The sequence below is a fragment of the Protopterus annectens genome, chromosome 8.part0 (genome assembly GCF_019279795.1).
Source record: "Protopterus annectens isolate FY-2018-M chromosome 8.part0, PAN1.0, whole genome shotgun sequence".
NCBI classification, from domain to species: domain Eukaryota; kingdom Metazoa; phylum Chordata; order Ceratodontiformes; family Protopteridae; genus Protopterus; species Protopterus annectens.
The window spans coordinates 1,841,210,423-1,841,282,511 of record NC_056741.1 but is presented as its reverse complement, the minus strand read 5'-3'; positions in this window follow the sequence as shown (position 1 = coordinate 1,841,282,511).

The window sequence follows — 72,089 nt, the reverse complement described above, 5'->3', positions numbered from 1 at the left end:
AAACTAACCAATGAGCCCTCTGGCCAATAAATGACTACATTATGAGCCATTTTATGTGTTTCACAACTTAGATAGACCAAACATACACACTTTCTGCCAGAAAATCAATAAACCCATTCCTCCTAAATGTAAAACAACACAGCATTGTACTTGTGGGTCTCTTCTACTATCACAAACCCGTTAGACAATTAACTGGAAACCCCTTGCTGAAGGCAAATTAGACAGTCTTACAGCAGTAACAGTGAGAGGAAGAGCACTTTTTTAGAAAAATACAGTGAAATGTAAAACTGACAGCAGGAAACAGTAGCAACTGCGCAGAATAACTTAAGCAAGAGCAATTTAGCAGTCAAAACTGCTTAGCTTTGCCTGGATGGCACTGGATACAGTTAAAACACTTCTGAAATATAGGCTAGAATGACAAGCTTTGCTGAGCTCTGAGAAAATGAGCAGAAGGCAATATTTAATAAAGGTGATTTAATTGAGCAATACCGGTTTGCTGGGTGGACACAGTGTCACGCATCTATGGAAAACAATGGGTGGGAAGAGTACACAAATAGCTTATACAGCAGACAGTAGCAATGAAAGAGGGGAGGGGAGGGACTTTGGAAATCAGAGGCCAGAGACACAGCTTCTTCAAAAACAAGAAAAGTGTGGGAGGGTTGGGAAATAAACTCAAGGAAGAAGCAGGCTAGCTAGAGATCCAATCAAATACAACCATTACTGGAGCTCTTTCAGAAACTTTAGCTTAATGTTTCAGTAGCGGGTGGTACAGACACAAAGAGCAGTGGAACATAAATGCACTGGAATGCAACTAATCTGAGCAATAGGTCAATGACTCCAGTCAGGTTAGAATTTTAGAAACTTTAGCTTAACGTCTCAATGGAGGATGAGGCAGACTCAAAGAACAGGGGAACAGAAGGTACTATAATCCTGAGCATATCTAAACAATCCTATCTTGGTTTGTGATTTATTTATCTTTACTGTTAAAAAGAAGTGTGACTGCAAGCGATAGTGAGCAGAATCTACTGCGCCCAACGTAAAGGAATTACAACTTTTGTCTGGCTTGTAGAATTTGCATGGTCAGAACAACTGTACTGTACTTTATTATTTAGTTGTATATTGCTGGTTTGATTTTTTTGTCATAGTAGTTGATTTAAGTTCTCTTTGAATTCTGTGGTTACTAATTTTGATTATTCTTTGCTTTTGCAATATTTTATTAATTTGAAGCTGAATATGGATTCCTGAAATGAGTATGCAATTCACGATTTGCTAATGCACAAATATCGTGTACAGTGCAATAAATGCTATGCATATTTAAAGGTAACAGCTAACACTGAAGATCATTGTGTCAAAAGTTGGATGATTTGCTTACCATTGTTAGAAGTAAATCTAGACTTAATGATGATAATTGCACTTGAGCAATTGGCATGGCTTGGAGAACTGTTGTTTCATATACTAATGACTGAACTGATGCACTAAATAATGTTAGGCATAGAACAAATAGAACAAATTTAGGAAATGATGCATCTATGTTCTGCAAAGATCATTCAAACCCCTAAGAAACAAGATGATGCCCCTGACATCTTTGGAATTCTTGTTGCAAGTATTCAACAATCTGAGGATCCAGTTTGTTTGGAAGGAAACAAAAAACAAAAGATAGAAAGAAGTTTGCAACAAATAACAAAGAAGAAAAAGGAACTGATTAATGACTGTAAAGGAAAGAGAATACGTAGTAAAAAGGGCACTGCTTTGTTATGCAACACACAGATGACAGGGAATGGAGATATTTTTCTATCAGAAAACTTTCAGTCTACAGAAGAAGGCATCATCTTTCCAACAGAGAAGGTAGAGAAAAGAGGCAAGGGGAAGGTGAAAAGGAAGAAATCAAAACTGAACATGGAAGGATTGAAGAACATTAATGTAAGAAAAAAGAAGAGAAAGACAGATGTTGACTACATGGTTCAAGTTGTGGATTTACAATACCAGCTGGATGAGAATTTAACACACAATGAAAACAGTGGGATTAATAAGACTAATAGTGATGAAGATCAACTTCTGCGGTGGTGCAGTGGTAGCATTGTTGCCTCACAGCAAGACGTTCTCCCATTCGATTCTCGGCTGAAGTGTGGGAGTGCCTTCTGTGTGGAGTCTGCATGTCCTCCGAGCGGTTGGGTGGGCATTCGAAAGACGTGTAAATGGGCATGCCTTCGTTGAAGGTTAAAAGTCGAGCTGGCACCTCAGCGTTCGTGAAAATCTACTGCCAATCATTAGCGGACCGGAGTTCCGCTGTGGCGACCCCTAACCAGGAAAAGCCGAAAGACAACAACAACAGTGATGTAGATCTATCCTTCATAAACAATTGATAGACCAGATATTACTGTATTAGAATTAGATGGCCAGCAAAGATATTCTTGTAACTGGAGATTCAGTTATTAGAAGAACTGATACTTATATTTGCAGAGATGATAATGAACATTTAATAGTGTTATGCTTCCCAGGAGCAAAAATGGAAGATGTGAGACAAGCCTTGGAACACCTTAATGTAAGGAAGCAGAGATCTGTTTTTATTCATGTTGGTACAAATGATGTCACCAGCAAGGATACTCTGACTGTAAGGAACTGACAGCCCTCTTAGTAGGGCTTGTGCTGGTGTTAGGACGTATTTTTCACAAATCACCTATAGAAAGGCTAGTCAGATCACTGTAAATTATTATTTTTTTTTTTGGTAAATAGCTACATGGAAAAAAATGTTCTGTTTTAAAAATTGGAAATGTGTGCAGCATGCAAGCCTTGTTTTGGGCACACGTGTTCAGAAAGGATGGCATGCATTTGTCAAGATCAGGGAAGAGAATTTTTGCAGCAGATATTTTGCAATATTTGACACTAGGCAGAATTTTTGCCAAGTCAGAAATGTAACAATTCACAGACAGCAACATTTGATGCATCTCCGATGGTTGTTAATGCTAGGAGCATTAATAATAAAGTTTTTTTATTGGAAAATTTGCTACATTCCCAGAAGATTGATGTTATTATTGTTTGTGAAACATGTTTAAGAACAATGACTGGAAGCCAGTTCTGACAGGGTATAAATGTTTTTACTGTAACACATATTCTAACAAAAAAATCAGGTAGAGGTGTTATGATAGTGATTAAAGATAGCTGTGACACCTGTGATTATTACATGTTCATTGATAACACTAGTACTACAGACTGTGTAACTGTGACACTAAAGACAACCCTGGAACATATAATACATGTTGAAGTGTATCGACCACCAAAGTCAAGTGCAGATGACCTTAACAAGAATTCAAACATTTCTTGCCTGAAATACATGAGGGAAGAATAATAATAGCTGGGGACTTACATTTACCAGAAACAGACTGGAATAATATTGATTCAACATCATTAGTAAGGAAATTACTCACAGTGTATATTCAGGAACAACAATTGCTTCGGATTGTAAAATAAAATACCAGGGGAAGGAACATACTAGACATTGTTTGTGTTCCCAAAGAAATTACTGTAACTTCAAGTCAAGTTTTACCACCATTGATGTGCAGTGATCATGAGGTTATAAAGGTTAATTTGTTGCTAGATAATTCTGCCAAACTGAAATCTAAGCCAATGCACAGAAGGTTAATTACAGATTATATGAAAGGAAAACAGTCACTTTGTAAAACTAACTGGAGTGAGGTGTTCAGTGGAAAAACTGCAGATGGAATGTGGAAAGTTTTTAAAGAGAAATTGTTTGAGTCCAAAAAATTAAAAATAAATGTTTAAAATCAGGATCTAGGCATACAACATCAGGGGGATATATTTCCATAAGAACAAGATATCTAATTAAGGTGAGAGACAAAAAATATAAGAAATGGAAGAGAGGCTGAACTACAACTTTAAAAACCAAAATAAACAAGCTGGAAAAACAGATTAAGCATAGTGTGAGACAAGATTAAGAAAAATTTTAAGAAAATTTATATAAAGATATTGAGCATAATAGGAAACCTTTTTATAGATACATAAGATATAGAAGGAGTAAAGAGGCACAAATTGATAAACTGTGTACAGATTCTAAAATTTATTCTCAGCCACAACAAATTCTAGATATATTTACAAAATCTTATGCAAAACAGTTTGGCTCCACAAACAGGATGATAAATTACATCCAAGTTATCCCAGATACTGGAATCAAATTATATTATATTGAAAAAGAACTACGCAAACTGGATCCAAACAAAGCGCAGGGAGGAGACGGAATTAGTGACAATGACCTGAGAACACTTCAGCAAGAACTTACAGCACCATTATATCTATTATTCACTAGGTCATACAAATATGGGGAGATTCCACAAGATTGGAGATATGCACTTATTAAACCTGTCTTTAAGGAAAAGGGGAGTAGGCCAAACCCAGGTTCATATAGACCCTTAAGTCTACTTTCATGTTGTGGAAAAATAATGGAGAAGGTAATAATGGATAAGTTAGTGTCAGAACTGGATAGGGTGGGACTTGAAACCATATATCAGCATGCATATGTTGAAAATAAATCTATTACCACCTGTAACATGATGATCTATAACAGCAATGAATGAAAAATGGTGCTGTGATGTAATTTATATAGAGTTAACTTCAACATTTGACAGGGTCATACACAAAACACTGATCAATAAATTAGTACAACTAGGTATTTATGTACTCTTGATAAGATTGATAGAGGCATGGCTTACAAATAGGACATGGCAAGTATCATACAGCAACTGGATGGGTAAAGTCCTTGGTTATAGTCAGGGTGTCCCACAGGGTTCCGTTCTGGGCACTTACTTGTTTAGATTGTATCTTTCAGACCTAACTTTCATCTCAGGTGTTCTACAGTCTATATGCAGATGACTTGAAATTGGGTAAACTGATTACATGTATTACAGGTAAGGCATGTCTGCAAAATAACACAAGATGCTAAATAAACAATGTCTGCAAAATAACTTGACTAAGTTGACCATTTAGGCACAGGAGAATAATATGCTGATAACTACATCAAAATCAAAGCATATGAGATTTGGGAGACAGAAATTGAAAAGTGAATATTTAATACAGCACACAGTGATTGAAACTGTAGAGTCATTTAAGGACCTGGGTATATGAGTAGATTCAGCTATGATTTTTTTAATCATATCAACCAAATGGTAATGATAGTTCTAGAACTATAGGTTGTATAAAAAGATTTATAAAGTCTAGGAAATCAAAAAAAATGAAGTCATTGTTTGTTAGTTACATTAGACCCAAACTCGAGTATGGAATAACAATATTTAAACCCTATAAGAAAACAAGCATGAGTAAACTGGAAAGAGTAAAACGAAAATATACCAAGGGTATCCATGGATGTGAAAATTTAAGTTATTATGAAAGAATAAAATATCTGAACTTGAACAGTGTCTCTTACAGATATCAAAGAAGAGATCTTATTCAGGTAATATAGGGCATTTAGAGACAACTACCTCTGGGAATGTTTGGAGTTATCAAAAAGTACTAGAAAATCATCAGACAACCTATGCAAAATATTCTATAGGAATTAGAAGTGTACTAATTGGCTCTCTGACAGAGTAGCTGATGCATAAGTACTAGTTTCCATATTCTAAGAACAGCCTGGACATTTATTATGAAAACAAATGTTTTGGTATATTGGCAATCTAGAAGGGCATCAATGCCCCTGCTTGAAATATCTGTTTGTGTAATGCCACTTTAAGCAGAATCTAAAACTGTAGGAGCAAAACTGGAGAATCAACAGTGTAAAAGCAATGAAGCACAAATCCTGGAGCAGAAAAAATTACACTTATTACTGAAATTCTACTACAGTTTAAGGCACCAGACTATACAGAAATTTACCAATAACACTGTTTATGGAAAAATGCAGACATAAATGATTAAATAAGACAGCTCTGACAATAGTACACAGGTCTGCCTAACTATAAATGAAACTACAAGACTAAGGTACAGCAGGATTTAATATACAGCTAGCCTTTACAAATGGTTCTACATCTGGAGATAGACATGCAGAATAATGTAGAAACACAGCCTTACCACAACAACATCAAGACTAATGTAATAAAACTAACTAAAAATGCAAACGTAACGTTTTGGTCAAAACAAGGAAAAAAACAGAAAAGTAAAAAGAAGTATCACTACACAGGTCATTGCAAATACAGCTTCAACATTAAAGCAGAATTGAAATAAAACCTTTTTTCTCTTTCTTTTTTGATAAAAATATTGCTACTCACCGTTCATATATGGCTTTCCATACCTCTCTTAGTTTTGCATGAAAGACCATGGGGGATAGCTCTTTGCTGGATATAGCAGGCTAGCTAGAGAGTGATCCAACCAAATAAAACTAATATTGGAGCTCTTCTAGAAACTTCAGCTTTATGTTTCAGTAGTAGTGCAGATACAAAGAACAAGGGAATGGAAAGGAACAGAAAGGCAGTGGAATGCAATTGTCTGAGCTACAGGTCAGTGGCCCCAGGGAGGTTAGAAATTTTAACTTAATATTTCAGTGGTAGGTGGTGTAGACACAACGAACAGGGGAACCAGATGGCACTGGAATGCAACTATCTAAACTACAGGTCAGTGATGCTATGCAGATTACAATTTCAGGAACTTTAGCTTAATGTCTCAGTGAGAGGTGTGCAGACACACAGAACAGGGGAACAGAAGGCGCTGGAATGCATCTTTCTGAGCCATAGGCCAATAACCCCAGGTAGGTAAGAATTTCACACACTTTAGCTTAATGTGTTAGTGGGGCATGGGGCAAATAAATAACAGGGGAACTAAAGGCAGTAGGGAGCAACTTTAAGCAGGTAAATGATTAGCAGAATATAAAACTCTATGAGCAAATCTGGAATATCAACACTATAAAAGCACTGAAGCACAAATCCTGGAGTAGAGAAAACAACACACTTACTGTTGAAGTTCTACTACCATTTAAGGCACCAGAGTATGCATACATTTGCCAGTAATGCTGTGTGTGGGAAATACAGTAAAAAATAACTAAATGAGGTGCAAATCTGACAGTACTACACAGTTCTACAGCAAAAGTAAACAAAACTACAAGACTAAGGTCCAGAATGCTTTAAGAGACAGCTAGTGCTTACATGTAATTCCACACATGGAAACAGAAGTACAGTGTAATATAGAAACACAATCTTCCAACATCTGCAAATTAAACCACATGACTAAGCTCCCAGAGCAAACTAAAATGTGCAAACAGATTACTTTTTTTGACTAGAACATGGAAAAAAGCAGAAAAGAACTATCACAACACAGGTCACTAGAACTGCAAATTAAATATATAATAACTTTTTTCTTTTGTTTTTGATGAAAAGCATGTTACTCACACTTCAGGGCTTACCACATCTCTCCAAGGCTTGCATAAAAGACCCTGGTTGGGCGTAGCTCTTTGTGGGATATAGTAGTCTGTCTTGTGAGACTCTATCCTGTCTGATTAAGCCAATAATGAAGCTCTTTCAGAAAATTTAGCTTAATGTCTGAGTGGGATGTGATGCAGATGCAAAAAACAGATGAATAGAACAGTACTGGAATGCAACTTCTCTGATCTATAGGTCAATGTCCCCAGGCAAGCTAGAACTCTAGAAAATTTATCTTAATGTCTCAGTGCAGGATGGGGCAGACACAAAGAACTGGGGAAGAAAATACACTAGATTGCAACTTTAAGGAGGTAAATAAGCTGGATACAAAACCAGAGTAACACTGGAATATCAGCACTGTAAAAGAAGTGACACATAAATGATGGAGCAGAAAAACAGTACTCTCAGTACTAAAATTCTGCTACAGTTTAAGGCACCAGGGTATGCAAAACTTTACTAGTAACACTGTTTATGGAAAAATGATGTAATAAATGTCTAAATAAAGCTCAAATCTGGCAGTAGTACTGAGTTCTGCCAAAACTGTTAATGGAACTACAAGACTAAGGCCCAGCAAGGTTTAAAATACAGCTAGCTTTTTCAAGTAATTCTACTAATGGAGATAGAAGTGCAACTGAAATATTAAGCAGGAAAAAAATTAAAGCTTTTTTGTTTTTCCTTTTGATGAAAAGCTTGTTACTCGCAGATCATGGCTTTCCACATCTATCCAAGTCTTATATCAAAATCTGAGACATCTGTGCTCAAGCTTGAACAGAAAATAGGAGACCTAGATTCAAATAAAGTTGGTCTCACCACCAAAAGAGTTCATGCTTTATAAATCCTAAAACAGGAATATGAAATGGTAAAAGATATCAATGTTAGTCCACACTGGTTTTATGTAACACTGAATTTTTCTCACGTGGAATCTAAGTAGAGGGATCATGAAAATTATGGATGACATGAATCGTAGAATCTTGAGAATTTCTCTTGCTTTTGAAACCTTACTTTGAGTGGAAAAACTCAGGAATAGATCTAGATACAGATCCACTTTTTCCTGTGGAAAAAAAAGGTCTTTGAACTGAGATATCTAAGAGACAGGTGCTTCAACAAATTACTAGTTTAAGGGTGTGCACACACAACAAAGTATTAGTTTAAAGGTGTGCACACTTATGCAACCAGCGTATTGTACATTTTTTATTTTTTATATTTTCCCGTAACAGATTTGTTTGTTTTTCAATTGAATTGTACAGGTTATAGGAGATATTAAAGGTGGGATAAGTTTTGAAATGATTTATTGTGGTCTCATTTTTTTATATCACAAAAACCTGACATTTTAACAGGGGTGTGTAAACTTTTTATATCCACTATATATATATATATATATATATATATATATATATATATATATATATACACACACACACATATATATATATATATATATATGTGTGTGTGTGTGTGTGTGTGTGTGTGTGTGTGTGTGTGTGTGTGTGTATGTGTATGTATATATAAAGAGAGAATGAGAGAGAATCTGTGTTGGGTATGTCACCCTATTAAAAAATCAACAAATTGAACAAGAAGTGATCAAACATAACTTAGCAGTGACCAGGAGATCAAAAAAATGAATGAATAAATAAAATAAGAGGGTTTTTGTTGCAGGGGAGGAAACCTCTCACACCCCCTGCTAATTGTATATACTAACTCCTAGGTCACACTACAGTGGGGAAAGGCAAATTCCCTGATGAACACTGGACACCATTTTCACACAGAAAAAATCCAGTTTATGTAATAAGCTAATTTTCAATCAGTTGTAGCAGCATTTTCTCTGTTCGACAAGTTAACTTATCAACAACTTGTATGTATCCCATATAAAATATTAGTCTAATTCACAGAAAACGTTAGTAGAACAAAAAGTTTTGCAGAAATCTTAACACAATTTTTTCTGTCTCACCTTTTCAAAGTACCTTCAAAACTGCCCATTATATGTAATATATGAAAGGAGCTTAACGTAAGTGATTTTTTTTTTTTTTTTTTGCAGTATGACAACCCATCTGCAGCTCCACACCTCCTGAACTTGTATATACAAACTCCACAGTTATACAGCATTGTGAAATGGCAGTATTACCCAAACAGGCAGCATTAATAGAACAAAGATAACCCACTGGGAAGCAAGGTGTAAGACAAATACACTATTGTTAGTGGATGTTGGAAAATTATTCAATAGACTTAACTGAGATTTTATGAGTAAGGCAATGGTAGCATTTGCATTCCCTAATAGAATAATAGGGTTAATAAGGAGGCATGAATTAAGTTGGGAGGATTCCTCTCTGTCATTTTGTGTTCGAACAAGAACTAGGCAGTGCTGTCTCTTTCATCATTTCCTTTATATTTGGAACCAACAGCAACGAAAATAAGGGACTCACAAATTCAAGGATATAGCTGGTATGACAAGCAAGAAATGTTAGGCTTTATTTGCACATGATATTATTTATTGTTTGATAAAACCAGAAATGGACATTTCAGTTTAGTGGAACATTTTGAGATAATTTCAAGTGTTTGGGGGTAAAAATTAAGATAAAGGCTATACCAATAAACTCTACCCATTCATGAATTAGTTCAGCAATGCCCATATTTATAGGAATATAATAAAATTAAGTATTTTGGTGTGTGGATTAAAAAAGATTGTATGTTAGCTAGGATATGTGAAAGAGGCAAATAAAAGATGATAATTGAGAAGCTAGAAGCTCTTAATTATGGATATGGATAGTACGATACAAACAGTGAAAATGTTTTAGTCCTTTTTGTTTAGAATGCCTATCAGGTATATTTTTATCAACCATATGCCAACTACAAGGCCACACCATATTGAAAAAGGAATTTATTTGGGAGGGGAAAAGGACAAGTGTTAAGTGGAATATTGATTCCTCCCATCCAACAAGGTGATTTAGGATTACCTGATTTGAACTAATATTTCAGAGCTAGACAGTTAAGGCTAACATACCTAACTCAAACACAAGGTTATGTATAAAAGTGGAAAGGGATGATGATAAAACAGTGATAGGGATTGAAAAACAAGGAATGTTAGGGTTTTTTATTCAGATCCTTAAGGAGAATAATAGCAACCATACAGAATATTATATATATATAAAGTAACATAAAGTGTTTTAAGAATTAAGCCAACATGGGCATGAAGAAAGGAGATTTTACCAATAGGGATGACTGCAAGAATGGGTACAGAAAATAAGCAAGAGTGGGCTGGAAATAACTGGTGGAAATTAGCAAAAATCCAAAATATTTAGAGCAAGTAAGTAGGGAGGGAATTGTAACATAATGAGATGAGGCTAAGCAAAAAACGACAGGTTAGAACCTACTTTCCCTACCAGAACTTGGTAACAGATGGCTAGGTGAAAGACCAGATCTGGCGGAGTTTGAGTCTACAACAGAATCTGCTGTTGGAAAAGGGATAATTAGTAGGGCATATAAAATATTTTATAACTATAAGGCTCACTCAAAGCAACTTAGGAAAGATGGTAAAAGAATGTAAAGGCACTTTACAATAACAATGGAAGGATATCTGTGTGATTCTCAAGTATACAACAAATTCAGAAGGTTTAGGATTTTTGCTTGAGAGTGTTCGCATAGGTATTTTATACCCCAAGCAGACTTCAGAATTTTTCCTCAGGTAGAAGATGCTGGAGGTGTGATGGAGAAAAAGAAAGGAACATGTTTTTTGGGAATATAACAAGCTGGCAGATTAAAAGAAATTCATACAGAGTAATCTGTCAGAAATATTTGGAGAGCAAATGGTTTTAACTAAGAAAATGATTCTTTTAAAGAAGGATATAGAGTCTGAACTGTCTACATATCATAAGTCCTTCTTAAGTTTAATGTTATTGGCTGGCAAAAAAGCAATTAACAGATAATGAAAATTAAACTCTAAGCTCTGAACAAACTGCAATTGAAGTATTGAATATTGAAAAGAGCTAAAAAAACAAGAGGTGAGGCGTTCAGAATAAGGAAGGAACAAAGTACAAGAAGTAACTGGAATTTCTTGAAACAATAGATGCAGAATAATGTTTTGGAGGAGTGTTGTTTAATGGAAGGCAGAAAATGAGTGATTTATGTAATGCTGGAGTGCATAAACATTGTTAAAACATATATAAATAGACTGCATGGAAATAATGCAAAATGTTACTATGTTTTTTCTATTAATGTATGAGTACACTTAGCTTTTAAAATGTGACGGTTTAATAAAAAAGTTTTAAAAAATTGTAGAATGGAAAAATTCGCCAAAACAGTGTTAAGCACTCTGCATGAATTCTTTGTTTCACTCCAACATGAGCAAGCAATTTATGGGCTTTGATGCATCAGCGACACCCAGGAATTTCAATTTTGTATGTATGCAGTAATGCCCGACAGGGTGTGTGTTAATGTGTAATTAATGCCCACCCAGAGGTGTTATGAGGCCCGATGCAAGGGGATCCAAAACAAAACCTTTAACTACCTTTATTGATAATTATTGTAAGGTGGCAATAGGGGATAAAGTGTATATTTTACATAATTCCTAGAATTGTTTAGAGTTACTTAGTGACCTAAAATGTGAGGATGATTATGTGTCTGTAACCATAGTTGTCACTAATCTGTTTTCGGTGATACCCCATAATGTGGGGTTGGAATTTTTTTTATAGCAGCTTAATGGAAGTGGAAGGATTACACAATGTTAAAAGAAACTTGATATTAGAGTTAATGGAAAATGTATTGTATAACAACTTCCTTTATTTTGAAGGAGAATATTTTCGTCAGATTTCTGAAGTTGCCATGGGGCTAAATATGCCCCTATATATGCTAACTGAGTTTTAGCAGAATGGGAGAAGCGTTTTCATTTTGTTTCCCCTTATATGTCTAAAATAATTCTATTTTTTTGGATGACATTTTGGTGCTATGGCAAGGTCAACTTGAAGAAATTCTTGATTTTGTGGACTAGTACCACCTCATTTTTAAAATTTACTTATAAGTCACACTCATATTCCAATGCATTGCTTTATTATGACAGAAGAAGACATTATGATCAGAAGAAGAGTGCGGTGAAATGACAAATGGTTAGGTTATGAAATCTTGTGAGTAATGATGAGGTGTTTGGTGTTGAGATGGCAGCTCTGACTGGTATGTTTACAGACAGATGATACCCATTGAAATTATTATTAAAGATTAGAAATGAAGTTATTAAGACGTGTAATACTAGGTTTACCCCCATCTTAATGTTGGGTGTTGAGTTAGAAACCAACACTACACAAAGTTGTGCTAAGAGTGCGGTGATGGTAATACAATATAACCATGATGAACCATTTACAGTGACTATAATAAACACCTGTTTGGATATATAGTCATACCTATTGATTTGAAAGAAATATTAGGAAGGAGGCCGCAGGTGACTTACAGCAGGGGAAACTATTTGAAAATGTTATTAGAGAGATGTCATCTCCTAAGCCCCTGCTTACACTTATCAAGGGTATCAGAACTTGTCAGAGTTTTGGGATGCATGGCTAGGCTTAAAAAGGTCTTTCTCATCGTTAGCCTAGTAAACACCAATGAACCAATGAACCTATGAACATAAAACCAGTGGGTTAACAAATCACAACTCAAACATGAGTAAGTGTGGAATGTGTAAATATTGTAAGCATATAAATGATGGTCCATATGCTTCCATCTATGACTATAATAGGACTCTTCAGTGTACTGGATTGTATAACTGTAATGCCAAAATGGTTATTTATGTAGCGATGTGTATGGGCTGCCCAACATTTTATGTGGACAAAACTACATGTAAAATTAAGGATAGAATTGCAGAGCAAATTAGGGACATAAAGAATAGAAAACAAGCAATGCCCTTTATGTGCATAGTTTAAAATGCAACAATTTTAAAAAGTCTATGTTTTTTATTATTGACAAGTGAGTGAGGATGAGAGACGTGGAGATTTTAAGATTTTACTGGGGCAAGGGAAACAACATGGCAATTAAGTTTGAAAGCCAGAGAATACCATGGTGTTAATGATTGTTGTTCTTTTGCCAGTATTTTAACGATAAGAGCTATGGAGGTCTAATATCCATTTACACTTATAATTTTTATTTTTCTTTGTTTATGATTTTAGAAATGGATTATTTATATTTTTAAATAATTTTTTGTACCTGAATACTTAAACTTTGGTTATTAATGTAAGCTTTGTATTTCATATTTAATTTTTATTATTTGAGGACATTTCCCATGTGTGTCACTAATGTTTAGTTTAATTTATTGTTATAAGTGGTGTGGTAAATCTTTGCAGATTATTACAAAAATGTATTATTATTATTAGTTCAGTAAGGGTTTAAATTTTAGGAGGCGGATGTTGTCTGAATTTGGATGATCATGTGATGTTTTTTATACTATTTAATGATGTTTCTATGGAAGGTTAGTCACTTTGATGAAGCCCTATATAACAAAGGGTGTCAGCACTTAGTCATATGTTTTATGTTCACTTGCTGGATTTATCAACTGGAAGATCACACCAAATTAAAAAAGGGAGACGTCTTTCACTAAAGTATATATGTGTGCCTTCTGTGGAAGGTTGGGCGCCAGGCTGGCAACTTGACACTGTAAAATTCCACTGCCAATCATGAGCGGACAGGTGATACACTGTGGCGACCCCTAACCTGGAAAATCCAGAAGAAGAAGAAGATAATCACTGCCGGGTAGTCTTCTAAATATGCTCTGGCATCAACTGCAAGTAAATTCAGGCAATAAAGAAAATAAGCTTATGTTATTCTAACAAAACAATGTGCTATGTAGAGTATGTGGGATTACAGATAAAAAAATTTCAAAAATAGCACATACCAATAAATAAAATGCTCCATATAAATTCATGCATTAAGAAAGGTTTGAAACAAAACTTTCAATACCTTTTATGGGTGCCACACACACACACACACACACACACACACACACATATATATATATATATATATATCAAAATGTCACATTATCAGAATGTCAAATTGCACTTCATCAGAACCAGAAAATCGAAAGATCACAACACTGAAACTTTACATGAATGTGTTTTACATTACCAAATCTCATGACATTGAAAGTTAAGCTGGGTGGAATGGTAAATTTGCCCATTTCCTTAATGTAGTGCGATATTGGAGTTGGTATATTTTAATTTGCATGGGGTTGTGGGGGCTGGAGGGCACAGACCCCCTGCAAAAATGTAAAATAAAAAAAATCTTTCCGCTAATTTGCTGAATCCCAATGGATATTCATGCGGCCACTAAATGTGTAGTTAATGTAGCAGTCTTTCTTTAGCTTTATTTCTTTCTATGTTACAGATAAAGGTTTTGATAAAAAGCACTTACTTAAATTTTTAGGTACCATAGTACCGTATTAGGTTACTGCAACTCCTGGAACATTGAGGGAAATGTGCGCCATTTCGATTACATAAATTGTAAGAATATTTAAAGGGATAGAAGCCTATTTAAAGAGTTACCATTTACTTGAGTATTCAATAAAGTAAAATTCGATCATGTAAAGTTTCAATGTTGTGATCTTTTGATATTCTGGTCTCAATGTTGTGCAATTTGACATTCTGGCAATGTGACGTTTTGAAGTAGATCCATATATATATATAAATACATATATATATATATATATATATATATATATATATATATAATAACATCAAGGATGAGGGACATGTGGAAGTGGTCATCTCTGCTCAGTGTAACATCAACAGATCTTTCCACCCTGCCATCACACTGCCTGATGACTAGTGTCCTGTGCTTTCCAAATGACCTTACCATACATATCCGAGAAATGGAGATAGCATTATGAAGTGAAATGACTGTGGCTGGACACTGCTGTCATAATGACAACAAGTTACACTTGCTCCCTACTGCTCCTCGCTGTCTTTCTGACCCAGCAAGAGTACACAGGCAGGAAAATTGTGAGAATCAGGAAACATGTCACATGGAATTCAGACCGCTAATACCAGAAACTTAAAGAAAGACCATGCCACCACCAGTAGTTGGTGCAAGGCACACAGCACAGAGGTAATAAAACTAAACACAGAGGAACCAAAATCCTGTTTGGAGAATTTTACACCCACTACAGGTAAGCAAGATCTTTATCCAACAGCTCCAGATAGAGTGTATTACAGAAGCATTTGTCAAATAAGTCTAGTTCACACACAGCCATTGCAAAGTCTGAAGCTGGAATCAGTAGTTTGTTTGTGACTTCTAGAATAATCAATGGCATGGCTGCCAGTTGAAACACAAATGAAGAACACCATGCCTGTCTGAGGACAAGCTGAGTTGCAGTACACCAACTAGAAATGTTATATAAGAAGTGAGTGTCCTTGTCCTGTGATGTTTGAGGTACATCAAATCTTTTTACATAGTTGACAGTCTGTGTAGCTTGGCCCATCTAACACTGCAGAACACTTTTACATGCTCTGCATTCTAGGGGACTACATATTTTTTTCCATTTAATTTTGCTAAGATTAGTTTTTTTCTCAAGGAAATGTTGACCGAGCATGGTAGTTTTTTTGGAGTGGTTACCCAGACATCTTTTGGGGTGAGATGAGATATACTGACTATACAGAGCATGTGGATGCTGTTTCAATTGTGCCTGACAAGTTCAAACTGGACCTAACTGGTTACACATAATCATGGAGTCTTTGGAACCTGAAACCCCCCACCCCCATATCATGCAGTTATACTTGAAAATGGGTGTTTTGGTATCTAATCTTAAGGAGACACCGGATTTGTCCCATGAACTCCGTGACATAGAAACTTTCCACTCTGTTAACAATTTGTATTTTATCAGTAATGCTATTCAGAAGGCAATCTATGAGGAGATGCATTCATATCTTAGATCTAGTGATTTTTGATCTATGTCACTCTAGTTATAGAAGTAGGTATAGCAGAGGGACTCCAGTAATAGTGGTAAATAATGACTTTAGGATGGTTACCTATTGATACAAAACTAATTAACAGATATCACATTTTCTAAGCATAAAAATGCTGTCCATGGTGTGTATTAATGGGGAAATAATGGACCTTCCTCAGGTGGAGGCACCTTCTACCCACAGCATCAAGCCTCCTAAATACCCCTGGGAGGTCAACTATTTTCCCAATAGCACCTACCCTGTCAGGTATTATTGCTTGCATATTCAAAGCTTGTTCCACCTCTGATAAAGCACTACATGTGCCTATTTATATATACTAAGTTTGAAATTGCAGTTATTTGGAGTAAGAGAAATACCCTGTAACACTCAGTCTCAGTCTTTTGCTCGGATCATAGAAGTTGTACAGAATAAGCTCAACTGGTATGTCACAAACCCTGGCATTTAAATCCCATAACATAATCCGTACTGGGGATTCCAAACCTGCATCAGTGAAGAAATCAGTAAACTCTTGCACAGAAGTCCCTAAATAAAAAAATGATTGTGAGATAGCTGGACGTACTAGGAGGAGTTACACCACAGCTTGGAAAAAAGAAAAGAAATAAACCTTTAAAACACCAAATGCTGTTGTTGGGACCAGTAAGGCGCAGTCCTCGAAAACCACAATTTTATTAAGTGCTTTTCGTCTCACTTGTAGTGTGACTTCTTCAGATAAACAAACATTTAGAACAGCCCCAGTTAAATAGTAATTTGTTACACACAATTCATTAATTAGTTAAAAATATGTACCAATCACATTTGCCTTCCACTTTACTCCATCTTAGTAACCCTTTCCTTCTATAGCTTTTAACAAAGAGCCATGGGATTATTACCAACAACAGGTTACTTAAACATTACCTAAAAAGCCCATTTACTCTTTTATACTAACTCTGTATCTAGGTGTAAACTATTTTTAAAAACTTTTTCCTAAAATTGTTCGCAATAAAAAATATATTCATATGAATATTAACATTTTAAGCATCCTTTTATAACAACTTTTTAAACATCCTTCCTAACAAGTCCCTCCAAATGTTCCTTAAGGACTTTCATTCCCCTTGTGTTCACACTTTATATACCCTTCAACACTCAGTGTTACCTCTTTGCCCATAACTTCAATACATACACATATACATATACATATATATATATATATATATATATATATATATACATATATATATATATATATATATATATATATATATATATATATATATATATATATATATATACAAAGGATTATTTTGTAAATGCATGTGGTACTATAGTGGTAATGCAGAAGAAATGCTTAATATAAAAAGTTAATAGTGGGGACCTAAATTCTACTTCTTACCACCCATTCATTTGTGTCTAATTAATCATTATCTCCTCAAATTCTTTAGTTTTAATATACATAAAATTGAACTCATCTCATTAATCCCAGGAAAATGGCATGCGTTAGTCCAAAGTTGCCACAAGAGTTCAAGCCTCTCTAATAACAATGAAAAAGGTGCCCCCCCCCCGGTCAGTCCACATTACTTGATCAATTGCTCTGAATTTAAACCTATGGTCATCAAATTCTGATATGTGCCTTACGAGTGCATTTTCTTGCTTCTTCCTTGATATATTATATAGGTGCTCATAGACTCGTTCCTTCAGTTTTCTGTCAGTCTTACCTATATAGTATGCTGGATATTGTTGGCACTGGGCTATATATACCAGCATTTTAGACTACCAGTCTAGTTTTTGTCTAATACAGTATTCCCTTGCTCTTATAGTATATTTTCGCCCTTTTGCCATATGCTTACAATAATTGCACATTCTGCAGTTCTACAATCCTCTCTTGCGTGTTATTTTATTTTCTCTTTCTAACAGGCATTTTAAATTTGGACATCTACTAAAAATAATTTGTGGTTTGTATTTTAGTCTCTGCCTTAAGTTGTTTCATTTCTTACTATTTCCCAATTTTTATATATTATATTCCTTATCTCTTTAGCCTCAATACTATACGGTGTGATAAAACTGTACAAAATAAATACTTGCTGATCAACTACTGGGTTATTATGTATTCATCTTTCTATTTGACTAGTATTTAACCTATTTTGGTTCAGAATTGGTGAATATAAACTACTCCTTTGCTTGAACTGGACTTCACCTACTAATTCTTTTATTAGTTTCTTGGGGTATCCTCTTTTATAAAACATATTGCTCAACACCTTACATTCTTTTAGGAAATCCTCTTCTTTTGTCTTCATACATGCTGCTCTAACCGGTTGTCCCTTCACTACTGATTTTTTCCGATGTAGTGGGTGGCAACTGATATAGTGCAGCAACATGTTTGAATAGATAGCTATCTTGTGAATTTTTGCTATATAAGTCTTACTTCCTAAATCCTTCTTCAAATCCACGTCTGTGTACTTTATTCTTTTGGCTAGGTACTCAAAGGTAAATTTCAGGAAGTCAGTCGTACTGTTGAAATATTCAACTAGGTTCCTGGCTGTATCCTGACCTCCTTTAATAATCATAAAGATATCATCCAGGAACCTCATGTAAAAATAAATTTGGTTATTTATTCCTTCCTTCTTCCTAATGTATTCCTCTTCCCATCGTGCCATCACTAGGTTTGCAAAACATGCACCACAAAGTGAACCCATTGCAACACCTATCTGTTGGAGGAAGCATTTCTTATCAAACAGTATGAAATTATTGCTTAACACTAAATCCATAATCTCTTCCACTAATTTTACTTCCTCTGTCGGGGCTCCGCTTAATCTCATTATATGGCTTACACATTCTATTCCATCAGTGTGGGTGATTGAGGTGTACAAGTCTTTGACATCCACTGTCAAAAAATTATATTCGCCATTAAACTCTAGTTCATTGATTTTACTCAAGAATGACCACGAGTCTTTACAAATTTGCTGCTCCTGAGAAACATACTTTTTCATTATATTATCTACTACTTTAACTCCAGTGTACATAACACTACTCCTGGCATCCACCAAAGGTCTCATTGGTGGATCATCCAATGATTTATGGATTTTGGGTATCCCAAACAATATTGGCATGCGTGGGACTGGGGGGGTTAAGTAATTAAGCAGTTCCATATCAGTTCTTGCTTCTAAATACATCTCATTCAAATGTGCTTGGATGTTCAAATATGCTCTATGCAATTAAGTCAGTGAAACCTCTTTATATGTGTTACTGTTAAGATGTTTCAACATTCTGTCATTATAATCCTCCCTATTCATTATAACAACCCCCCCCCTCCCTTGTCAGGCTTCATAATCCTCACAGATAACAAAGCTAGTTCATTAAGTGCTTTCTTTTCTTCCCTACTGGTGTTGAACCTATGCCTATTACACCCCCTATTATAGTTGTTACCCATACATGTACGTAAATCCAGTTCACAAACTTGTTCGAAGAACTCCAATGTTGGATGTATAGGTGGGTTAAATGTGCATGGACTCTGATACTTCCTATCCTTACTGTTTGCATCACCTAATAAAATTGTTAGGTTTCATTTATGTATTAAACAGTTTAAAGTCTATTAAAATTTTACCAATATCTACATTGTATGCTGGGACAAACGTGTGCCCTTTGGCTAACAACTCAATCAAATCGCTTTCAATGTTACAGTCTGAGTAATTGTACACTCTAAAGTCGTCCTGCTCATTTAACATCACATTATAAGTCTTTTTACACTGCTCAAGTGGGTTGCTTACCTCCTCCTCCCATTCTTCTTGTGTTTATTGTTGTTCCATTGTTGTCTGCTTGAGTGTGGTGGGTGATTGTGACCCCCATCATGAAAATGTGTACTCCGTCTGTCAGGTGAATTGAAAGTCTCCTGTGCATTAGTGTCCAGTTCCCTATTTTTGCCCTGTTGCCATTTGCTTACAATAATTGAACATTCTGCATTTCCACATTTCTCTCTTGTTCTATGTTATTTTATTTTCTCTTTCTAACAGGGATTTTAAATTTGGACCTCTACTAAAAATAATTTGCGGTTTGTATTTTAGTCTCTGCCTTAAAGTTGTTTCATTCGCTACTATTTCCCAATTTTTATATATTATAAGTAGTGAAGGGACAACTGGTTAGAGCAGCATGTATGAATACAAAAGAAGAGGGTTTCCTAGAAGAATGTAAGGTGTTGAGCAATATGTTTTATAAAAGAGGATACCCCGAGAAACTAATCAAAGAATTAGTAGGTGAAGTCCAGTTCAAGCGAAGGAGTGGTTTATATCAACCAATTTTGAACCAAAATAGGTAAAATACTAGTCAAATAGAAGGTGGAATACATCATAACCCAGTAGTTGATCAGCAGGTGTTTATTTTGTACAGTTTTCTCACACCATATAGTATTGAGGCTAAAGAGATAAGGAATATAATATATAAAAATTGTGAAAATATACTATAAGAGAAAGGGAATACAGTATTAGACAAAAACTGGACTGGTAGTCTAAAATGCTGGTATATATAGCTCAGTGCCAACAATGTCCAGCATACTATATAGGTAAGACTGACAGAAAACTGAAGGAACGAGTCTATGAGCACCTATATAGTATATCAAGGAAGAAGCAAGAAAATGCACTCGCAAGGCACATATCAGAATTTGATGACCATAGGTTTAAATTCAGAGCAATTGATCAAGTAATGTGGACTGACTGGGGGGGCACTTTTTTCATTGTTATTAGAAAGGCTTGAACTCTTGTGGCAACTTTGGACTAACGCATGCCATTTTCCTGGGATTAATGAGATGAGTTCAATTTTATGTATATTAAAACTAAAGAATTTGAGGAGATAATGATTAATTAGACACAAATGAATGGGTGGTAAGAAGTAGAATTTAGAGAAGAAGAGAAGAGGTTCGGAATAGACATACTAGGAAATGTGGGACTTGCAAGCAGTGTAGATTCATTAATGAAGCTAGAGTTGTGAAATTGAAAAATATTACTTGCAACAGCTTGCACAGTAAGGGAGGCAATTGCAATACCTCAAGAATAGTCTATGTGGCTACGTGTGAGAGGTGCGATGCATATTACATAGGCAAAACAGAAAGGAGACTAAAGACAAGGAACTATGAACACACATATAGAATCAGGAAGCTAGATCCCAATAATGCACTTAGCAGACATATTTTGGATAAAGGTAGTGAGCATTCCTTTCTGTTTAGCATCATCGACCTTATAGATCAATCAGCCACAGGGGGTAACTGGAAATGTTATTTATCTCTTCTTGAAAGCAAATGGCAAATGTTATGTGATGCAACTACAAAACCTGGACTTAATGATCACATTAGCATTAAACCCTTTCTCATTTTGGATAGTTAACATTAGTTTTTAGTTATTGTTGTATCCAGCAAATATGGTGTGTAAGATTTTACAATAAGTTTCAACACTTGAAAAAACTATTCTTGCATTTTATTAACTGTATTAATGTTTTAGTATTGATAGTTTGTATTCACTATTTGTAGAAAAAATTTTTATATATTAGTAGTTAAACATGTTACATGTACTTTTTAAAAAATTTTTTGTACAGTTTTTAATAGGTTTATAACATTTTTTGTATAATTTTATGTACTTATGCAAGCTTTTTAAACCATTATGCGTTTGGTTATAGTGTAAAATAGTGCAATATAGGTTCAGAACCTTCTGTCATCATTAGAAATGTAACCAATGTACTTGATTCACGAACAATGTTTTGATTACAAGAACAATTAATTAATTAATTAATTTTGGCGCCCATATAGGTATATAAGGGCAAGTATTTAGTGCTTTTTGGTTCTGATGAAATTTGCTGTTTGGCAGATGAAAGCGCTCAACCGTGTATACATCCATTTGTGTGGAAAGTTTTAGCTCCGTGTGTGGAGTTGTTATCGCAATAAAGCTGTTGGAGTTCATTTGGAGTTGTGCTTATCTTCTAGTATCCAGCCATTTCGTGGTTTTTACAGGTTAAAACTAAAGAATTTGATGATATAATGATTAATTAGACACAAATGAATGGGTGGTAAGAAGTAGAATTTAGGTCCCCACTATAAACTTTTTATATTAAGCATCCCTTCTGCATTACCACTATAGTACCACATACATGTACAAAAACCCCTTTGTGTGTATATATATATATATATATGTGTGTGTGTGTGTGTGTGTATTTAAGTCCCAGGTAGTGAGATGACAATGGGTGTTGAAGGGTGTACAAAGTGTGAACACGAGGGGAATGAAAGTCCTTAAGGAACATTTAGAGGGACTTGTTAGGATGTTTAAAAAGATGCTTAGAAAGATGTTTAAAATGTTGTTATAAAAGGATGCTTAAAATGTTGTTAATATTCATATGAATATATTTTTTATTGCATATTTTATTCTGAACAATTTTAGGAAAAAGTTTTTAAAAATAGTTTACACCTAGATACAGAGTTAGTATAAAAGAGTAAATGGGCTTTTTAGGTAATGTTTAAGTAACCTGTTATTGGTAATAATCCCATGGCTCTTTGTTAAAAGGCTATAGAAGGAAAGGGTTACTAAAATGGAGTAAAGTTGAAGGCAAATGATTGGTACATATTTTTAACTAATTAATGAATTGTGTGTAACAAATCACTATTTAACTGGGGCTGTTCTAAATGTTTGTTTATCTGAAGAAGTCACACTACAAGTGAGACGAAGAGCTTAATAAAATTGTGATTTTCGAGGACTGTCTCTTACTGGTCCCGGCGACAGCATTTGGTGTTTTAAATACTAAGAAGAGTTGGTAGCCCATGTGTAAATGTGATCTGTCTCAAGTCCATCCTGAAAACAAATAGTAATGCCACCTATAGCTGCCAGGGAAGAGAACGGTGACAGGAAGTCCTAGCACAGGAATAGTACTCTGTCCAGTAGCTGTGAAACCATGAGCACTGATGTCCTTTCTGTGTTATACATGATTCTTTGTATTGTGTAAATGTTTGGATATTCAGCAGGATACTGCAGTTCTTATACCAGTTAACCATCATTTGTGTTTGTTTTGTTTTATACTTCTCTATATAATACGTATGTACTCCCTACTGAAGAGACATGCATTCTCTATGCTCTCCATTATTTGCCCCTGCTTCAAAACTAGCTAATTCTCTTTTCTTTCTCCCTCTTCCATGTACCCCACCCCTACTCCTCACTCACTTTCCTCCTTTAACTCTTTTACCTCTCTGCTAACAACCTCTGTCTTTCTTGCTCCTTCCCCCTTTAGTTTCTACTTTCACCCCCTCTTCATCCCTGCATCTTAGCATCTGTTCTCTCCTCTAGAATAATTCTTATACTCATTATACCCTGGTGAACCACCCACTTACTCTTACTTCCCTGTATAGCTCTGAGTCATCCTGGCATTAGTTTTATTTTTTAGCATTGAAATATCTTATGCAAAATATAAATGATCTCATCTATTTGTCTTGATCATGTTTAACTTTTATACGTTTTAAACTCTGTACTTTTATCATATGCTGTGATGTAGTTTGTTGTTTCTCTTGTTCATGTTTGTTAACTTTATAAGAATTATACTCTGTGCTTTTATCATATCCTATTATGTAATTTGTTGTGGAGCTTTTCTCCCTGGGCCTCCACTGGAAATGGGTTCCTGACCTAGTCGCACTTTCCTGGTCACCAAATAATAAATAAATAAATTAAATTGTGTGATGCTGTCCTTTGTTGGTGAGCACCTACCATGCCTTTAGGCCTGATGGTAACTGCTGTGCATCTCCATATTTGTCAAGAACCACATCACCTACAGGCAGATTTCCCGAGACCCACAAACTGAGCTCACCTAACTCTAGATCACATTAAACAGGACAAACTATCAAATTATAACCTATTAGAGGATGCTCTGCATGTCCCCTGATGATCATACAAGGTTCTTAAGTGTACTTATGGACTGCCTATGGTTTCACTTCTGAATCTTGAAATACTGAAATATCGAATTTCTGTATCTAGAGACGAGAATACTGAACGTCCACAACAATGAAAATTCACAATACCGACAAAAAAGAATACGGCTAAACATCCAACCCTCGACCGACATAAAACCACAAAAACAAAGAAACTCAAAACAAATAATACCACCATACGTTTATGTAGGGGGTAGGCCCCTGCACCACATCCCCAGTGCTTATATATACCAACTCTGAGGTCACACTAACATGAAAAAATCAACAAACCTACTTTTACATGCCCTAAACTCCCCTTGCACACTGTCATACTTACATCCACTTGAAAAACTAAAACAAACCACACATCTACCCAAAACTCTTACAAACTACAAACCTACCCAAATCTCCTAACATTACCATACATCAGCTGCCATGTTCACAACTCAGAAACCATTAAACCTTAAAGAGACAGCAAATTCAACAATATGCAGTTTAGAAAAACTGCACGTTTGGCATTCTGGTCTTGAGATACTGAAATTTCATATTTCAATATTTCGTGATTCAGAAATGAAACTATATATATATATATATATATATATATATATATATATATATATATATATATATATATATATAAACACACACACACAATGTAGGGTATACCCAAGTGGTCTTACATTTAATAAGCAGACTCCTTGCAACAGTTAATCAACTAACCCAAAATATCTTCTTCCCAGATTAAGTCAGAGTATAAACTTGACATTCACCTTCAAAATCCATAAAACCATTGCAGCAAATATCTCAGAATTCTAGGAACTCAAACATATTGACTTCATCTGATTCTACAGTGGGGATTCAAAATGCACTAATGGCAGTATCAGCTCTGATATTGAAAACCAGGTAGCCTAACAAAGGAGTCCTGCAGTGATTTAGATGAATGCATATATTCTCAAACACAGAAAAAAATATTCACAAATGCAAAACATACCACCCTGGTGGCTCACTAACGTATTATACACTCAGCCGATGTGTAGATCAATGTGTGTATGTCTCTTTAGAAAGCTATAAATACTGAGCACGTGCAAGCCTGACTGCCATTTTGTAGTAAGCTGTTCAGATGTAAGTATGTATGTATGTAAGGTCTGTCTGTTAATCAGTTTGTTTATATTTAATGATGTTGCTACCCATCCTGATATGTTTCTGCATAATAAAGCATATAAACGAACTACCCCGCCTGCTTGTCATCTGTGTTAGAGGGACAAGCAACATGGTGTCAAAAGTGGGATGGTTGAAACAACTTGTGGACAGAAAGAACTCAATTTTCTTTAGTTTGAATTTGAGAGGCATTTAGTTAGTACTGGAGGTATATACAGGATTGGAGCATCCCTACTGCATGTATAATTCACAAAATAGGTCAGAAATGAATTTCAGATGTTAAAACTTGCTCAAACTATTTCTTATTCACAAAATATGAAATGAAGCATACAGAATGCTCTAAATGATATTAAAATAAGTCAAAATGTCTGATATCGATAGAAATATTCAAATTACTACAGAAAATGTTTGAAATAAAGTCCCAATTGCATAAAACAAATAAAATTAATAAAAAGAAACAACTGCATTTTTTGCAAAGCATGTATTTTTCATAATGATTAAAGCTATCTGAGTTATCAGAAATATATGAAGTGTTTGAATGTTTGTGCAGTGTTACGGTAACGTTATTTTGTAAATACAGCTATTTCAGAGCATATTTTGCAAAGTACAGTATTTCAAAGAGTTTATTGTGTATTTGAGTGTTACTGCAAGCTGCAGAGAGGCAACTTCTTCATATGTAATTATATGGGCCATATTTTCAGTGTATTTGCACATATTTTGTTAGCATGGCTGAAGGATTTCAATCACCAAGTGTGCTTGTGTTTGATGATAATATTTCAGAGAACTGGAGACTGGTTGTGCAAGAGTATGACATTTTCATACAGGCTGAATTTTCTGATAAAGATGACCATACAAAGGCATTTACTCTGCTTAATTTAGCTAGGTCAGAAGCCATTGAAAAGGAACATTCATTTGTGTATACACCTGCTATCTTTGCTGGAGAGGGGGAACCAACATATTGTTGTACCAGCTGAGTCAAGGGAAGACCCTGAATACTTGAAACTTAAATTTAGCAAAATGTGTAACCCCAGGAAAATAATATAATGGAGAAGCACTTATTTTACACAAGGGATCAAAATCCTGGTGAAACATTTGCAGCATATATAACTGACTTGAGAAATAAAGCTGAAACATGCAGATTTGGTGATTTAAGGGATGAGTTGATAAAGGACAGACTTGTGTGTGGTATTAAAGATGATGCAGTGCGAAATGTTTTGCTGTATGACAATGCTTTAACTTTGAATAAGGTCATTGAGATTTGTCAGATGCATGAGCTCACAGTAAAGCACACAAATGAGAAAGACATGTTTCCAGTAACGTCTAAAGCTCACATTGATAGCATGCAGCATGTGGTTAACAGAAACAGGCCCAGGCACATGGCAGCAACTGTAGTCCCTGCAACACTCACAGGTGAACCCAGAGCTTTCTAGCAAGTTCCAGAGTTCTCACAGCCTCAGTGAAGCATACGAGTGAGTCAGCAAACTCAAAGCAAGGGCCTACACCCAATTTCATTGTCAACTGTTGTAATTGTGGTAGAAATCATGAATCTAAAAGAGAGACCTGCTTAGCTTTTGGTCAACAATGCCACAAATGTAATAAATGGAATAATTTCAAAAGATTTTGTAAATCAAGAAACCACACATTCTTTTATTAAAAGAGAACATTTTAAGAAATGAGTTGATCAGTTAGAAAGCCATGACCTTACTTTTTATGTTGATGGTGTGTTAGTACTTAATGAAACAGCCAATGCAGTGGATTTATGGGCCAAGAATGAAGTATTTTGTACTGTTTGGATAAATGGAAAGCCCATAGAGCTCAAATTTGATACTGTCTCAAAGTGCAATGTTATGTCTTCAGAAACATTTGCTAGAGTATGTGCTGGTGAAAGGCTTGATTTGGCAAAGTGTGCAAAGCTTGTTGCTTATGGTGGTGAAGAGATTTGAATAGAAGGCTCAATAATGCTTTCATGTTACTCTACTTGGAAAAGCTATGACTTATTTTATGTGGTCAAAAGTCACGTCCAGTCATTATTAGGGCTCAAAGACAGTTTGAAAATGGGACTGCTTTCATTTAATAAGGAAGTCCATCATGTTAGCTTAAAAGACCACTATTCTAATTTCATCCAATCTATTTTTTCTACCTATGCTGATCTTTTTGAAGACAAACTAGACAAGCTTCCAGTTGTGTACTCCATGAAGTTAGACCTAGATGACAGCCCAGTTACCAGGCCAGCCCAAAAGTTCTAATAGCTATGCAGACTAGAGTCAATGTCGAACTAGATAAGATGGTGCAACAAGGTGTGATTTGTCCAACTGGCACATCTACCCCAACTCAGTGGGTATTTTCCATGGTGGTAGCTCATAAGAAAAGCTTAGATGACATGACTGCCATTTTGTAGTAAGCTGTTGAGATGTATGCATGTAAGGTCTGTCTGTTAATCAGTTTATTTATATTTAATGCTACTGCTACCCATCCTGATGTGTTTCTGCATAATTAAGCATCTAAGAAAACGATCCCGCCTGCTTGTCATCTGTGTTAGAAGGACAAGAGAAAAGATGCAAAACCTCTAGTATCAAAAATAGTATCCCAGTTGAACCCAGATCAAACTTATACTCAATCCAAACAAGACCAAGTTACTCATATTTGCTCCTAATAAAACTAAAACCACCCAATCCCCTTTTACAATCACATCCAATAATGGCACTAACATCTCCCCTACTGACAACATCAAACTACTAGGAGTAACTATTGATAATATACTATTTGACACCCATATATCACTAACAATCAAAAAAGTCCATAAAAAAATAGGTACCTTATACAGTCACAAAAAAAATCCTATCTGATCAAGCATGCATCACACTCACCTACTTTCTACACTCATGTATGCTGCACCTATCCTTACCAACCCTAGAAAACAGGATCTTGTACACCTAGAGTCCTGCTATAATAAAATTGCAAAATTTGCTAACAATTGTACCTACAAAACCCATCATTGTCAGGCACTAAAAGAACTCAAATGGTTAGAACTCCCCCAACTAATTAACTATCAACAACTGATACTCGCCTACAATATAATAAGACATCCTGACAAAACCCTATCCCTAAACAAATCCTAACCCAGTATACAACAAATCGCCCACTCCGCTCCTCAGAAAAATCTCTCCTCTATATCTCTAAAGCCAATAACTCAGCAGGAAAAGCTCTTTTCTCCCACAACATTGCCAGAAACTGGAACATCCTCCCCACCTCTCTAACCTCAGCTCCCTCAACTGTACAGTTCAAAAATTCTCTCAAAACACACGTATTACACTCCTGGTTATGCCAATACATCACATAAGACACTGTCCTGATACTGCATAAAAGAATTGTAGATGCAGTCCCCTGATGTTCTGCTATAAACTCAGTAACTCCCACTGCAGCAACGATTAATGCAGTCTCCTATTATTCTGCTACAAACTCAGGTACTCCCACTATAAAATGTAATTCCCTTTTTCAGGTTAACTCTTAACTCTTGTCTTCCTACTAGTAAAGTCATCTTTTACCAGTAACTGCTTGTTTTCTGTTATACACACAAAAACCTGTTTATCATAAATATAAGCTGCTGTAAAAACGTGTATTTTAAATGTAAGTGGTTGTTGAGCTGTACTGCAAAATAAGGTGTACATAAAGATGCTTATTATTAATCTTAAATAATGTAGAGCATTACCTACAATGTACGTTTATCTCTTCTGTATAAGAATTTGGAGCTTTTCTCCACGGGCCTCCGCTGTAAATGGACACACGTCCAGTCGGACTATTCCGGTTAACAAATGTAAAATAAATAAAATTACTAATAACTTGAAAATACTTTAGGTCTGTTAAAGCAACCCATGAGCTTAGGTTATCATCTGAAGCTAAGGACAGTTATGTATTCTTGTTTAGTTGTGTTAGGAAACTAAGGAATAACACCCAATATTGCTATGAACTTATACAAAATGGTGTCTCCCACTCAAATCCAATAGATGTTGCCAATATACTTGTAAACAAATAGTGTTAACTCTTACATCTCACCATGCCTCTATCCAAAGTCCACAAACCCCCTGAATCTCTTACACCCTGTACTGAATGTGGTATCTTAGACAAAAAATATTTCTTCCATGCGGCCAGATAATATACCTGGAAGTTTAAGAGCTAAGCATGTCCTCACAGAGCAAATCCTGAAACTGTTTAACCTAAGTTTAGGTAAAAGGTTTTCTTCCTGAAGTTTGGGGCACCATAGTGGTGATGCTGCTACATAAGAGTGGCACTACCACTGACTATGGGAGTTACAGACCCATCAGCCTGACAGTCCTCATTTGTAAAGCCACAGGCTGTATAATGACTGGCTTCATAAATTATGGTATCAAAATTCTTATTAGGTTTGACCCTCAGGAGTTTATATTTGTCATGGGAAGATCCTGCCTAATGAATCTGGTTAACATCTTTGAAAGGATTGTACAGGTTGTCAACAGTGGTCACGCTATGCACATACTGCTTCTCGGTCTGGCCAAGTAATTCAGCACTATGGCCCTTGTTAGTACTGTAAGCAAGCTAAATGCTTTAAAACTACATCCATGTGGTGAGATTTATAGCAAACTGGCTAAATGACAGAGGCAACGCATTGCGTATGGAGGACACCTCCTCAGAAAGTATGAAAGTAAACATTTGTGTCCCTAGGGCTTTGTACTGGGACCCCTACTTTTCAACATTTACTTTTCTGATCTCCAGACGAGGAATCAGAAACTGTGGCTTACTAAATCTGCAGATGACTGCAAACTGTGAGATATTGTCAATTTCCCATCTGGCAACCAAGCCTTTCAGCAAGAACTTATACTCACAAATACTTGGTACACTGAAAATTAGCTCAGATTAAATGCATTTCCTCTCCTCAACATAAAGTATAGAAAAGGGATCTTGTAACATGGGTTGAAAATTCTCTTTCATTTAATCATCATGTGACATCAATTTTCAGAAAATCTTTCTAGTTAGCACAGATGATTGGCAAGGGAATATCATCTGAAGGACATTGTTCCCTTATATTCAGCATTGATTTGTCCAAGTACTGAGTACAATGCCCCCTTCAAGATGTACCTCACTAATATCTCAAATAATTAGACAGACACAAGAGGTTCCTAACTAAGAAGGCCACAGGCTTGAAGAAGCTGAAGTACCTAGACAAGGTATGAGCAGTAACCATTTATTCAGTGTGTTGTATACTTTTTTTTTTAATAACAGCTAACAATGACCTGCATTATCCTCCCCCAGGCTCAGCCTGACCTATACCTGGAGATGATGAGGAGACTGAAGATGCTGCTACACCAACATCCTGCTGCCACCCACAACATGGCCATCACCAGGCTCAGTATCTCTCAACTGTACAGCTTTTTGCAGAATGTCCAGATTTTGGCCTCATATTTTTGTTCTGTTTTTCATAAAATAGTAGTTTTCTGGCAAATTAAAGATTGAAGTTTGAAAATGACAGATATTTGAGTTTTCAGACTTCATATCCTTCAGAAAATTCATACTAATACACAACCTGTTATTCTATCCAACTTTCTACGTTTGTAAGAACAATATTTAAAAATTGCCCCTATTTTTGGGCCTTTGTCCAGATTTCTTCTCTACGAGGTTGAGAGGTATGCCAGGCTCTTATTTTTACTATCGCGACAAGCCTAGGCTGCACCCACCCCCCAGAATGGGCATGCAGACATCATCCGCTCACTCCTTCCCCCACCCTGTCTCCTCATGCCTTTAATCAAACAGTGGTCACCTTTGGCACAATAAGGGCTTCATCCTTCTGCGCCTTGAGATTGGTCAGTATCTTATAGATTTTGAGGGAATATTTATGCTATGACAGATGTGCCATTGGTGACCCAGTTGTTCTGGATCTCTGTAACAAAAGTAGTTGTACAAATACCAGAACCACTGACCTAAATCTTCCCAGCAAGTAAATAAAATGGGATGAAGAAATAAATTAATCATACAGTGCATCTACAATCTCTGGTATAAACTACTCCTACACTATTATTCTTCAAATAATACCAGGATGATTGGATGAATACCCACAAATTTACACCAGGCTTAACCAGCTTAGCTCTCTTGGAAAAAGGGGTACAGTTTAAGGGTAAGTACATACAAGACATAACTGATCATGAGACTCAACTACCTTGAAATTCTAATAAAAAAATCCTAAAAAATCATTACAATTGCAAGCTGTATGTTATTTATTTATTTATTTAATTTTATTTAACATGTTTTTACCTAGAAAGTCTGACTGGAACAGAGCCCATTTTCAGCAGAGGACCAAGGAGAAACACTCCAAATGCATATCTTTGGAATGTTATTATTCTGGTTATTCATGGATGCCCTTGCATCATTTTCATAATGTGGATCTTATTGCAACTCATTTTTTCTTTGCATGCAGTTCTGCTTCTCTTTATGGGTGTTGGGCGGGGCTGGCTTTGCTCCCTGTATGGCACAGCTGTGACATGGTGTACCATTATGTGCCTCTCTTACTGTTAGTGTGGTCTCAAATCACACATGCTACAGCCATCATTCCACCCAATGCTGGCTAATCTTTATGCACCTGGCCACGCCTCCAGTGGTGGGTCTATACACATGCCTGCTTCACTGCTGTGCATCATCTTCAGTTTCTCATCCCTGTTTGCACAAGTGACAAAACGCAGTTCACCTTTACAGTGGTCTCCAAGCCTGTGGTTCTGGTTTTGGTTGTACTTGTAGATCATTTACATTTTTCCTGTTATACCACACTGCCCCAATCATGGGGACAGTTTGTGTGCTCCACAGCCATCAGTACCTTCAAAGCATAAGGCCAACTTGCTTTCATTGCTGTAGTTCACTATGACCCTGAACAACTTTAGACTCCATCTGCTGCACACATACATACAAGGCCACAGGCACACACTTATCCATATATGAAGTTTAGCCAGGGTTTATGAACCCAGCTTGTTTAGTTCAAATAAAATATACGATAAACATACAGCATGATGCATTCATAAGGTAATAAGATGCAGATCAGAAAATTACAAGTCAGTTAGTACTCAGTGGGTGGGGTGAAGCAGGGAGACAGGAACCAGTCACAAGAGTTAATCTGTCATAGTACTCAGTGGGTGGGGTGAGGCAAGGAGACAGGAGCTACTTACAAGAGTCAATCTTTCATCTACAAGAAGCTGGTATTTCACCTTATGCAAGCTGTACGGATTCACTTCAGAATCTCGAAATTCCTAAACATCGAATTTCATATGACCAAGACCATATGATTGATGTTTCGGAATATCAAAATTCCAAAACAAATAAAAAAAAAACAAGCAATTTAAATGTTTCTTCAGGGGGGCAGGCCCTCCTGTACCCCACACCCCCGCTACTTAAATATTCCAACTCCAAGATCGCACTACAGTGAGGAAAAGGGAAATCTCCCATTTCGCGCTGTATGCAGATCTCCTTTCACAATGTCAGGATTCCAAAAGTTCGATCATATGGTCTTTGCCATATGAAATTCGATCTTTCAGGATTTTGGCATTGTGAAGTGTTCCCAAGCTGTATACATACAAAGCAAATTAACTATAAACAGTAGCGTGACAATTATCAAAATGTCATGTCTATTGTACATTTATTTTATTGTGTAATTATTCTCATTGTCATATTATTAGAAATTTGCCCTCTAATTGTCTTATTGTTTACGAATTATTTGGTGTGTTTCCCTGGATCTCTGATGAGATTGTTGATTGAGAGAATTCTGGTGCTGGTCCACACTTACTGAGATATTTCTGGGTTTTCTTCATATGGAACCTGGCATGAGGAACTGTGACGATAGTTAAAGACATGAACTGCAGGACTTCTGAAAATTCTCTGGCTGAGACAGAGTTTTGTTTTGCTGGATTCAGAGGGCATTTTTTTGTATGCTACCATTTTGCCTGGTGATAGAAAGGCTGTCTGTAATGTGGTATCTATTAGGAAATCTAGAAAGATTACTATGTATAAAAGAATTAGATAATATTTCTTTAAGCTGAGATAAAGTCCTAGATTTTAAAGAAGATTCATGGTAAACTTTAAAGCCTTTAGTTCCTCTGAAACGGACAGTGCTTGAATATAACAATGAACCACATAAGATATTTGTGAATTCCTTGGAGCCTGCAAAAGGCTATAACTGAATCAAAACATTTTCCAAATATCCTTGGAACTTTAGAAAGTCCAAAGGTCACAGAAGTAAACTGATAGTGCAGACCTGAGGCAGAGAATCTTTAATATATTCTGTGACTCTTGTGGATAGGAATGTATAAGTAAGTATCTTTTAAATCTAGAATACTAACAGAGGATTTGTGTGCACAGCTGGGGAGCCCTCCAAAAAGGTGTTGAATCTGAACAGGTCTAGAACTGGCCTCCAATTTGCACTTTTTCAGGACTAAAAATAACCTTGAATAAAACCCTTTTTTCCCATAGTGGATGAGACACTTCTGTCTATCTATTCTAACAGAAGAAGGTTTGAAATAACAGAAGGATAAGACGATTGTGATGTTTAGAAACCTGAAAAATGCCTGGAAGAGTTGGTTTGGAGAATCCCACTGAAGCTTTTAATTTCTTTTTGTGATGCTTATATGTAGTTACTGGGCTTGCAGCCCAGGGGACCATTGAGCAGCCTAGCTCAAATTTCCAGTTGTTCCCAAGCACTGTCTTGGTAAGGTCACACAGTAGACAAATAAAGGCTGAGGGAATCAAACTCTGTACCACTGGAACAACAGTTTACAGCCCTAATCGTCTGAGCCAACTGCTTAACACATATATATCTGTAGAGATTGTTTACCATAATGTGAGGCAACAGGATAATTTCCCAGCAGCTCTGGAGACTGGGGGGGGGGATAACTGGCCAGGGTGGGAAAAAGGGATTGGAAAGACATAGTCAGGACTGATCTACATACTGTTGAAGCTCAAGAACCTTCCCTGCTTTGCCTTATAGTCCCCTTGTCATTTTTTAATTGGCCTTAATCTGATTTCTCTTGTTTAAATTTAGAATGCTGGTATTGAGTACCTAAGGCAAATGTATACCTCATGTAGGAAGGCTCCGGAGCTTTAGAAGGCTGGCAGGATGAACAAAACCTTTGCAGGGGGAAAGTCCCCGATGTAGCAGTGATCTAGTGAATAACATATATGAGGATACTAAATTTAAATATACTTTTAGCTGACATCTGTTTAGTAAACAGGTCTGCAAGATTACACAGTTCTCGGGGATGGGAAATAAGCCCTTTCCCAGATATTGTGCAATCTTGGAGTTATGTAACAAAATTAGTTTTTTTGCTGTTGTTTTTTTGCATTGTAGGTTTGCATGCATCATGGTTAGTGGTTCCACTTACAGAACGAACATTGAAATTCTTCTTAAGTATCCATCTTAAAGTCTAATAGAAATGGATAACTGGTGCCAGAACCATGGCCTAAAGTTAAACGCCAAAAAATGCATAGTCATACCCTTCGGGAAAAACAAGGTTACCCCTAGTTACCATATAGGTGTCAATCCACTAAGCACAGAAGAGGTTATCAGGGATCTGGGGACCCAGGTTGACAGTGGCCTTTCGTTTGACACTCACGTTGCCAAAGTAGTTAGGAAGACCTTCTACATTGCCCACCTGATCATGAAGGGATTCACATCTAGATCAAGGGAGGTCATCGCTCCTGTACTCATCACTCATCAGACCAATGATTGAGTACAATGCCCCATTCAGAATGTATCTGACCCGACACCTGCAGCAATTGGAAAGGCCCCAAAAGTTCCTCACCAAAAGGATAAAGGGTCTCAAAAATATGTCTTATGCTGCCCGACTGAAGGAACTCCAGCTCTATTCAGTCGCTTACCGTCTGCTCAGAGGTGACCTGTGCTTGACATACAAGGCCATGTCCAGCCCAGAATTAATGAACATGCTTCACCTCAAAAAATCTAAATCCATTGGGCAAGAGACTTAAACCTCAACACAGCTATTAATAGGGCATGCTGGAGGGACAGATTCATCACCCAGAGACTCCCTATGCTGTGGAACAAAATCCCGGTACATGTGAGGCAGAGCACCTCGCTGGCCTTGTTCAAGAGAAATCTTGACCAATGGATGGGAGATCGCAGGTATACCCCAGGGATAACCTCGGTGTCACTGCTTGACAGAGGCACAGCAAAATAATGGGTATAGTATCCTTCAAACTAAAGGGGTGGCGAAAGCCACAAAACTCTGGGCTAGGCTTATAAATGCCCTAGGGCAGATAGCCTAGTATGAACCTATGAACCTATAATGGTCTTGGTTAACATCGGTAATGAAGGCACTCCCTAGATCACCAGTTCCATTGTTATCTTCTTTTCCAGTTTCAAATATAACAGCACCATTATTATGGATGGATACCTAAGAAGAATTGGAATTTATTTAAGGAAAACAGGGAACTTTTACAACTACTTCCAGAGCACACTTTGGTGGTTTTCAGATGAGAGAAGAACATAAAGATGTTAGAAGGTACAATGCTTAATATCAATGCAACCAGTAATGTTGTAAAATAACCAAATGTGGGCAATGTTCGTTCTGTAAGTGGATCCAAGTGGGTGATGCTTTTTGAATAAAAAAACAATATGTTCGGGTTAGAGGAAAATTTGATTGTAACAGCAAAGGTGTGATCTGTGCTGCTGTCTGTCAGGTATGTCCATTATTTTATATTGGGAAGACAGAACATGTCTTAAAAGAAAGGATGCATACAAAAAGGCAACATTATGAATGCCCTGGCTAAACATGTAGCAGAATTTCATGACCATTATTTTTATTTTGTAGTTATCGAACAGATCCACCAAGGGGCTAGAGGAGGCCCATGGCACTTATTTCTAGAAAGAAGGGAAGTATTTTGGTGGCTAGTGTTTTGAGGTGATGTTTGGCCAGGTATTAATGAATGTATCTCCATTTCCAGTATGTTAAAATTAAAGGCTTTAAGAAGATAATGCAAGTTTCTCTTTAAGGGCGTGCTAACTCAATTTTGACACTTTGAATGGCTGCTGAGGAGTAATGTCTTGTATAATGGCTGCTGAGGAGTGATGTCTCACATAAATTCTTGGCCGTACTTCCTTGGAGTTATGTGATGAAGTTTTGTGGTGAAACAAAATGAAAGCACTTATCTTATTTTAAATAATTTTTATTAAAGAGGTTTTTTAACAGTCCTATCCATTACACAGCATTTTTGGAGATATACATCTTGTTCTGAATAGACCAGGGTTTGTAAGCAATTGAACTTTTGCGGCTTTTACTTCAATTTGGGCTTCACTATCACCAGATGATGAAGATAATCCATAGCATCGCATGTGTGGGAGCACGCAGGTATATAGGGGAGCATAAGAAGCCCTAAACGTGATGCTAGCATTCACTTCAGACAACATGGTAGGGTTGGGGCCATAAGAAAACTTGCATGGCTGTGGGAAGAACATGTGAAGCCCACACAATTTCTTCTGATTTCTGTAATACACTTCCACCCAAAACTCTTCTCCTGTCGATTCCAAGTACTTTACATCTTTTAAGTCTCTGCTTGTACTTCCACCATTTTTGTATGCAACTTTGAAGCTATGTCATGGACTATGTAAGAAATACTTCCATAACTTTCTTGGGATATGATATGAGCCACTGCTATTTCTTGTGTCTGGGGCAGAAGAAATGATCTTCATAGGGCCCTGGTACAAGGGTTAAGCTGGATTCCCTTGGATGAGGGGGGAGGGTGCCCAGACAAGCATTAACTTTGGCAGATGGCTTAGTACAGAAAGAGGCAGAAACCACACTCATGGCTGACTGTATGGTATCAGGGATACATGGATACTAGGGAATAAATGGGTTCAAGACAAGTCCAACTGGGAGATTTGATGGTTAGAAGGCACAGGAGGGCAAAAAGGAACAAGGTTATAGAATTATTTAATAATTAGTTTTTGTGTTAACAATCTAAGTGAGCTGGTCTGGAGACCCTTTTTTGCTGTAATCTATTCCAAAGATGCACAGTGAACAAGGATTTAACAGTATTTTAGAAACAGATAGCAACTACTACATGTTACTTTTTCAGTGTATGTAGAAACAGTAAGAAACATTTCAGTATTATATCTTCAAGCGTTTATGAAGACAGCAACTGAAAAATACCGTGCAGCAAGAAAATCCATAAACTGGCAATGGAATCAGCCCAGTGAAAGATGAATTATCAATAATGATTACACCCATTGTATTGTGAAGTTTATATAAGCCAGTAGCTGATATATTAAACCACTGAATAAAAAAATGAGTATAGGTTGAGGAAAGATAGTTACGTTTCCTGCCATGACTTTAGTGTAGTATCAAAAACTGAGACAACAGAGCTAACTGAAATGGGAACATCCAGTCAAATATCTAGGAAAAAGTGCAAAAGTTTAATGTGGCAGAAGGAATACTGTTAGTATACATAATGGTAGGGGGTAAGGCTAGGTGACAGGAAGAAAAGAACACAAAGAAGACAAAAGAACCCATTTGCATTGTGTGTGTAAGTTGTACTAGAAAGGTGTTCCTGAAATGTAGATATGTTAACAGGACTACTAAAGACTTCCACACTGAATGAACAAAAGCAAATGCAACATGGATCAGAATATCCCAACTGCATTTGCTAAAAACATCTTGCCAAAAAACATGTTTTTAAGTTTTTTTTTGTAGGTGCAGCACCCCTGCACCCTTAATGTGTGGAGCAAGCTCCCATACCCTTGAATTTATATAGCCCAATTTCAAGGTTGCACTTAATCAAAAAAAGAGGAAAGTCCCGCAAAAAAGCAATCACTTCTGCCATAACTCACTGCCAGTGATTCCATATGGAGGAACTCCGATCGCTGGTGAGTTGAAGCTTGGGCAGTCAATGCTCTTAAGTTCAATCTTAATCCACCAGTAGAATAACTAGTAAAGTAAAGGAGAGATGGGTGTAGGCTATCCAGGGTCACAGCTGAACACAGCATGTTTCTTATAATAGTGTAAACCTTTGCACTTAAATTTCTTATAAGCTTCAGCACTTCTAGGTTAAGCTGATAGTTTGCCCTACTCACCCAGTCTTAATTTTTCTCAGCTTGGAAAATTTCCTGTCACAGGAGTAAGTTATTTTATTGTGTGACCATTGTCTGCAAAGGTGTCTGGAAGGAGAAGGACAGCAGTCATCATAAAGTAACTTGGTAACAGAGCTCAAGGTGTACCAGGCTCGTCATCTGGCAGCCTCCCCTACATCACTATTAAACTACAGTGGATATGATGGGGACCAGATAAGGGAATACATCTAAAAACCTTGTTTAATGTGCTGTGTCAATGCTTTGTGTCACAATATGAACCGGTCTTGTGTATGTATAAAGGCAATTTCTTAATGGCACTTGAGGCTTTTCAGTTAAAAAGCCAGGGAACCTTTACAGGCCAGACTGAGTTGGCTCAATACCTTACAAATGACCCACAATGTGAAAGGTGAAGGCAAGTATAGGATTGGATTATTCATGTGGCAAAGAGAGTGCAATCAGGAGTGCTTCTGCTTGTCATACACTTTAGAGAGGTCCGAATACCATGTATAATGTCCCCCAGGAGCTGGTGAGAAATGTTTATCTTGTAAATCACTCCTAGATGTGGTCAAACTCCAGGTGGAGAGTCCAGATCATCACTCAGAGTATGTCAAGGACAAAAAGAGGTCCAGTTCATCTATGTGTGGCATGACCCTGAGACTGAAAAGGCCACAAATAAAGCCACTAATGAGAAAGGAATACAGAAGTGAGACTAGTACCAAACCCTATATGACCTGCTAAGGAGCACAGTCTGGGATGAAAAATTATTTGCAAGCATTACCTCAGTTAGCACTCGAGGTCAGTAACTGAGCCATCATTTAACAGGGCTGGTCACATTAGGTCACCTTTCATTCTTTACATCAAGTCTCACTAACACTCATAGCTTGTTTTCTACAGTGGAACAGTTTCCTTACACAGTTAGGTACGTTAGCCACACCTAAACAACCCATCAAATTCACAGCCCTTCTGCATGGGACTAAATGAAAAATCTCACTCAAATACAAGTTAGATACGTTATTCACTGTCCACACAAATCTATCATTCTAGCCTCCTTTTCCAATCATAAAATTCAGTCGAATTGTTTAACTGACTTTAGTTTGAAGAATCCATGCCATCTCACATCTTGTCTTCCAGTGAACTTTACATGTTCAGTAGTTCTTCCTTTAAATGCTAATTGTGAAAAGTTTCCCAGCAGTGCTGGTGTGTCTACTGGTGTGTAATTGTTAGATTTATTCCTGCTTGTGAACTGGAACCCCACTCCCTTTCTTTCATTTCTCTGGAAGTGTCTTTATATCAAGCTGTTTGATGACTATGACATTGCAGTGGAGCCAGCAGTACCTCTCAGAGTTCCCAGACACTTTTGACAGGTAATGAATGCTCCACCCATAGAATCTGCCCGTTTTCTTCCCAAGTGGGTAAGATGCGATTCCCTGATAACCAGCATTGTACTTTTTCCCACATCCTCAAGGCTTGTTTTACTTCTATGCTATGCATTCTTGAACTGCACTATTGCTTTTGACTACATAGCCACCTCAAGAATATTATTTCATACATCAACAGCCTTCTCTATAAAAATGATTTCTAAAATTACCCCCAAACTGTAAGCCCTCTGTATCCTACTATTTCTTCATTGTGCACAGTTACTTCATCCTCTGAATGATTCCTGCCTGCCTAGATGTTGGTAATTCTTTCGAAGCATTCCACATTTTGTGTCATGTCCCCTCCCTTCTAGGTTGTATATGTTATGAAGTTACAACAGTTGCTCTTCCTAGTTCATTTTGTGTTGCCGTTCTCTGCACAGATTTAATTTTGCCAACATTCATCTAGAAAAGAATCCTGCAGAACTTAAGGTACTCCAGGTCTGATTTCCTAAAGGGATACTTCCTGAGGCTTTCTCCCTCTGTACTAGGTTCCCCAAAGTTTTCCTTACTGCCTTTTCCCACTTAGTACTCATTTTCAGAATACTTGACATACTTATATCAGAGCCTGTTGGAATCTACAAAACAAATATGATAAAGGAAAATTATGTTTATACCTGTAAATGTTTTCCCTTTTATTTTGCAATATTGAAAGCATTATTTAGCAGCAGCAACACTGTTTTTTTTTTATTTGCTCATGCTTTACCTCCGCTGACTGTTGGTTGGCATGCTGTTCCCAGCCGATAAGCCCATTCATTCCCCACCACTGGGACTAGGGTTGATCAAGAACGGGCTGTTATTTAGAACCAAAAAGAAGCATTTAAAATATGCAGCTGAAAAAAAAAACAGCTCACGTTGTGACTGGAGCCAGAAAGAAGATGAGGATAGCAAAATAAAATTGATTTATCCAGTCCAAATAAAGGTTTGGTTAAGCACTTTCATCCTACATACTCATAGGACTTCAGAACAAAAAAAAAGTAATGCCTTAAATAAGCATCTCATGTATACCAAAGGGCAATCGTGTGACTTATCAGTAACTAATTTTCTTAAAGTAAAAGGCATCCAGAAATTGCAAATACAACAAGTATTTCTTACTAAAAATACAATGTGTAAAAGATGGCCTTTCATAAAATATTAGTAAGATTATTAGAGCTACTATTCAAATATGAATCCGAAAGGTATACATAAGAGAGTAAATATTAGTACTTTTTACTAGTCCAGTGGATAATGCCATAGTTAACCATTTGTTCGTAAGTAATTAGTAGGCTAACAACCCCAGGAGGCATTTTTAAACCTAGCCATGGTTCCAAAGGTGAGATTCAAACCCTCTACCTTGTGTCTGTGAGTTAAACACCTTAATCATTATGCCAACTCTCACCCATAATAATCATTTGTTAACCATGTAGGCCCACTGGACACACAATCCCTTGTCTGGGGTGACACAGGAGCAATGTCTGGTTAAGTGACTTGCTCAAGGTCACACAGAAAACAAATGAGGGCTGAAGGAATCATACTGTTATCACAGGAACTACAGCTCACAGTCTTAAACCTTTGCACCAACTGCCAGATTTCAACTGCCATGGCTGAGTACTGCCCATGACTTGCCATATCATATTACATACAGGAATAGAGCCCAAACTATGGTCAGTGGCCTAGATGACCATGTTCAATTAGTGGCTGAGGAACATGATATACCTGTTAGGTGAGGATGGACAGTCTCATCCTGGTAAGGAAGGCAGGGCAGAGCCAAATGCACCCTGCTACAGTCCCCCAGAAGAATATCAGTTATGTAAATGTGTGGCATAGGGGCAGAGATTTGGTTCCTCAAGCCACTTCCTGGTAGTAGCTCTTAGTGCAGCTCTAGTCACTGTTGGAAACTCCTGGGTTCTGGCTAGTGTGATTCTCAAACTATCTGGAAATATATTGCTGATTGATAAGTATATTTCTTGGCATTTTAACCTTTCAGAGTTCTACATTGTCTTAATTTTGCCTGACTGAATTGTTTTATATATTTTCTGGCATTGTTTTCTGTTCTCATCTGTTGGGAAACTGTCCCCCCCCCACCCTATTCTTGTGGTGGTGTTATAGTTGGTGGCTTTGCTGTTGCCCGCCCGTACTGTAAATTTGATCTGGGACACCCCTCCCAGTCTGGTGTTCACTCTACTTAATAAAGAGAGAGAACATTTGAGAAGGCCAACCCACATAGGTTCTTAACCTCTGCTCCTCCTTCCTCTGTCCTTGCACTTTAGTAAAAAAAAAAAAAAAATGTTCACTTTATTTTGCTTTTGCCTCTTCTTAAAAGTACTCAATTGTATTTATTCTGCTGCATTTATTACTGCTTGGTAGTAGCCTGATTAAATCGTGGGTGGCCGCAGTGGTGCAGTGGTTAGCGTAGCTGCCTCACAGCAAGAGGTTCTCCGGTTCAATCCTTGGCTGGGGTGCCTTCTGTGCAGAGTCTGCATGTCCTCCCTGTGGTTGAGTGGGTTTCCTCCAGGTGCTCCGGTTTCCTCCCACATCCCAAAGACATGCTGTAGGTGGATTGGACACTCTAACTTGGCCCTAGGTGTGAGTGTGTGTGCCTTCTGTAGAAGGTTGGGCACTGGGCTGGCAACTCGACACCATAAAACTCCACTGCCAATCATGAGCGGACAGGTGATCCCCTGTGGCGACTCCTAACCGGGAAAAGCCAGAAGAAGAAGTAGCCTGATTAAATTGTAATTGTTATTCTAAGCCTTTTGCTTTAAGCACTTGGGATTCAGACCAGTTGTTTTATATTAAGAAGGTTTGTGGTCTGCACTGTTGTGGCAAGACAGGTAGCTTACATCCTTCTAAATTGGGAATTGCTGATTTTAGGCTCAATGTCTGTTATTCTAAAAGTGTATTAGTTCTGGTTTAAGCACTTGGGCTTCAGGTCAGTTATTTTACATTAAGAAAGTTTGTGGTCTGCACTCTTGTGGGAGGAGAGGTTAGATTCTGCCCTTCTGAGCTGGGAATTTCTGGTTAAAGGATTATTGTGGCTGCTTATTTGAACTGTTTCTTTCTGAAACTGGTGCACCTTGTTTGCTGTAGTATAGACTAGATTCAGGCATGCTGAATCTAGCTATGTTTGTATAACTTGAGCACTAATCCAGGCCATCTTTTTTTGGAAAAGGTTCCCCTGCATCCTAGTGGCAGGAGTGTGCCATTAGAACTTGTCTGATTGAAGACTGTTGGAACACGGCTCAGTTTTGAGCTTTTTTACTGGTTAATTGGGTAATTTGTTTAAATCAGTTTGCTCCTTTTCTATTGTTATAAAAAAAATTGCACTTTATTCATCTGCTTTTACTGTATTTGTGTTTCTTCCTACTTTATTGCATTTATTATGCTGCATTTATTACTGCTTGTTAGTAGCCTGATTAAATTGTAAATGTTATTCTAAGCCTTTGGTTGAAGCACTTGGGCTTCAGACCAGTTTTACATTAAGAAGGTTTGTGGTCTGCACTGCTGTGGCAGGACAGGTAGCTTACATCCTTCTAAGTTGGAGGTTGCTGATTGAAGGCTTAGTGTCTGTTATTCTAAGAGTGTATTAGTTCTAGTTTAAGCACTTGGGCTTTGGGCCAGTTATTTTACATTAAGAAGGTGTGGTCTGCACTCTTGTGGGAGGAGAGGGTAGATTCTGCCCTTCTGAGCTGGAATTTTCTGGTTAAAGGCTTATTGTGCCTGCTTATTTGAACTGTTTCTTTCTGAAATCAGTACGCCTTGTTTGCTGTAGCATAGACTAAATTCAGACCTGCTGAATCTAGCTTTGTTTGTATAACTTGAGCACTACTCCAGACCATCTATTTTTGGAGAAGGTTCCCCTGCACCCTAGTGGCAGGAGTGTGCAGTTAGAACTTGTCTGATCGAAGACTGCTGGAAATGGGCTCAATTTTTAGCTTTTTACTGGTTAATTTGTTTAAATCAGTTTGCTCATTTACTACTGTTATATAAAATAAAATACACTTTATGCATCACTGCTTAGCTAAGGTTAAACTATTCCTGGTGCCATAAAGTCTGCTCTTCAATTTTTCCCTTAGAACTAGCCATTTTTTTAGTTTTAGCACTCAAACCTGTTTGTTTGAGCTCATCACTTGTTCAGAACTCATTGTAAGCACTAAATAAGCTACAAATTACTACAGCACTCAACTTTCCTCACTTGTCTAGAGGAAAACAGTTTTTAGTACGTAATAAATAAGCACCTATCCAGGCATGTCTAAGGGTCAGCTCCCAGTGTTTTCTCCTGTCTACCTGATGAATCTGGGCATTTTGGGGCAGTGCAGCAATTGCCTCATGTACACAGACAACCCTCTCCTCCTACCACCCAACACTACAACATGTGAGAGATGCACTTATATAGCCAAACAGGAAGCAAAGCTCTCTTCACCCAAGACTAGACTAAACAGTTAAGAGCAGAAGGTAAACACTTGCACCACACCACACTCACCACATAGTCCCTCAAAACCTACACCACCAAAACACACACATAGCAACACAAAACACACACCTACATTTGTGGAGGCTGTCAATAAAAATCTGCTCAAGAAACAGAGAACTCCAAAGCAGAAATGCATGAAACCTCCACCCCCCCCCAACACAACCCAAATGACACATAGCCCACAAACTCAGTGTGCCACTCAACCACAGCCCATAAGGCATAACAACGTACCCAACACTCTAGTCATAGGTGACTCTATAGTCAGGCACACTGATGTTCCACTGACCAGGCTAAACAAGGAGAAAGTTACTGTCAGCTGCCTGTCAGGTGCCAAGATCTGCCACATAATGCATGCACTCAGGTCACTCCACAACAAGTACAGATATGACTCTGTCATTGTCCATGTTGGTGTGAATGACCTGAGATGTATTTCCCTGGACTACATGAAAAGAGATGTGGAGAAGCTCTCTGATCTTGCAGCCCAGGCAGGTATGACCCTAGCCCTAAATAGCATCCTGCCATCACCCAGAAAGATACCACAGTACAAGGACAAAATGATTGACTTCAACAATTGGCTAAGCTTCTGGTGTAATTCTAAAGGGATCCAGTATCTGTCTGCCTGGGATGACATGATCAAAAGACCATGATGCTTTGCCAGAGATGGCCTGCACCTGTCGACCTTGGGATTCCGGATACTGGCTAAGGCTCTTGCCACCCCTATAGTGCTTTTTTAGGCAAGGTTCAAATGACAAATTCACCAATGTAACAGGTACAAGCAAGCAAAATCTGAGGGTAATGCCACTCAATGCTAGAAGTGTAAACCTCAAAATGCATTCACTTGAGGCACTCCTTAAAATGGAGAACATTGACATCTGTGCAGTGACAGAGACCTGGTTCAAGGCTCCAGAGAGCACCCCTGCATTACCAGGCTATAATTCATACCACACCTTTCGGCCACCTAACCTGGACTGAAACACTAAAGATGGAGGCATGTCCATATTCATTAAGGATATCCACACCTCCAGGCTAGTTGTGCAGCATAATGCAGCCGAGATTATCCAAGTGCAACTAACTGGGCAAGACCGCAATCCAAATTGTAACTTGCTACAGATCCCCCACCATGCCCCAGGATTCCCTCTCCTCATTTCTTGATACACTGGAAAATAGTACGGTACAACCCAACACCCTAATAATGGGCAATTTCAACTACCCCACCATTAGCTGGAAAAACTACTCATGTACCAACTCTTTTGCTCAACATTTTCTGGAATTCATAAATTCCAACACCTTGGATCAACTTTTCCACACCCCCACCAGGGGCAGCAATATCCTAGACCTGGTCATTACCAACATGAGCGACCAGTGTTCCACACCAGAGGTCAATTCCTAGTTGGTCAGATTCGACCATAAGCTAATCACCCTAGATATCCACATCTCGCCCCCACCCCCCATTAGGGAAACCACAGTAAACTTTTTTCCAAAGCCAACTTCATGCTTCTTAAGACAGAAGTGGCAAACTTCACAACACCCATACAGACGGACAATAGAGATACGACTGCTGAATCCTACACAAATGCACTTTATAAGCACTTACACAAGTGCATGGATCATGCTATCCCTAACAGAACCAAGATGGTATCCTCCAAAAAAAAGAAGCCAATCTGGTGGTTCCCTGCCATAAACAAACTCTACAACAGAAGAAAGAAACTGTTGCAAAAAAGAGTAAAATCTCATGACTGGAAGAACTCTCTGGTCAGCATCAGTAAGAAGCTGAGATCCCTCATAAAATCCTTCAAAGTTAGCTTTGAAAACAAAATCACCACTGATTCTAAAGACAACCACAAAGCATTCTATAGCTATGTCAAGAATCTCAATGGCAACACTCAGATCTGCTCTGAGTTACATCACAATGGCACTAAATATACAGAACCAACTGATATTGCCAGCATCCTGGCAGATAGTTTCAGTGCTGACTTACCCCCTCCACCCCCTAACGGGCCCATCTCTATACCAGAAGAATGCAAAGTTCCTGCAATCACGGCTGCACAGGTAAAAACCACACTCTCCAAAGCCAAGAACACAGCATCCATGGGACCTGACAACATCCCAGGCTGCGTTCTACATGAACTACAGAATGAACTGGCACCCCACCTATGCACCGTGTTCAATCATAGCATCACCTCAGGCTTTGTGCCCACTGAATGGCATACAGTGATGGTTATCCCACTCCACAAAGGGGGAGCCACCTTGGACCCCGGGAACTACTGCCCCATTAGCCTAACAAGCCTGGTCTGTAAGGCCATGGAACGTATCATCATGGAACTTATAAACAAAGACATTGGTAATATCCAAATTTTGGACCCCACCCAGTTCGAGTTTGTAAAAGGCAGATCATGTCTCCTAAACCTGACTGACTTATTTGAAGCAGTCACCAAAGCCGTAGACAAGGGTAAGGTGGTTCACACAGCCCATCTAGATCTCACCAAGGCTTTTGACACCATCCCCCATTCTGGAATTATAGATAAACTCACTAAAGTAGGTATAAATCCCTATGTCACAAGATGGGTTGCCAACTGGCTCACTGACAGAACCCACACTGTGAAAGTAGCAGACTCCAAATCTGACTTCAAACCAGTGACAAGTGGAGTGGGTAAGTGGAGGGTTCAGTCCTGGGTCCTCTCCTGTTTGGTATCTACTTTTCTGAAGTACAGGCTAACACAGAAGGCCTTTGGCTAACAAATTTCACAGATGACTGCAAACTAGGAGCCATAATTGAAACTCCTAACAATGTGCACATCCTACAAAAGGGCCTCACTGAGACAGATGCCTAGTGTCAAAGCCATGGCCTCAAGCTCAATGCCAAAAAGTGCATTGTCATCCCCTTTGGTAAAAAATCTGTACCCATGAGCTACCACATTGGTGGTAGTCTACTTAACACTGAAAGTGTGATAAGAGATTTTGGGAAACAGGTGGATAGTAGTCTCTCCTTTGATAATCACATCGCCACAGTAGTCAGGAAAGCCTTCTATGTGGCACACCTCATTACAAAAGGTTTCTCATCCAGGAAAAAAGAGATCATTGTTCCCCCTCTACTCATCACTCATTAGACCCATTATAGAATATAATGTCCCTTTTGGTATGTACCTCACAAGACATCTACAACAACTGGAAAAGCCAGAGAAATACCTCACAAAGAGGATTACTGACCTCAAACAGATGCCCTACGCAGGCCGTCTCAAAAAACTCCAGCTTTACTCCATCGTATATTGCCTACTCAGAGGCGATCTCCGCCTAACATACAAAGCTATGTCAAACCCAGAGCTGTTGGACATGCTCCACTGAAATCCCAATCCCTCTGAGCTACATGCTCTAGGGACCTAAACCTTGTCACTACAATAAACAGAACATGCTGGAGTGATAGATTCCTGTCCCAGAGACTTCCCATACTCTGGAACAAGCTACCTATCTATATCAAACAAAGCTCCTCATTAGCACTCTTCAAGAAAAGTCTTGATGATTGGATGGGAAATAGGAAATTCACCCCGGGATCACCTCTGTGGCTCTGCTCGACAGGGACGCAGGAAAAAAATTTTCTTGGGAGGCATAAGCCAGGGTACCTTTTTGGCTAGGCTTGTACAGGCCCTAGGGCCGATAGCCTAGTACCTACCTATGAACCTATGAACCTATATGGAAGTGTTCTCTTGTATGGAGAAGGCATTATATGCCACTGCAATGATGCAGATTGCATGTTCCACTGCCCTGGGACAAGGCTAGGCTATTATAGTTGCTATCATTGTTGGGAAACCATTGAGGGCATATAAAGTACCCCCTTCATGAATTGAATGATGGTGCCCTCTTCCCCTGAAAGGAATGAATGAGCCATGTCTGACTGAGGAAAGCCTTGATTGTCAGTAAGCATAGAGATGGCAAAAAACACTCAGAAAAAAGTAATTAATATATCTCAAGGCCAGTTTCCAGATCAAGCAGCAAAACAGTTCCCACAACCCAGATATAAGTCCCTTAAGTTGTGCCACAGCAGGGAGGGAAACATCCACTCTAAGCATCTGCAATGGCTCAAAAAGAGTTGTCATAGATGATGAAATAGTTTCTTCATTTAGACATTGTCATGATACACAGGGCAGAGTCCTGGTTGAACAGATAGCAAGATTCAGGTACTACTATGATGTATGATCAGCTGTTATGATTTAGATTGCAGTGCCCTGTTTAAGCAGTTGCCACAGTGCAGGCAACAGTTTCCGGGATAAGTACCCAGTATGGCTCACTGGCCATTGTCCTGCATGTGTGTATGTGTGTGTGTGTGTGTGTGTGTGTGTGTGTGTGTGTGTGTGTGTGTGTGTGTGTGTGTGTGTGTGTGTGCGGTGTGTGTGGCGTGTGTGTGCGTGTGTGCGTGTGTGTGTGTGTGTGTGTGTGTGTGTGTATGTGTGTGACACAGCTCACTGAGCATTGTCCTGCCTGTGTGTGTGACATAGCTCATTGGACATTGTCCTGCCTGTGAATGACACTGGGCATTGTGTGTGTGTGTGTGTGTGTGTGTGTGTGTGTGTGTGTGTAAGAAAAAGACATTTTTCACTGGGCATTATCCTGCCTGTGAGAGACATGACTCACTGGACATTATCCTGCCTGTGAGAGAAATGGGTAACTGGATATTATCCTGCCTGTAAGAGACATGGCTCACTGGACATTATCCTGCCTGTAAGAGACACGGCTCACTGAGCATTGTCTTGCCTGTCTGTGTGACACAGTTCACTGGGCATTGTCTTGCCTGTCTGTGACATGGCTCACTGGGCATTGTCTTGCCTGTCTGTGTGACATGGCTAACTGGGCATTGTCCTGCCTGTGTCTCTGACATGGCTCACTGGGTATTGTACTGCCTGTCTGTGTGACACAGCACACTGGGCATTGTCCTGCCTGTGTGTGTGACACTGTTCACTGGGCATTGTCCTGGCTAATTGTGTGATATAGTACTATTGGCAGTGTTCTGGTTGAGAGTTTGCCACAACTCACATTACAAGATTCTGTATGTACAGTTATTAGACCAGAGTAGGCAGTATTCACATTGGGTAGGGTCCTGCATGACATTCTGTCTTAGCTCAGAAACTGTTACTATACCACAGTAAGCATTGTTCTCAATGGACAGGGTCCTGCATGGCATTCTGTCTTAACTCAGAAACTGTTACTATACCACAGTAAGCAGTATTCTCATTGAGCTGGTTCCTACATGATATCCTGTCACAGCTCAGAAACGTTGTTATGCCACAGTAAGCAGTGTTCTCATTGGCAGGGTCCTGCATGAGATTTTGTCACAGCTCAGAAACTGTTACTATACCACAGTAGGCTGCGCTCTCAATGATCAGGGTCCCATCTTAGGTATTCCACAACAGACTGCACTGGGTACCACAACAGAGAGCATTCTGTCTGTGCAGTGTCATAGCTGACATATTGCACAACTCACTGCACACAGTTCTGGATAGACTGACAGTATAACACACTAGACAGTAGTCTGATTAAACAGTGTACTGGATAAGATGATGCCACACCACAGCTGTACTGGGCTCTGGACAATCCATTATTATTCCGCATGGGTCACTATACTCACTGAGTAAGTGGCCTCATTGCTATCATTGCCTCTTGGCTGAGGATAATATCCTTAAGCAAGCCAACCTGAACACATGCCAGAGCTCTGTATTTATCATCACAATAAAACTTGTCCAGTCTGCTTTTAAAAACTTTGGTGCTGTTACTATTACCATCTTCTTTAGGGTGTCTATTCCATTCGAACAGAATTTTGTCTGTAAAGTAGCTGGAAGTATAAGTGAATCACCTAAGATTTCTTAACAGTCTATGTTCCCCATGTAGTCTGGATAACCTAAACCTAAACAATCCTGCATGAATGAGTCATTAGAAGCTTTGCAAGCCAATATAAGGTCCTGTTGGTGCCTGTAAGTTAATGAAAACAGATTTAAAGTTTTAAGATTCACAAAATATTAAAATGTATTGAGACTACCGATCATTTTAGTTACCCTTCTCTGTAATATCTCAAGCAAATTTGTAAGGATTAGATCTTAGGCTATCACATCAAGCAAAATATTCTTGCTGGTTTAATTTCTCTTGGGTTTCTAATACAATGAGGGAAGTGGACCTCTTTCCTAAGTCAAAGTATGATCAAAGTTCATGAAATTAGTTTTGTTTCAGTCTTTAATGTTAGCCAAAAGGGCACATCTTAGTACCTGCAGTGTGCCCAGAACTGACTCATCCTGCAATTCATACTGAATTACATGTATAGGTAGCATATCTACATAAGACTGTAAATTCTTTTTTTTATGAGACCCATTGCTCCTACAACTGTTGGAACTGTCTGGGTATCCTTCTTCTACATTGCCCTCATTTCTGCCTGTAAATCTTGGTATTTTATAACTTTGTATGTCTCTGTACGTAAGACACTATAATCACTGGGTGTAGCAATTTCAATACTCAGTGCTACTTTTGTCTTCATATCATGGACTATTATATCTGGTTTTCTCATATCTATTTTGGAACTATTGATAATGGGTGATCCCATGTATAAACTTCATCATTTTCTGTAATGCTTTGCGGCTTATGTTTCCAATAATTCTCAGCTACTTCAGTACTGTAATGTTTGCACAATCCCCAGTGCTACAGTATTGCCACATTATTATGTCTTTCAGTATACAGGCCCTCTGCCATTAGCATATCACACCCAGCAACAAGATGTGCACCTGTTTCCAATTCCATTTTGCAAAACCTGCATTTGCCTGTTTCACCCACATGTTCAATGAATTTTGTAAACCAACACGTACGTAGTCCACTATCCTGGGCCGCTAATATTAACCTTTCATGTTTTGGTTTAAAGTCACCTCTCCTTAAACATTCCTGCATCAGATCTTAATTGACATGAGGTTGCTCCAGGAGTTTTCTGTACTTGCAACTATATTTATACCTGTTCCACATTTTTTCATATTTTTTCCACATTTCTTGCCTTCTTATCTGATCCTTCTCCTTATATTCTTTCTTTTGTTTTCTGGTACACTGTGCTTTTGAAAAGAGGTAACAACACATTCTCTGTGAGTTTTAATAAATAAATGACCTTATAGTTTTAGTAAGACCAAGCTTCTTAATTCTGTAATATGGGCTGTAAAGCTCAAATTATCATTAGTTATTACTACCTAAATAAAAAGGATATTCTGTTATCTTGACACCTGGGAGTTAACTTTTTCCACAAAAGCTGCTGTCGCCCTTTCTCTCTCTATTTCAACCAAGTATTTTGTCTGTATGTACAGGCTGTTCTATTTTATTTTAATGTATCTACTTTTATTCACCACCCACAACCTCTAAACCCCTTGTCCCAATATTTATAAGCAGTGGGCTGCCTCTTCCCTGAATATCTATCAAACCAAAATTCATAATGTCCTGACTAAGTTATTGCCGTTACAAAGCATCTACCATTATTCACTGATATGTATGTGGTCGAGCAGTTGCTATGACTCATATTATAATTTCCTACCTAGGCAGTTGCCATGACTTCATGGGCAGATTGCATACCAAAAAAGGCAGTGTCTGTCTAAGCATGTTATCATTACTCCATGGGCAGTGTCTTGACTCAGCAGTTATTAAGGTTCACTAGGCACTTTTGTAGGTAGATGAGGAAGTTGCGCGGTGGCCAGGCTTTTTTTTACTTGTTTTCATTACATATTAAGTCACTGCAAATAGCTGAAATGTTGCATTTCGGCTTTTGCTGAAAAGAAGAGTTGGTCCAATCAATATATTAAACTTGATGAAATAGTGATGACAAGCTTGCCATCACTCGACTGGACCAGTCCCCAAATGATGCACATTATTCCTTACATACTGACTCTCCAGATTAATTTAATTTTAAATGGAGATAAATAAGAAAGGTATATACTATCGTACTATTAAAAGTCTACCTGGCCGTTCCCACCTTCATTCTCTCTTCCCCTGTAAAGTGTGTATCTAATGATTCAGTCTTTGAACCACTAAGTTTTATGTGCGTTAGTATTCCTTTCACAATTTATAGTTAATTATGAAAATGCATATTAACCTTCATCTTCTTTTTCATTTAACAATGTTTATTCGCACATCTGAACTTTGTTTTACATGACCTTGGTTACTTTGTCAGATATCACATCCAGGTTTACTTAAAGTTGATTTAGATTTTTTTTTTTAAGTTTGAAAACAACTCATTAATTTAAATAAAAATACCATTAAAGCATATAAAGTAAATATGTCATCTTATCAAATCATTTAAAAGAAACAGGTAGAAAGCATTCATATGTAAACCAAAAAAGAAGTCACATGCTGTGATGAATGAAATAGCATATCTAAATCTTCTTAAATTTAATTTATCTCTCTCTCTACAGTATTGAGTTGATTAACAAAAGCATTTAAACCTGAAAGCAATGAAATATATAATTGGCAAAGGTACTTAGCTGGTGAGTGAAAGAATGATCTATATAATATGGCTTACTCCCAATTCCAGATTAAACTTTCCTCCTGCTGGGAAACTTCAGGGATTTCCCCCATGCATTTTACAAGGTGTATATTAATTCATAATGCTGAACTTGTGCAGTTAAGTACTTAAGAACACACAATGCACAAAAATAGGAAATACAAGCTCCAGTAAGGAAATGCATGCACAGCTCTCAGGCATATTTTCAAAAATATATCTGACATTAGATCAGAAACGTTTTAAATGTTCTGAACTTTGCTTACCCCTGCACCATTTGCCATGTTCAGCAAAGGTTTTGCTTTTCCTAACTTCTAAGGAAACGTCACCAGACTCGTATGACATCAAAATGTACATTAGGATCTGTCATTAAACCCCAGCTTTTGGATAATACCCTTTCCCCTCTCGTATTATGGTAAAAAGGCAGCAGACAATGACCAGGGGTTGCATTATACACTAATGTCTATATGGTATGCAAGCAATGAACAACGGTAAGGATCAAACACATATCTGCCTCTCGATGTCTCTGTCTTACTGATAGCTTATTACTTCTTATGGCTGGGCTTTGCCTTTATCCAAAATTATGATTCTGATATATGCAGATTACCTGCAAAGTAGTTTTATATGTAAGGCAGGGCTTAGTTACCCCTCTCCCAATACTTATATGGACTCTACTGCCACTCAGCAGGCCTGCAACATGGTAAAGACATGAATGAATGAACTCAGCAGGGCAAGTTCGCCAGCAACACCACAGAAGTAAGTTATTCCTTTATGTTACTCTGCAGCTGGTTTTAAGTCCTCTTACATGTTATCAACTATCCTCTTCTGATATAAACCAGATCCACAGACACACACCAAAACAATTAATCACATAGCCTGGGGAAGGAGGAAAGTTTCTACCTACACAAGAAATCTGGGTTCCTCTCAGGGCTTGTGTGGGGGCAAACAAATCTGCTGGTGGAAAATTAAAGCTGTTGGAGTATTTTTTCCAACGTACCGAAATGCTTTAAGGTATACAGGCACAGAATCTTGAAATTACAAGTTGCAGAAATAAGTCAGGAAGACATCCCAATGTAAAAAGAAATTGTGCATAGAAATCTTTACTCTATAAGCTAATCTTCAGCTTCTTACTAAAATGTACTGCTGACTTTTCCAACAAGAATGTTTTGACTTTGTAATGTAAGAATCCCCTGCAATATGACTTTGATATAAGGCTACTTTGAGTATATTCATACTAAGTGACAAAACAATTCAATAACATATCAAAATTACAAAACACTGAAACAAAGTGTAAAAAAAGAACTACTTCTGAAACAACCTCTAATACCTGTACACAATGCAGTTAAGATATCCTGAATTAGTATGCTAGTCTCAGGGCTTTGCACTAAACACAAATGGTATGACAAATACTTATTTTAAGTTAAAAAATATGCATTTTCTTACCTTGAAAAGCTAAGCCTCTGCAGTCTTAGCATTGCAAAATCTGTGTTATAGCACTTCTCCGATGTTGTGTTTGGAAAGAGTGAGGTTATAATGCAGATTATGTTATGAACTGCTACAGTTTGCTCAACAAGGTGTGGAAAATGCAAAACAAAAGAAATAATATCACATATCCTTAATGGCAGGTGACACCGTTCATTCTACTCCTCACGAGTTTCTTTGTCCCACATTTTTGTACCTATAAAAGGCACTGCCCACAGACATAGGATGCCTGAAAGTCAAGCTTGAAGTTAACCTCCCCCATCATAAAACATTTTAAAAGTGATACCTTTCTACTGGACTAACAGAACAAGTTTTTCTGTAAGACTAGACTGTGTGAATTATTCTTTGTTCATCAGGTCAGTGAAAATACAGCTACATTTTATGCCAAGTATACAGAGTAGATAAAAAAAATTTAGATAACTGTTGGAAGGTTATTTCTGAGTTCGAAAGTACTAAAATGCAACATTTATTGCAATAAAACTATCTGTGAGGAAAGATTTCTATTTTACCACCACCGTTTTATAACTAGACTAAGATGTTTGCAATTGCACAACTGTCAGGAAGAAGAAGACATACATATCATACCCCAACTCACCAATAGCATCTGCCACATACATCTTGGATAATGCATTTGTAGTTTTTCCATTTTGCTGGACTTGGATGGTTATAGTAATATGACACCATGTGGCTGTTTTGCCTGCAGGGACTGCTGAAAAAGCTTCTGCCAAATATGATCTGGGCAGATGCAGGTTTGCTGGGGTACCTTGACTAGTATACTGTCCTAAATGTCACTGGCAATGTACATGCTGCCACCTTAGCAATGGTGATACAATAAACAAAGATCTGAGACAGGACATGGCACTTCTCAGTAGCAGGAAACAGAAATCTGCTTTTAACTGCTGACTTAAAGTTATCATGAGGCTACAGTACATTCTGTGAGGCCTGATAAAACAAGGCATGCGCATTTTACTTACCTGCCCTTCATTCTGAATCGCCCCTGTACTGGATGTGACTACAAAAGAAACTGTATCAGCAACTCATTTTATATTCTTTGAGAAGGTTCATGTTTTGTCACATTGATCATATGTTCTTTTCCCATGCTTGAGTTCTTCACAGCCTGACACAATAAATGTATTTTTTAGGCCACAGAATAGATCAGAAATTTGATCAAAGCAAGGTCTTCAAGACCATTCCATTCTGCTTTATACGCTCTATCACAAAGGTAACCACCTTCTGTTTCTGTAGAAGCTTATAGCTTTAGGTATTTATTTAGTTGCCACTAATGTTCCTGATAACAAACAGAGAAGAAAATGTGTAACTAAGGAGCAGAACTGTATAAAAAGAAAGAACATGTGGTCTACCCAGTTTACTCACTTCCTCCTTAGTTATTTATGGAATTATCTTTTACGTTTTGTTAACCAGACTGACCATTAGGCTCCAAACGGCCAGAAAATATTACCTTATATGTAAATGTACAAGAGTATAACAGTATGAGAGACTAGATTTCATTAAGAATAAAAGGTCACACATTTTCAGCACATACTGTAACAGGAATTCCTGTAGAGAAAATGAGCGCACAGACTATTTTGTTTGAACCATGTATGCATAAGCCATACTTGACTAACAATGAACCTGTGGTGTTGTGACTTCAGCTGACAGCTGGCTGTGAAGGTTAGTAACACATTTATCAGCTAACAGTTCCTGAAGAGTCTGTCAGGAAAGGCCATCATCAATCTGTCTAATGGGAGAAAAGAGAGAAGTCTGTGTTGGGAACCAGTCCATTGTGTTAATGTCAACAATTATGGAGGCTGAGGCACTACAGCTTGCTATAAGAAGTTAGAAGGACTATGAATCTTCTCAGTAAAGACCAGGACACACAGTGGCACTCACAAAAAAATCCTAAGGGAGGGGTGTCAAGGAGGTGAGATTTTACAGAAGGTGACAGGACATGAGATGCAAGCAAAAGAAATATACTTTAACCTCTATATGAGAAAGTACCACTTAACACAGAGACAGGGTGGTGGATGCATGGGACTTGGTTAAAGTGGTTGGTAAACTGTGATATTACAAACATATATTTAAGAGGATAAAGTGCAAATGGAGGTGACAGCAAAAAGAAAAGGGGAAGGTAGATAGGGCAGCCACTCAGTGCCATCTGAAATTACAAGGTGACCTACCCAAATAAATTGTCCAGTTCTGCCTTTAATAATAATTAAATATGTATGCATGGATGTGTAGAGGTCCATCTCACTGACTTTGGAAGTTATTGTGGCTACAACTAGCATGCCTTACTGTTCGAGCAGTGTTTCTCTGTTATTGGATTCCAGCAACTGACCCTTTCCAAATGTGTGGTAATTTTCATGAGATTCAAGTTCAGTAGATAAGACCACCTCATCTAATCATTTACTAATTCCAGAATTAACCACATCTGTGTTTGCCTTGGCTTACGCACACTAAAAAAATCACTATACCTTTCACACTCATTGCCACTCCTGGAGATTTCTTGTCTTCAATGCATTGATTAAATTTCTAGAAAATACTGGCCCCAGTGTCATTCCCTGAATCTCTAGAGGACCAGTGTCTCAGCTTTATTCATTCTTCACTTCCTGTTTTGGGTTCCCCTTTACTACTTCTTGGAAGTTTGCTGTATGACACACAAATTTGTCTGCTAGGTAAGCAGATGATTGTTTAATGTAAACCTGAAGCCTATCTTCCTTAACATCTCTTATCCTATGTTCTTATTGTAGTGCAGAATTTTGCCTGAAATAATTGAAAATCAGTCTTGGAGAACCTCTCTGCACTAAGAAACAGCAGAACCTTACCTCTGCAGAGCTTTCTTGGCACAACTGGCTACAAAAACAAATTGCTAAAAATGGTTTAACTATATCACATCCTATCAGGCTTAGCTCTTTATTTTATTTCAGTATAACTACAGCTGCTCAGAGTTTGGTGAATTTAGCCAGCAATCTGGAGTGCATCTGCACCAAAATTCAAGGCATCCAGTGAAAACAACTGAAAAATAAGTATATATAAAGCCTGTATTGCAGTTTGTTAACTGTATTTAATTGAATCGTTGCTTCACTTTTGCTGATTGTGTCTGCATTTTTTTACTTCACTTTAAGATTTTGTACTACTGCCTTATATAGCATAAGCTAGATTCAGACTACTTGCTGAATCTGGACTGTTTGGTATTACTGTGCTCTAAACCAGCCATCTTACATTAAGATGGGCCTCCCTTTGCCCTTGTGGCAGAAGTGTGTAGCTCAGGTTCCATCTGAGCTGGGGATTGCTGAACAAAGGGTCAATTTGGGGTTTTCTCATTGGTAGTTGGTCTTAAAACTGTTGAATTTTGCCTGTATTTAAGTCTCACATTTGCAAGGGTTTGCTGTCAGTTAACAGGAGCTGCTCAGAGTTTGGTGACTTTAGCCAGAGATCTGGAGTGCATCTGAACTGAAATCCAAGGCATCCACTGCAAACAACTGAAAAATACTATTTTGGAATAGTGAAATTCCAAAACCGAAAGACCAAAATGCTGAGACGAGAACCACAAAAGTTAAAATTCCAAACTGTGTAAGTATTCCCAGGGCAAGTAAATACTTGCCCAATGTGGGGAATCATGCCCTTTTCCCCAGTGTAGTGTAATCCTGGAGTTGGTATATATAGTTGGGGGGGGTTAGATAGAGTGGTGTGTTTTAATGTGGTGTTGGGCAAGTGTTTACTTGCCCTGGGAATACTTACACGGTTCGGCATTTTTACTTTCATGATTCTAATCTTGGCATTCTGGAATTTTGATATTGCGAAGTAGATCCATTTAAAGCCTGTATTACACTTTGTTAAATATATTTATTTGAATTGCTGCCTCATTTTTGCTGATTGTGTCTGCATTTTTTTCTGCACTTAGAAATTCTGTACTACTGCCGTATATAGCATAAGCTACATTCAGACTACTTGCTGAATCCAGACTGTTTGGTATCACTGTGCTGTATTCCAGCCATCTTACATTGAGGGCTTTCCTGCAGCCTTGTGTCAGAAGTGTGTAGCTCAGCTTCCATCTGACTTGGGGATTGCTGAAGAAAGGCTCAGTTTGGGGCTCTCCTATTGGTATTTTGTCTTAAAACTGTTAAATTTTGCCTGTATTTAAGCCTCGCATTTCCATGTAGCTGCACATCACACAACGGGGGTTAACGCTGCCCTGTATAGATGTAAATGCCTAAAAACCAACATTTTCCCTAGATGTCTATCAGTAGAACCCTCCCAAGTCCCCTGTTGCTCTGCAGGCAACTGAACTGCACACTGTGCAGCATTGCCACAGCTCTTCATCCTAAATTGTCAACAGATTAAGCCTCTCTGTTATTCCTGCATCATAAACTGATGTATCTTACCCACTCCCCAACAGTACTATAGTGTAAAACTGCCATTAGGGATGGTCATTTTCCCACCATTTCTCCAGGTAGCCTGACTGACTTGAGCATCTTGAGGCAATGCAGTAATTGCCTCATGTATACTGATAACCACTTAATCCTGAAACAAACAAATACTGTATTTGAGAGATGCAGCTACACTATCAATTTGGAAACAATCTTCTCACGGAACAAAAAAAGAAGACATCAAACAGGTTATCAGCTCATGCACTTCACCTTTCACACAAGTTTAGAACACAACACATAAACCCACATACATGGAGGTACTCACTTGATCCAAAAGATCAGAGACTTCCCACGCTCAGATTATCTGCACACATCTCAACATGTATAGAAACCACCGCACATAACACACATACCAGTTCTTGTTTGTCTTTCGGCTTTTCCCGATAAGGGGTCGCCACAGTGGAACTCCGGTCCGCTAATGATTGGCAGTAGATTTTTATGAAACGCCGAGGTGCCAGCTCGACTCCCAACCTTCAACAAAGGCACGCCCATTTACACACGCATGTCTTTCGAATGCTACCCAACCGTGGGGAGGACATGCAGACTCCACACAGAAGGCACTCCCAAGCCCAGCTGATCACCGAATGGGAGAACCTCTTGCTGTGAGGTAACAATGCTACTGCCATACCACCGCGGCATTCATAACACACATACCAGTGTCTCACCAAATAAGCACCTAAGGCAAAAAAACTCAAAATATAATGTCTTGGTCATAGTTGACTCCATAGTGAGACACACAGATGTCCCCCTTACCAGGCTGGACAAGGAGAAGGTCACAGTCAGCTGCCTATAGGGTGCCAGGATCCATTAGATCATGCATGCAGTCAGGTCACTTAACAGCAAGTACCATTATGACTCTGATATAGTACAAGTTGGGGTGAATGACTTGAGACATACTTCCCTGGACTATATGAAGAGAGACATTACTGAACTCACAGATTATGTGTTCCAGGTAGGTATAACCCAAGCCCAAAGCAACATTCTACCTTCACCCAGGATGATGCCACAATATAAACAAGAAATGATTGACTTCAACAATTAGCTTAGCTTCTGGTGTCATTCCAGGGGATCCAGTATTTGTCACCCTGAGGAGACATGGTCGACAGGCCATGCTGCTTTGCCAGAGATGGTCTGCACTTGTCTCCCTTAGGCTTTTGGATACTGGCTAAGGTGCTTGCCTCCCCAATAGTGCCTTTTACAGGCAATATCAAAATGACAAAATTTCTGACATAGCAAAATCCACTCGAGACAAACTCAATGTTCTGCTGCTTAATGCTAGAAGTCTAAACACAATACTTCACTTTGTGGAAACAGTCCTCACCTTGGAAGATGCTGATGTCTATGCAGTCACTGAAACATGGTTCAAGGCTGCAGAGAGCACCCCAGCTGTACAAGGCTACAATGCTTTCCACACATTCAGACCTCAGAATGAGCGTGAAAGAGCCAAAGGTGGAAGTGTATCCACCTTCATTAAAGCCAAGTATACCTTGAGATTGGTCAAACAGTAAGGCTCTCTCAAACTACTCCATGCACAATTAACTATAGGCAAAACACCCTACCACATCATTGCTAGCTATAGGTCCCTCTCCATGAACCAAGAAAAGCACAATTCCTACTAGGATTTACTGGACTCACTCAACATACAGCCCAACAACTTAGTCATGGGAGATTTCAATTATCCCTCCATCGACTGGGTAAAATACATGAGCTCAAACATGCTCACCCAGAGGTTCCTGGACTTTGTCAATGCAAATGTTCTGGAACAGATAGTCTACACCCCCACAAGGGGCTCTAATGTCCTTGACATAGTACTCACCAACATGGGTGGTCACTGCACTGCCCCCTGCATGATGTCCTCCCTGTTAAGGTCAGACCATAAATCATTCACATTTGAAGTAACTATTGGACCCCAAACCCCGAAAGCGCAAACAAAAAATAAGGAACTTCTCCAAAGCAAGCTACTGCCTACTAAGGAATGGTATAAAAAGTTTTGTACCCCTGCAATCACAGGCAGTAATAACTCCTGTGCAGAGATGTACACAAATGCCCTGCATAATCATTTTAAAAACTGCATAGACTCGGCTGTCCTGGAAAAAAAAAGCCACCTTGGTCGACATCTAGTATAAACAGATTGTATAACAAAACAAAGAAACGGATGTCCAAGAACAAGAGGCAACTGTCTCTGCAGAGGAAGAATTCTATCCACAGACTGAGCAAGAAAATAAGAAGTCTTGTAACGTCCCCTAAAGCTAATTATGTAGCTAAAATATCATCCCTAGCCAAGGATAATCATAAGGCCTTCTTTAACTGTGTCCAAAATCTAGAAGGTAGCGTCCAGCTATGTGCCGAATTGATGTAGATGGTACCACTCACACTATACTTACACTATAACCTGCTAGCTGACAGATTTGGTGCAAACCTCACCCACATCCTGACCAGCCATACCCCAAAGCATACCTGATACCAGTTCTCTATCTAGTATCTCTAGAGATCACATCATATCCACTCTGTCTCCAAGGCCAAAAACACAGCCTCCATGGAATCAGATAACATCCCAGGTTGCTTACTAAGCAATCTAAAACAGGACCTAGCTGACCCACTTGCCATTATCTTCAACCATAGCCTAAGAAATGGCTTTGTACCAGCAGAATGGAGAACATCAAGGGTAATCCCCTTGCATAAAAGGGGGCCATCAATCAACCCTGGGAACTATAGACCCATAAGCCTAACCAGCCTGATCTGTGAGGCCATGGAAAGGATCATCATGGACCTTATCAACAAGGACATAGATGAACTTTAAACTCTAGACCCAACCCAGTTTGGCTTCATTAAGGGTAGATCTTGCTTACTGAACCTGAAAGACTTCTTCGAGAAAGTCACCAAATTACTGGATGAAGATAAGACACTGCATACCACCTATCTGGACCTGTCCAAAGCCTTTGACATGATCCCCAACTCTGGCATCATTGAAAAACTCTCCCAGATAGGTATTAACTCTTACATCACTAGATGGGTAGCTAATTGGCTCACCAACAGAACACATACTGTCAAAGTTGATGACTCCACCTCTACCAGTAGACCTGTAACCAGTGGCATACTGCAAGGATTTGTACTGGGCCCTTTACTATTTGGAATGTATTTCTCTCTAGTCCAGACTAAAGTAGATGGCCTTTGGCTTACTAAGTCCTCTGATGATTGTAAACTAGGTGCAATCATTGAGTAACCCAATGATGTTAACAAATACAGGCGAGGCTAACACAAAGTCACAGTCTAAATCTAAACACAAAAAGTGCCCCATTATCCCATTTGGTAAAGCTGAATTCCCCACAAATTACAATATTGACAGTACACCTCTAACTTCAAAGTCCATGGTGCAAGATCTGGGAACACAGGTCAACAGCAATCTGAACTTTGACCACCAGATTTCCATGGTGGTAAGGAAAGCCTTCTACATTGCACTTCTCATAAGTACAGGCATCCCATCCAGATCTAAGGATGTTATAACCGAACTTTACTTAACCCTAGTCAGACCATTAATAGAGTACAATGCTCCCTTTTACATGTATCTCACCAGACACCTGCAGCAATTGGAGAGACCACAGAGGTTTCACGCTAAGAAGACACAGGCCCACCAAACCATGACCTACTTGGGTAGACTGAAAATCCTGTCACTGTACTTTGTATCATATAGGCTACTGACAGATGGCTTATGCCTGGCCTACAGGCCAGTCCCTGACCCCAACCTGATGAAAATTCTGGACATCCGCAAATCAAATGGCACAACAGTCATTTGCTCTAGGGATCTCAACCTTGACAGTGACATAAACAGAACATACTGGAGTGACAGGTATGTCTCCCAGAGATTGCAGTTGCTCTGGAATAAACTTCCAATTCATGTGAAGCAGAGCTCCTCAGTGACCCTATTCAAGTGCAACCTGGTCAAATGGATGGGTGACCACAAATTCACCCCAGTGGCAGCATCCATGTCCTCACAGACAGAGATAGTCTGTGCTGGTCTGTAAAGTACCTCTGTCTAACCACGGACAATTTGAGCAACCTGGCATTAACAAGGCTGACTTATAAAGGCTCTAGGATTGGTAGCCTAGTAACCTCCTATGAATCTCTACTACTACTTTCATTATATTTAACTTTTTTTTTTACCTCTCTTCTTTTTATATCATAAATCCCTTCTCCTAATACCTCATCTAATACTTTCTCTGTCCTTTTTTGCAGTATTTTCATAAGTATTTTATATTCAGTATTCCCTAATGTTATGGTCCTCCAATTTTTTATATCTTTTCTTTCATCTGTTTTCCATATAAATGTTATCACTCCACCACCTTTGTCTTTTTCCATTATACTTTCTTTCATCCATTCAGTTTAATATTAAAAAAAATCTCTTTCTTCTTTATTCATTTCCTTATAATACTCATAATGTATACAATCAAATCCTGGTACTGATTCATTCTATCCTTCTTTTATTACATTTTCTGTTTCTTCAGTTGTTATATTGTTTTCTATATTAAATCCTTAATTTTTTAAATATTTTTTTCACTTTCCATTCTTCTTATAGGTTCGTAGGTTGGTACTAGGCTATTAGCCCTTGGACCTATACAAGCCTAGCCATGACAATTCCCTGGCTGTTTCTTCCCACACTATTTACTTCCCTGGACCCTTGTCTAGCAGGGTGACTGACGTGCTTCCCGGGGTGAATTTCCTTTTTCCCATCTAATCATCAAGGTTTCTTTTGAAGAGGGCCAAAGAGGTGCTCTGCTTGACATGTATGGGCAGTCTATTCCAGAGTCTGGGGAGTTTCTAGGTCAAGAACCTATCCCTCCAGCATGTTTTGTTTATTGTGAAGACAGGGTTTAGATCCCTGCAGCGTGTGGCTCTGACGGATTGTAGCATGTCCAACAGATCTGGGTTTGACATGGCTCTGTATGTTAAGCAGAGATCACCTCTGAGTAGACGATTTGTAGCAGAGTATAGCTGGAGTTTTTTAAGGCAGTCAGTATAGGGCATCTGCTTTAGGCCTGTGGTTCCTTTAGTGAGGTATTTCTGCGGCCTTTCCAGTTGTTGCAGATGTCTTGAGAGGTACATATCAAATGGGGCGTTTTATTCTATAATGGGTCTAATGAGAGATGAGTACAGTGGGATAATGACCTCCTTTTTTCTGAATGAAAAGCCCTTAGTGATGAGTTGTGCCACATAGAAGGATTTCCTGACTGTTGTGGCGATGTGGTTATCGAAGGTGAGACCATTGTCCACCTGTGTCCCTAAGTATCTTATCAAACTTCCAGTGTTTAGTGTACTGCCACCTATGTGGTAATTCATGGGTACATGTTTTTTTCCCAAAGGGGATAACTATACATTTCTTGGCATTGAGCTTGAGCCCATGGCTCTGGCACCAAGCATCTGTTATTGTAAGGCCTTTTTGTAGAGTATCTACATCATTTGGGGATTCAATAATGGCACCCAGTTTGCAGTCATCTGCGAACTGTGTTAGCCAGAGTCCCTTAGTGTTGGCCTGTACTTCAGAGAAGTAGATGCCAAACAAGAGCAGTCCCAGGACTGAACCCTGAGGTACTCCACTTGTCACTTGTCTGGAGCTGGATTTGGAGTTGGCTACTTTTATAGTGTGGGTTCTGTCAGTAAGCCAGCTGGCAGCCCATCGGGTGACATAGGGATTAATGCCCAGCTTAAGTAAATTTATCTATGATTCCAGAGTGAGGGATGGTGTCAAAGGCCTTGGTGAGGTCCAGGTAGGCTGTGTGGACTGCCTTACTCTCGTCCATGGCTCTGGACACTGATTCGAAGAAGTCAATCAGGTTCAGGAGACAAGATTGGCCCTTCGCGAACCCAAACTGGGTGGGGTCCAGTGTTTGAAGGTTGCCAATGTCTTTGTTTATAAGTTCCATGATAATACATTCCATGGCCTTGCAGATCAGGCTCGTCAGACTGATGGAGCGTTAGTTCCCGGGATCCAAGTTGGATCCCCCCTTGTGGAGTGGGATAACTGTAGCTGTGCGTCACTCACTGGGTACGAAGCCTGAGGTGAGGCTATGATTAGACATAACACTTAGGTGAGGTGCCAGTTCATTTTGTAGTTCATGCAGTACAGAGCCCGGGATGTCATCTGTTCCCATGGATGCTGTATTCTTAGCTTTGGAGAGTGCGTTTTTTTACCTGTGTGGCCATTATTACCGGAATTTGGCAATCTTCCGGTATTGAGATAGGACCTTTAGGGGTGAGAGGAGGGTGAAGTTGGCACTGAATCAATCTGCCAGAATACTGGCAATATCCTTGGGATCAGTATATTTAATGCCATTCTGTTGTAACTCAGAGCAGATCTGAGCATTGCTATTTAGATTCTTGACATATTTATAGAATGCCTTGTGGTTGTCTTTGGAATCTTTGGAAATTTTATTTCGTAACTAGCTTTGGAGGATTTTATGAGGGATCTCAGCTTCTTACTGAGGCTGGTAAGGGAGTGTTTTGCTTCCTGGGATTTTCCTCTTTTCTGCAACAGTTTCTTCCTTTTGTTGTAAAGTTTGTTTATGGCAGGGGACCACCAGATTGGCTTCCTTTTTTTGGAGGAGAGCATCTTGGTTCTATTTGGGATGGCACGATTCATGCATGAGTGGATATGCTCATACAGTGCTTTAGTGTAGGATTCAGCAGTCGACCTTTCAGTTCCCGTCTGCATGGGTGTCGTGAAGTTTGTCACTTCTGACTTGAGTAGCATGAAGTTGGCTTTGGAGAAGTTTTTTTATGGAGGTTTTGTTACTGGGGGGTGGGATGTGGATGTTAAGGGTAATTAGCTTATGGTCAGACCTGAACAACAAGGGGGTGACCATAGGTGTGGAGCATCGAGTTCCCATGTTGGTAATGACCAGGTCTAGGATATTGGAGCCCCTGGTGGGACTATGGATTAGTTGATCCAGGGCATTGGAATTCATGAATTCCAAGAACCGATGGGCAAAGGTGTTGTTACATGAGTAGTTTTCCCAGTTAATGGCAGGGTAGTTGAAATCACCCAGTATTAGGGTGTTTGGTTGTATCTTAATATTTTCCAGTATGTTTAGAAAGGTGGAGTGAGAATCTTGGGGCATGGTGGGGGATCTGTAACAAGCTCAATTTGGATAGCAGTCTTACCTAGTGTTAGTTGCACTTGGAGAATTTCAGATGCATTGTGTTGGGCAACTAGCCTGGTGGTGTGAATATCCTTGGTGAACATGGACACTCCTCCACCTTTAGTGTTTCGGTCCTGGTTTGGTGGTAGAAAAGTGTGGTAAGAGTTATTGCCTGGTATTGCAGGGGTGCTCTCTGGAGCCTTGAACCAGGTCTCAGTTACTGCACAGATATTGATGTTCTCCATTTTTAGGAGTGCCACAAGAGAGTGCATTTTGAGGTTTAGACTTCTAACATTGAGTAGCATTATCTTCAGATTTTGCATACTTGTACCTGTTACGGTGGTGGGTTTGTCCTTTGAACTTTACCTAAAAAAGGCACTAAAGGGGTGGCAAGAGCCTTCAGTAACCTGAATCCCAGGGGTGACAGGTGCAGACCATCTCTGGCAAAGCATCGTGGTCTGTCGATCATTTCGTCCCAGGCAGACAGATACTGGATCCCCATTGAATGACACCAGAAGCTTAGCCAATTGTTGAAGTCAATCATTTTGTCCTTATATTGTGGTATCATTCTGGGTGAAGGCAGGATGCTACTCAGGGCTATGGTCATACCTGCCTGGGCCACATGATCCAAGAGCTCTTCCATGTCTTGCCCATAAATTTCCCCTTTTTCATACATTTTTTTTACAAAACTTTCTACCACCTCCATAATAGCCCCTTGTTTGTATTTTATATTACTTTTGCCATCTATGATGGCATCTACCATTCCTTCTCTCATTTTTACTACTTTTCCAAAATAAGGGAGAAATTTCTCTTTCTTTCAGTTCAGAAAAAATATTTGCCTATGTAATATCATTTTTAGTTTTTCTCTCTACTTTTCATGCATCTATATTTTCTATTTACTTTATTTTATCACTTCCTTTTTCAATTTCTTTCTCATAATTCCCAAAAATGTCTTTATATTTCATCTTATTTATTTTTTTATTCTTCTTTAAACTTATAAATATAAATATAAATGTAAATACTCTGTGTTTAACTGGAACTTAGTATAATGCAATGTAAGCAGATGGAGCCTTTCTCCCTGTGCATCTGCTTTTCCGGTAAACAAAGACAAATAAATATATATGCAGTCTGATTCAATAAAGCCTGCATGGTCCATTTACCCCATGTGTGTCTCATGTCAAGATGTACACAGTGTAGCTCACTGTTTTGGATTCAGTTAGTGGCTATACACAGTGTGTAGAGCCACTCAAACAAGGTAAACACTGTGGCATGCAAATTACAGCACAAGCAGCTGAATTGTATGCTAATCAACCAATCCAGGATGGAGGAGCTATTCAACAAGCTATAAAGAAACCATGTAGATTCAGTGCTGGTTTTTCCTGCAAATTCCAAAACCTATTGGAATACAGCCACAGAAAGGAGTCTACACAGAAACAATGTTAGAGGCTGCTGTTGCTTTAATTAATGTGTATGTCTGTGCAACAGGCTGAAGTCTGCTGTTGCTGCTAATAGACCAGGGGCAAAAAGGAGAAGAGTTTTCAGATCCCGGGTAACTTACCACAGTCTACATGATGTGGAAATTGTACATGATAAATATAAACATGCTACAGGAACTCTGCAACCTTTGTTGTCCTCAACTCAGAGCCAGGGCAAACCAAGGGGAGCCCATCCCATTAGAGAGAAAGGTATGTGTAGCACTTAGAATTGTAGCTAACGGTACCTTTCAGAGACTGGCAGAGGACATACGGGAGATGTCACAGGCATCAGCATCCAGGATCCTCCATCACTTCCTGAATGTTATGCTCCAGCATGTTAGTGACCACATATATTTTCCCTGTACTTCTGAGAATAGGACCAGAAATATGCAGGAGTTCTACCCAGTAGCACCCTACCCTGATGTACAGGGTTCCATAGATTGTACACACGTAGAAATTAACACACCACCAGGGGAACAGGGATAGTTCTACATTAATAGAAAGGGCTTCCACTCTGTTAACTGTCAAGTTATTTGTAATGCCAAGGGAATCATCTTGAACGTGTGTGCTGACAACTGAGGCAGTTACTATGACTCATATATCTGGCACACCTCCCAACTGTATCAGATGTTCACTAGGGGGAATATCCCACAGGGTCATTTACTGGGGGGGATGCAGGTCGTGCACTGGAACCATGGCTGATGACACCCCTAAGAAATGCAGACACACCAGCTGAAGAACGCCATCATGAGGCACATGCTAAAACCAGAAATATCACAAAACATGTGTTTGGGCTGCTGAAGCCGCAATGCCTAAATACATCTGGGAGAGCCCTGCAGTGTAAACCGCATAGATGTACTGAAATATTCACAATATGTGCCATGCTGCACAACATCATAGTGAGAAAACAGCTTCAGAAGGATCAACAAGAGGAAGGGGCACACATCCCATCACCAATGGAAAGGTCACCACAGCCACACAGAGGTGAAGAGTCAGAGGGGAAACCAGCAACTGCTGTAGATGTAGTCCTATTTAGGTATGCTCAATATGCCCTCACATTTGCTAGGACAATACATAGCAAACTCACTCACCACTTAAAGGCCTAAAACCGTCCTCCTATGCACATACCTATACTAACATTGATGCCAGGCCACTCTCACAACCTTTACCTCACTATGTATTGGCTGTGTACTGCTTGCATCAGACAGTCATCCCTGAAGCAAACCTGTTGCAACTGCTCCATTTGCAAGGTAAGTATTGAACCTGGATTGAACTGTGTAATAATATGAATGAGTAACATATACTTGCATATTGTTACTTTGTAGTGTGAGTAAGTAAAATATGGGTGATTTGTACAGAAATTACCTTAACATGGGACAGCAGAGACTTATTTGACTTATATGTGTTCCTTATTAAGTAATAGGCCTCAGGCATCAAAGATTCACACAGTCATACCTCTCAAAAGTAATGTTGGTCACAGCATACCCTCAGTTTAACATCATACTTTTGTAGTGAAAAATCATTAAAGAGAAGTTAGAAAGTAATGATACATATTTCAGGTTTAGAGTTCACAACCCTCACAAGATTATTAACAATAAAAATGGAAAAATTTTGATACTATCAACTGCTAACTTTCTAAGGCCAATATAAGTCAAAGTTACAATTCCCAATTCAACAGCACAAATACAGATATACTAAGCACTAAGTCAGTTATGCACCCTAAGCATCAGACACAAAGGTTATGTATCCCTGAATCCAAATGATACAAAATAGGGATATGGCACAGTTATCATCACTTGCATTGTTGTGTGTGTGTGTGGGGGGGGGCAGGAAGCCTAGGCTGACTCAAAAGGTCGGTGAGTGTGTGTGAGTAAGAAAGAGAAGCAGGCAGACAGCTGGAAAAAACAACAAATGCCCAGTGAGACAAAATGAATTTTGTGCTTCATGGCTGAACCATGTAACTGTTGTCTGTCTGTCTGAATGGGTATTCCAGATGAAATTGGTGTGTGAGTGTCTGCATGATGTGTTTTTCTACTAGTGGTTTATATATCACTCCTTTGAAGGCATTTGAGCCAAGGCGCTAGAGTCTTTTGGTATTAAATGAAGAATTCATTGGATTTGTGGCTGTGGCTCTTGTTTTGTTGTGTTTTTCTACTAGTGGTTTATATATAGAAATTCCATCACAGATACTGCCCATTCCAGTATGTCATTCATCCTATCCATTGTATCAGCAGCATGATGGATATCAGCCTGTGCCACATATACAACTCTAAATATTTCTCTTGAGGACCTATGAGAACATACCTGTGCCTCAATGACGGTCCTAAACATATGTTGAATGTCACAGGAAAAGACACCTGGATTAGGTGGAGGATGGACAGCAGGCTTCCTGTGTGGCACCTTGCCCACACTTTGACTATGGCCATAGTCAACAGGCAATGAAGTCTCAGTAACCATACTCAATTGTCTTGACCTCCACATGTCCAATATCTGGGGGCTCACTGGAATGGGTAGGCGCAGGCGTACTGGCTGTGTCCAATGGAACTGCAGGGGATGGCTGTATGTCAATGTCAGATTCAACCTCTGCACCCCTTGGTTGTGCATCTGTTTGGCCAGCATCATTATCAGAGTCTGCTAGTACTCTGATATCAGTTGGTGGAAGTCCCACGCTTCCACTGTCAGGATCACCTGTGATAATAAGCAACAAACACAGTAAAAAAATAATACCTACACTGCAGTTCAATATATGCTAATAAAATAACATTGGTGCCACTATTAAACAGTACGGCAATACACACAACAGTCCTGACATCAACATCACACACTAAAAGATTTCTTTGAATTGCTGATCAGTACTGACATAAAAATGTTTGGCTTACCATGTGCAGATGATTGTATGCTTCCTGTGCTGGATGGTCCTGGAAGAAGTTAAACAAAAGGTAATGACAACATCATCACAATTAACAGTAACACAGGGGGTAACATATTTTACCTTTTATATGCCCATTAACTATACTTTCAACAAGAACTTGGATGACAAGCCTAAATTAAGCCCCATGTATAATCAAGCAGAATGTGTTGGTAACTGTAACAATCTTTAACCTCCACAAAAATTTCTCAGAAATTTCACAGAACTAACATATTGATGTAAATATTTTACTCTTCAACAGTATTTAACAACTGAGAAACAAAAGCCTACCTGGAAGCTCCTCCTGGGACATACTTGCTGTCCCTGAAACAGCAGCACCAATGTCAAGGACATGCTGTTCTGCACTTTCCTAGGAGCTGTCTGGATCCCTGACAGTGGACAGGAATGCTTCATTTGTTATTAGTGGTGGCTGTGTAGCAGCCTCTCCCCATACCCATCTGATCATGGACCACTGCTGCTGCTCTCCGCCATGCAGATGAGATCATGTCAATGGCCCTGTGGTGCACCTGATCATAATTCCTGTTGTGTCTGTCTACTGAATTCACATTTGCAACTATCCTCTGCCAAATTTGCATTTTGCCTGGCATATCTCCATGCCCCCTCTGAAGAAGAAAGGTACCATGTCACCTAAAAGTTTCCACAATGACCTGATTTTCAGGGTCACTGAAGGGTGGTTTCCAGGGATTGAAATGGTAGCATTTCAGTATTACTCACTGGAGAAACACAAAGCAGTCTAGAAATTTGAAATATGAACAACAACAGACTGGAGGCCAAAAAAGGGAGAGTAACAGTAGCAACATATCCTTGTTTGTGCCATAACAGAAATGCAGCTTTGCTCTCCCACCCCCAAAAGAACAGGCAAATGACACATTTTGCTAACAGACCATCACTTAAATGCTAAAAGTGCTATCAAATGAAATGTCCCTGAAACATGTCTATAGATTTTGCACAGAACAGTCCATTTTAAGGTATTGCCAATCATGTATGCTTGTGAAATGCCCTGACAAACATGCCCATGCCATCAGTATACTTCTAACTAATGTATACAGATAAAAGTGTAGCATTTGCTATTCAGTATCCTGGATCCTGGATTCACTCATGTGCATTCAACACATTGGGCAATGAGCGTCTTTCAGCACTCCTTGTTTTCGTAGCAGGTACAGGTTTTATGGGATCAGGTTGCTAGCCCGAGGCGCAACCCTCCTTAGAGGGTGCATCACACACTCACACCTATGGCCAGTTTAGACTGCGAAATCTACCCACTGTATGTCTTTGGAATGTGGGAGGAAATTAGAGCATCTGGAAGAAACCCACACAAGTGCAGGGAGGACATGCAAACTCCATACAGAAGGCACCACAGCTGAGAATCAAACTGGAGAACCTCTTGACAGCGCTACCCAGTATACCACTGCACCATCTGCTAATTGAGAGATATATATATATATATATATATATATATATATATATATATATTAAACAGATTTTTCTGAATGACATTTCAGCATATGCAGTATCTAGGTGAAAATTGCAAGAGTACCTTATCGAGTTCAGTAATCTTCTGTGCAGATAAATCCCAAAGTAATAGCCTCTTTTCTGTGTTCTCCTCATAAACAAGTCTCCTCACCTTCAGGTTCCCTAGCTACATGGTTACCTTTTTATGGTGTAGATTCAGGGTTATCAGCATGATGAAGATGCAAATGAGATGTGAACTCATTAGAATTGCTAAATCCCAAATGCTTGGCTCCATGTAGGAGATGTGAACATAGTGCAGGCACT